Genomic DNA, 72,089 nt, shown 5'->3' with positions numbered 1-72,089 from the left:
TCTTGTGCTTGAGTTGATTTGCCATTCTTGTGCTTGAGTTGATTTGCCATTTCTTGTGCTTGAGTTCACCCTTGTCATGCACTCTTGAGGATGGTACACTGTGAACATCATAACTTTGCCACTGGAAATTATTAGTGTATAAAACCTTTATAACAAATTGAGTTTGTTAATCATCAAAACAATTCAATAGGAGTACTTGTTGAACCCTTGGGCTAACAATCTCTCCCTTTTTGATGATGACAAACATAATTTGTTTTAGGGTAGGAGCTCCCCCTTTAGGGATGAATAAAACACTTTGGGCTCCCCCTAAGAGTTTGATTTAATTGAACATTTAAGGCATTACTTTAAGGATGAAAATTTGATTGCAAAATTTTAAGCATAGAGCTTTGCTCCCCCTTAATATATGCATTGGGAGCTCAAATATTCTCCCTCTTTTGTCATCACCAAAAAGGTGGAACAAAAGGAGTGAGGGTAGGTGAGAGCAAATGAACAAGTAACGTGTAATGCTATAAAGAGAGTAGGCATAATACAATGTATGAAAGCAAAAAGAATGGAACATAAAAGCACACCGCACAGAAAAGAAAAGAGATATATATATATATATAAAGGATGTGAAATGACATACAGAAAAGTGCATACAACCGGTCAGCGTACATAGCATTCATGACACATCATAATAGTGACAGATGTAGATAAACCTAATGCATCCCAAAAAAAAGATCCATACAACCAACGTATAGTCCAAAGACTATTAATACAAAATAGAAACAGATAGATACGCCGAATAGAAATAGAAATCTGAGCAAAAACAAGAGCCAACATCAGAGAACTCGAGCCATCTACTGTGGCGGAGGAGGCGGTGGCTGATGAGAAGAGCTGCCCGGCGCCTGGCCCCACTGCTCACCGGAGAGGTAGCGATAATAGGCGGTCCACTGGTCATCAACATGGGTAGTCAGGGTCTGGAAGCAAGCAGAAATCTCAGAGTCGACATGGGTAGACAGCTGCGCGAACTGTGAGGCCATGGATCGCTCAATAGCCTCCTGCATGTGAGCCAAATCCTGGCGAGTGCAGAACTGAGAGGTATCCTGTGATGGCTGGGGTGCTGGTGCAGCCTGGGCCTCGGCTTCGTAGCCGCCTTCATCGTCAGAATCAACCTCAATTGCTGCTTGATTAAGAGCCATGCGGTTAAAAGTCTGAACGTCAAACGGGGCAGTCGGAGTCATGGTCAGTTCTCCATCCAAGGTGATGCCAAAGTGAGAGAAGACACGGGTGAGGACCATGCCATAGGGCAACGAAGAGCGGTAGCGGCCAGGGGTCTGAAACATGAAGCGGAACATGATGTACGGCAGACAAAGCTGGCGGCCCTCGAGGATGCTGTAGATAAGATAGGCCTCTAAAGGTCTGAGGGCTTCACGCATCCCAGCACGAGGGATGAAGATGTGGTACATGAAATTGTGAAGCATGCGTGCTACCGGAATGAGGTCGGCGGATTGGACGGGCATATTTGAGCGGTAGCGCCGCGTGATTCGACCATAGACCGTGTCATGATCGATATCATCAAGTGAATGTGTCCCATCTTCCGGCCAGAAATAGTGTGTGAGGCCATCAGAGCTAATCCCAAGAAGAGTGGCAAAGGTGTGATAGTTGAGTTTGATGATTGTTTTCTTAATTTTGGATTCAATTTTGAAGAAGGAAGGGGAAATTGTGAGATTGGCGTAGAAGAGACGCACCAATCGAGGGTATACTGGTTCATTGAGGTGAAGGATGGGTGTCCAATGGAGGGCATCAAATTTGGCCTGTAAATCAAAATGTTGAAGGATAGGGGGATCAATGTACCTGCCGGTGAGGATGCCCTTAGTGCTGACGTCGGCCCAGAGTTTCTTGGCCTTATCCCCAGTGAAAAATGAGTTGGGCATAACCTCGGCCGCCACAGCCTTCGCCTTCGCCTTCTTCCGAGAAGGCCCTTCTTCCTCGGGAACTTCTTCAGGAACGTATTCGGGATCTGCAGCTTGGGAGGAGCCTCCAATGTTGAGATTTTTGGTTTTAGGAGGCATGGTGAGAGAAAGATGTGGGTGGAGAGAAAAATAAAGAAGAGAAGAGAGCCCTAAAATGAAAGAAATTTGAAAAATAGAGAGAAATAGAGAGAATTAGAGAGAAATAGAGGGAAATAGAGAAGAATAATGGTGTAAAAAGAGAGAATAGCCTTAGAATGGAGGAAATTAGAAGAAATGGAGAAGGGAAGACGGAAAGAACGAAAAAGGGGTGAAATTCTAGGGTTTTAAGAAGAAAAAAAAGGTTTTTGGGAAGAAGAGAGGGATTTTGAAGGGAGAAAAGAGTTGTGGAGGAATGTGTAGGGAGAAAAAGGAAGAAAAACAACGAAAATGGAGGTAAGGTTTGAGGAGAAATGGAAGGAAGAGGGAAAGAGGAGAGAAAAATAAGGAAAAATGAACCGAGTCCAGGGGATTTAACGCTCCTGGCCCGATTCTCGGAGCTCCGAGAACACACGCAATTTTTTTTTATTTTTCTACTGTCCGATTCTCGGAGTTCCGAGAAATTTTCTCGGAGTTCTGAGAACACACGCAATTTTTTATTTTTCTACTGTCCGATTCTCAGAGCTCCGAGGACAATCTGGAAGAAATCTCGGAGTTCCGAGACAAAATCTCTGAGTTCCGAGAATTTTTTTTTTTTTTTTTTGAATTGAATTGAATGTGAGGAGAACATAGTTACATGTGATATTTCGAATTGCAACTTAACCATGATACAATGCATGAACACGCAGATGACTTACCGAGGGTGTAGATGATGGCGCATGGCCAGAGTTTTAGGTATCTTAATTTAGGGTGATGGTACCGACTCCCCCTTGAAATGAAGTGGGCTATGGGTACCAATTGAGTGATTTTTAGAGTTAGGGTTGGATCATCTAAAACCATGTAGTCACAATCAAAATATGAGATATATATAGACATATACAAAGATAATTGTGTCTTCTATTCATGCTTCATGTGCAAACTCTTTCACTTGATCTAGACTCCAAATGTTAAGTCCACTCCTAAGGTCACAAAATCGATCCTCATTAAGGGGTTTTGTGAAGATGTCCGCCAATTGTTCATTGGTGTGGATGTACTTAATTTCAATATCCCCTTTTTGAGAATGATCTCTTAAGAAATGATGCCTTACCTCTATGTGCTTAGTTCTAGAATGTTGAATTGGATTTTTGGTCAAGTTGATGGCACTTGTATTATCGCAATGGATTGGAACATTACTAAATGCAAGATTGTAGTCCGTGAGAGTGTTCTTCATCCATAGGATTTGTGCACAACAAGCGCCGGCCGCAATATATTCTGCTTCAGTATTAGACAAGGCTACCGAGTTTTGTTTTTTGCTAAACCAAGACACTAGAGACCTTCCAAGGAATTGACAAGTGCCACTTGTGCTTTTTCTATCAATTCTACAACCGGCAAAGTCGGCGTCCGAAAATCCTACTGGATTGAACTCATTCGATTGTTCATACCATAAACATAAGGAGGGAGTTCCCTTGAGGTATTTGAATATCCTCTTAACGGCACTCAAATGAGACTCTTTAGGAGCCGATTGAAACCTAGCACAAATACACACACTAAACATTATATCCGGCCGACTAGCGGTCAAATATAATAGACTACCTATCATTCCTCTAAACTTTTTCTCATCAACCGGTTTGCCAATTTTATCCTTTTCTAATTTGGTGGAAGTACTCATATGAGTTGGCTTGATTTGGGAGCTATCCATGCCAAATTTCTTAAGGAGTTCCTTAGTATACTTTTCTTGGTTGATGAAAATTACATTTTTACATTGTTTGATTTGAAGTCCTAGGAAATAGGTAAGCTCTCCCATCATACTCATCTCAAACTCTTTTTGCATGGATTGTGCAAATTCTTCACACATCTTATCATTGGTAGCACCAAATATTGTGTCATCTACATAGACTTGAACAATAAGCATATCTTTTTCTTTTCTTTTAATGAACAAGGTTTTGTCAACCGTGCCCATTTGAAAGCCACTCTCTAATAGGAAGGAGTTGAGCCTCTCATACCAAGCTCTAGGAGCTTGCTTTAGACCATACAAGGCTTTGTCCAACCTATATACGTGATTAAGGTATTTGAAATCCTCAAAACTGGGAGGTTGTTCAACATAAACTTCCTCCATAATATACCCATTTAGGAATGCACTCTTCACATCCATTTGATACAACTTAAAGTTTTTATGGGATGCAAATGCAAGTAGCATCCTTATGGCTTCCAATCTAGCAACCGGAGCAAATGTCTCATCATAATCGATACCTTCCTCTTGGTTGTAACTTTGGGCTACTAATCTAGCTTTATTCCTTTGAATATCTACATGCTCATCGAGTTTGTTTCTAAACACTCATTTAGTCCCAATAACCGGGTGATCACTAGGCCTAGGAACTAACCTCCATACTTGGTTTCTCTCAAATTAGTTTAGTTCCTCATTCATAGCAATCATCCAAAATTCATCCTTTTCAGCTTCTTCTATGGATTTGGGTTCTATTTGGGAGATAAAGGCCATGTTGGCACAAACATTCTTATAGTGAGATCTTATCTTAACTCCTTGTGAGGTTTCACCTATGATTTGAGTAGAAGGGTGACTAGACATGATTCTACTATGTTTAGGAAGACTTTCTACTTCAAGTTCTTCTATATATTGACCTTCTAAATCAAGATTTTCTAAGGGTTGAATAATGGACTCTACTTGGCTATGAGGCTCTAGAAGATTGACACCGTCATCATCTTCATTAATGACTTTAGGAGGTTCAAATGACTCATCAAATTTGACATGCACGGATTCTTCCACAATTTGAGTTCTTTTGTTATAGACTCTATAAGCTTTACTATGGGTTGAATAGCCTAAGAAGATACCTTCATCGGATTTTGAATCGAACTTGTGCAAGGTGTCTTTTATGTTTAATATAAAACATTTACAACCAAAAACTTTGAAATAGCTAACTTTGGGGAGTGTTCCACTCCATAGTTCATAAGGTGTTTTGTTAAGGTGAGGTCTAATGAGCACTTTATTTAAAATATAGCAAGCCGTGTGAACGGCTTCCGCCCAAAAGTTTCTTGGAACATTGTGCTCATTTAACATGGTTCTAGCCATTTCAATAAGTGATCTATTTTTCCTTTCAACTACCCCATTTTGTTGGGGAGTTCTTGGAGCCAAGAAATTGTGCTTGATTCCATTTTCATTACAAAAGGTATCAAACTCAATGTTCTCAAACTCGGTTCCATGATCACTTCTAATTTCATTTATGAAAACCCCTTGTTCATTTTGAATTCGCTTGCACAAGTTGAGAAATTTCTTGAAGGTTTCATCTTTACTAGTTAAAAACAACACCGAAGTGAATCTAGAGTAGTCATCAACAATTACATATACATATCTACTGCCTCCTCTACTACTAGTCTTCATGGGACCAAATAGGTCCATGTGAAGGAGTTGGAGTGGACAAGAGGTAGATAATACACTTATGGGTTTAAAAGAGTCTTTAGCATGTTTTCCATGAATGCAAGCACTACAAACTTTATCTCTAATGTATTTGAGTTTAAGTAACTCTCTCACAAGATTCTTAGAAGATAATCTTGAAATTAAATCCATATGAGCATGACCAAGTCTCCTATGCCATAACCAAGGGTTATCATCCATGGCGGAGAGACATTGGATGTTTTGATTTTCAAGGTCTTCTAATGCTAATGAATACATATTGCCATCTCTATATGCAACAAATTCAACTTCATTATTCTTGGAATTTAAAATTTTACATCTATCTTTTTCAAAAAGAACTTTGTGACCAAGATCACATAGTTGACTAATGCTTATCAAATTAAATGAAAGACCGTCAACGAGCAAAACATGTTCAACCTTAATGTCCTTAATTTTAATGGTACCTTCACCGAGGATTTTGCTTCTTGTATCATCCCCAAAGGTGACATTTCCTTGATGACTCATGGTGACAAAGGCGAACTTGCTTACATCTCCCGTCATGTGCCTTGAGCAACCGCTATCCAAGAACCACTTGTCATTTGAGGGTTTTCATTTCAAGCACACCTACAAGAAACAAGGCTCATGTTGAAGTTTTAGGTACCCACTTTTTCTTGGGTCCTTCAAGGTTAGCAACATCATAAAGCTCATTCTTTTTAACCCACATAAATTTTGTTGTTTTTGATTTCTTAACATTGCATGCAAACCTTAAGTGTCCTATTCTACCACAATAGTGACAAGTGGGAATAAAAGCACTAGTGTTAGCATGGATGTGGGAGAAATTTCCTATAACTTTATTTTTGAATGAGGCTTTTCCTTTAGAAAAGGGTTGGTAACCAAGACCATTTTTTTCTAGAGAGACAAGCTTATTTTCAAGAATTTCATCTAGTTTATTTTTGCCACATGAGAATTTTTTAAATGTTAAATCAAGTTCTTTGCATTTCAAAACAAGTTTCTCATTTTCTTCTTTTAAGCTTTTGTTTTCAAAGATTAATTTGTCTACTTCTTCATTCAAAGCTTTGTTTTTCAAAATCAATTTTTCACTTGTATTGGTTTACAAATCGAATTCCTTTTTCATGAACCCAAAATCCCTAGTGACATTTTGTAAGGACTTTTTCATTGTTTTGTTTTTGGCGAGTTGTAAATCCAAATTTTCATGAAGTTTTTCACAAGCAAAAATTAGTTCATCATTGGAGAATTCATGAGATATATCATCAACATCATTTACCTCGGATAAGGAGATATCTTGTGTTACATCGGTGAGTCCCATGAAGCAAAGGTCATCTTCATCCTTTCCGTTGGATTCATTTCTGGATGAAGCACTCCCTTCATCCCAAGCCGCCGCACACAAGGCCTTTTTGCCATGTCTTCTATTTTTCCTATCATTGTCATTGTTGTTGATGAGTGGGCAATTTGGCCGTATATGACCAACCTTGTTGTACTTATAGCATCTCATCTCCTCTTTGTTTGAAGGCCTATTTCTTCCTTGGCTAGAGTTGCCTCCTTTCTTGAATTTGAGAAATTTCTTGAATCTCTTGGTGAAGAGAGCAAGATCATCTTGTGTGTCTTCTTCACTCTCTTCCTCATTACTCTCAATTCTTGCATTGAAAGCTATTCCTTTCATTTTTGTATCTTCATTTTGTTTGTTTAAGGTTTCTCTTCCTTTTAAAACCATTTCAAAAGTTATTAAGGAACCTATTAAGTCTTCTAAGCCCATTTTTTATACGTCTTTTGCTTCTTCAATGGCGGTGACCTTGGGATCCCAATCTTTAGGTAAAGACCTAAGTCTTTTGGTAACTAAGTCCTTGCTAGACAATTGTTTATCTAAGGATCTCAACCCATTTGTTATGTTTGTGAACCTAGTATGTATTTCGGCAATGGTTTCATTTGGGTCCATCATGAATAGCTCATACTCTCTAAAGAGAAGATTCATCTTGGACTCTTTCACTTGATTTGTCCCTTCATGAGTTATCTCTAGTATATCCCAAATCTCCTTAGCGGTTTCAAGAGTAGAAACTCGATTGAACTCCTCGGGAGATAAGGCACAAATCAAGGCATTCATTGCTTTTGCATTGATAGTGGATTCTCTTCTTTCATTTTCATCCCATAGTTCCATATCAACACTAGGTTCATTATATCCATTTTGGATACTTCTCCAAACATCAAAATCCAAAGATTTTAAAAAGACTCTCATTCTAGCTTTCCAATATGGATAGTTTGACCCATTGAAGAAGGGAGGTCTAGTGGTGGATTACCCCTCATTGCTATGAGAAAAAGTTGTCATTTGAATCTTTCCCTTGTAGGTTTTCAAAGAGAATTCCTATGTAAGAGCCTATGCTTTGATACCAAGTGAAATTCCACTTAGCAACCCAAGAGGGGCTGAATTGGGTTTCTTTTCAAATTTTAAGAATTTTGAAAACTTAGATTGCACTAGTTTTAGATTTAATAGGAAATCAAAAATAGTATTCAAAGCAATAGTGAAAACTTACCACACAAGAGGAGGTGAAGAGGCAAAGAAGCTTTGACACAAAGATTTTTATAGTGGTTCGGTCTTAGCTCAATACCTACTCCACTCTTCTCAAGTTACTCTCCTTGAGGATTCCACTATCTTCTCCAATGAACTTAAATACGGCGTTCCTTCCGCCTTGTACAAATCGAGCTCCACGCTCTAAGGGTCTTCTACGGCGCCCTTTGTGCCAAATACAAAGAAGATGAAATGAAAAGGCTTGCTTGCCTCTAGATAGGCTAATTTAAGGTAAAGCTCACTCACTCTCACAAGAACAAGATGAACAAATGAAGGTCCTAAGGTCTCTCAAGAATAATCTAAGGTAAATGGCACAAGAGAGAGATGGAGAGTGAAGATCTTCAAGAGAAGGAGAATAAATGGCTTTTAGTGCTCTTGAAATCTTTGTAAAATCCTTAGGTGAAAAGCCCAAGAGTCCCTAGGTTCATATATATAGGGAGGGCAAAGAAAACACAAAATTTCGCTCCCCAACGGTCGTCTCGGACTCCGGGCTCCGAGCTCCGAGCGACATATTTTTTTAACCTGGAACAATTCTCGGAGCTCCGAGAATTTTCTCGGAGTTCCGAGAAGCCTACGAACAGCAGAATTTCCTTATATTTTTGCTGTTTTTGTTTGGACTTTTGGAACTTTGATTTTTCAAGATAAATGGAATGTCATGAGGGTCCAACAATGTTGGGACACCACTATGAACATTCACAAACCCATTAAATTCTATCTAGGTTGATTTGAACTCTCCTTTGTGCCATAGACCTAGACTAAACATTAAGGACCATTTACATTCTAAATTTACTTGGTCTTCAATCTTGTTGGCACCTTGTAGGGACTTTGACATGTCTTCACTCAACTCCATTGATGCTTGAGCCAAGCTTGAACTTTTAAGTTGATTTACCATTTTTGTGCTTGAGTTGATTTGCCATTCTTGTGCTTGAGTTGATTTGCCATTTCTTGTGCTTGAGTTGATTTGCCATTCTTGTGCTTGAGTTGATTTGCCATTTCTTGTGCTTGAGTTCACCCTTGTCATGCACTCTTGAGGATGGTACACTGTGAACATCATAACTTTGCCACTGGAAATTATTAGTGTATAAAACCTTTATAACAAATTGAGTTTGTTAATCATCAAAACAATTCAATAGGAGTACTTGTTGAACCCTTGGGCTAACAACCCATTTATTTCTTGGCCCATCAATTGGATGGTTTAGATCAACCTATAGAAGCGATTTAGAGGGAGTCGGCTAATAGGAGCTTTTATCACTCTGGAAAGAGAAGAGGGAGGTAGTAAAATCCATGAAGGGTGGTCAATATCATTAGTGGGGCCCACCATTTGTTTAAGGTTTTGAAAATTTGGGAATTTCATTCAAAAGGGACATTTGGCCAACATGGATAGGAAATAAACCCCAACTGTTGGAAATCTATGTAACCTTATTAATGAATTCACTCAAGTGGGACCCATTGAGACTTGGATTAGGAATTGCAGGAGCTATGATTTTATTCTAACTCTAATTTTAGAAGAGGTGGTTGGGAATTAAATTCATAAAAAAAAAAATGGGTCCCATTTGGATTTTGGAAAGTCTTTAAAAGCGAGTCACAGCAGCCACGTTTCCGTTTTGTTATAAAATAGCATTTTCTGATTTTATATATAATGCATATACATACATGTAAAAGTGGGACCCACGAAAGTAGAGGAAGAAAGCAAGAACTTCACTAATATTTTGGCATCTTGCTAAAACCACCGAATTTGGCCTCCCTTTCTTTGTGTTATATATATATATATATATATATATATATATATATATATATTTAACAAAAGTGGGACCCACATGGGATTTGAAGAAAACTGCTATGGAAAATAAACTACTGCATTTGGAATGTTTATTCTTCCACGTTTTGGGTTGAAGAAAAAAAACAGTAGTTTCTAATTAGCTTGTATTACTATTCTATATAATATGAGTGGGACCCACTATGAAGAAGAAAAAAAAGTTGCCAAAAGCCCACCCATTTCTACGTAAGGAAGGAGAAAAAGTCAATAAAAGTGGTGAAAAAGTTACCAAAGAAAGGTCAAAGTTGGTGAAATTTTAAAGAAGAAAAGAAGAAGTTGGTGGAATTACAAACAAATAGTAGAAGTTCCCAAATTACCAAAGACAGGTGGGGTTGCCAAAAATACAAAAAGATGCCAAGATTGTGTCTTTCCTTGGAGATGAAAATAGAAGGTGAAGAAAGCTACATATTGGAGTGAAGAATCTTTTCTTCTTCTCCACACACTTTTCCTCTCTTTATGCTTTTGCTTGTTCTCTATTATTCTCTACACATTCTCTCTACCACTCTCAAGCTCTCTCTCTCTCTGAGGTTTTCTTGTTCTCTCTTGCTCTTTTTCAAGTTCTTTTTCTTTTCTACTCTCAACCAAGAATCAATCATCCACCGTTCATTCCAAGGTGACACTAAAGCTTGAAGAGGAAGATTTGGCCATAGTTGGAGGAGAAAAAGACTAAGTTCTATTTAAATTTTGTTATTTATTTTAAGTTCAATTTGATGTAATTTTGTTTCAATTCAAGTTAGTGAAGAAGTAATTAGCTTTTGTTTAATTTTCTTTCAAGTTCTATATTGCAATTCTTCTCCCATCTATCTCTTTTATTTTTGTTTTTCTTCACTTCTTCATGAATAACTAAATCCTAATTACTTAGGGTTTAGTTGAAGCCATGGGGAAGAAGAAATATTTATAATTAAATCAAACTACTCAATTGAAAAATTGTGTAGGATTTTGTGTTTGAAAAATCCCAATCATTCATGCCATTGGCTTTCCCCTTTTATATGAATGATTGTTGATTAACAAATATAAAGTTTTATATAATCAATGTAACTTAGAGAGTATATTTGACTTATTACTTATAAGGAATGACATCCCTTTGATCTTATTCCATATTGACTAATTAATCGAATTTTCAACCCAATTCAAGATTTGTTTTAATTAATCAATCTAATCCAAACTCATGGTGGATTCTAACCCTAAGTAATCTTTTATATTGAATTAAGATTTTTACACTATTCCAAATTACTTTTTCAATTTTCCAATTTACTTAAGCCCTTAGAATTTGATTTTCTCATTAAATTAGATAAGTAGTCAATAGAGATAATTAAAATTTGGTACACTTTGCCTAAATTAGGATTTTAAATAAAAAAAATCTTAGTTGAATTTGATTCTTAGATTGAATAGAATATACGCTCACATATAGTGTTGGCTCCGAGGTCAAGCCACGAAAATCCTGAGATTTTGCCAGGCAACATTATATCATAGCTAGTATTCTAATCGGTACAAGAATAGGATTGACAACTAGATTTCTCTTCCTTGAGTTCGACTCGTATTTACACGATCCGTGCACTTGCGGTTATTTAATATCTCAAACAGAGTAGCTCTTTTTTATTCCGCCAAGGTTATTTGGGATACTCTTGCCGTTACCCATGAAGGAACATCGCAAGTCAAGGATTCCAAAATAAACTTGTTAAAGAGCAAATATCAAATGTTTAGAATGGGTCAAAATGAAACTATTTTCGAAATGTATACCCGATTTTCTAAAATATCAAATGAATTAGCTAATCTTGGTAAATCTTATCCTACTGATGAGCTTGTGAGTAAGTTGCTTAGGTCACTTCCTCCATTTTGAGATCCAAAGGTCACCGCTATACAAGAATCAAAGGATCTCAAGACGCTAACTATGGAGGAGCTTATAAAATCTCTTATCACTCATGAGATGCTCTTCACTAGCCGTCAAGAAGAGAAGAAGTCGAAAGAAAGAGAAAAAGAAAGTCGATCTCTAGCTCTAAAGGCCTCCAAAGCGGACTCATCTTCCTCAAATGAGGTGGATAGTGATGAAGAAGAAGCTTTAAGAAAATTTAAAAGCCTATTGAGAAAGAAACACAAAAAGGATAAAAAGAAGAAGAAAGAAGAAAGTGAAGTAGAATGAGGAATAAGGTGTTACAATTGTAAGAAGACGGGACACAAAAGACAGGAGTGTCCACTTCTCAAGTCATCTTCCTCAAAGTACAAGGGAAAGAAGGATTGGAAGAAGAACAAGGGTCTTGTAGTCGCTTGGGATGCTTCTAGCACCTCGGGAAAAAGCTCAAGTGAAGGTAAAGCTAACAAGGATGATCTTTGCTTCATGGCACTCACCCATGAAGATGAGGTAAATTCTAACCCCTCTTATAATTCATCAAGTAGTGATAGTGGTAACATATCTTATGATAAATTGTGCATTACCTTGCATTCTCAAATTTCAAAAAATAAAGTTCTTAAAAAATCTATTTCAAAATTAGAAAATGAACTTGATGTTTTGATAAATGAATCTTCTTCTTCCAAATCTCAAGCTAAAGCACAACTTGAAAATTTTAAACTTGAGATTAAAACCCTTAATGGTAGTTTGGATGAGAAAACTTGCCAAATTGTTAAACTTCAAGATGTGGCAAGCTCTTCCAAATCTTATGAAGATGACACTAATGATTTTCTAAATCAAATAACCCATCTTCATAATGAAAATGAAAGGTTAAGATTATGTCTGCATGGATTCCTAACTGGTGATAAAATTATTGACATAATCTTAAGAAAGGCTAGTCATAGACCTAATCATGTATCTTATGATAGGACTAGTCTATCTAACCCTCATGTTAGATGCCATTATTATAGAATCAATGGTCATTACCAATTCCAATGTGCATCAAAGATTAGGGATTGTGGTGGAACCAAGAAAGCTTGGATTCCCAAAGCCCCCATATGATTATCTTCATATGTGTTTTTAGATTAGGGGCTTGCAGTTAAAATTAAATATCTTTTTATGGTTATTCAAATATCCCCTCTTGTGTTGAATAAAAACTCTAAATAGGGGGAGTTTTATGTTTGTCTTTTTCCTTGAAAAATGGGGAGCTTAAAATTGTAAATTTTATCCCTTTGATTTTCTTTTACCCCATCTTTTTTATAGATGCCAAAGGGGGAGAAGAATCTAGTGTAAGGAAATATATGTGTGCTTTTATTGAAAAATCTCTTGTGCTTGTCATCATAAAAAAGGGGGAGATTGTAAGCCCAATGGTTCACACCTTGGCATTCCCATCTTGTTTTGATGATTCCAATACACAAGTGATTTTATATCACTAATGTGTTTGATTGTCTAAGTTGTATATCATGATTGTATAAAGACAAGATTGCTTAGATCGAGGCCAAGAAGCTCTCATTGGACTACATTCGGAAGGCCAAAGACATCGAAGATCCAAGACGCATGAAGACTTGAAGCATCGCAATTGAAGATCGAAGTCCTTTTAGAATGTATAAGATCCAATCATAGTTTAGATTTTAAGACTCATAAATAAAGTAATCTCACACACCCTAATATATCTAAGAGATTGCCTTGTGGAGTTCAAACACTTTGGAACCCTCATAACAATCCCAACTTGGTGTAGAGTTGGAATCCCAATTAACAGAATTGAAAATCTGCTGGAAATATGCTTCTCGGAACTGTGAAAAAATTGGATATGAACTACTTTGTTGGATAATTATCAATGTTGCAAGTAATTATTGAAAACGATCATGTAAACTCAAGCTGTCAAAAAAACAATTCGATATTTAAAATATGAAATATCATTTCTAAATCATACATAGGATTGTAATTATTTTAGAAGCTTTTATCAAGCTTTTTAAAATAAGTACAATCATAAATACTGTAGAATTGATATTCATATATAAAATATCAAACGAGCAATACTTCCAGTTATTTATCCTACTGAGTTGACATAATAATAAAGCACTATATAAATATAAATAAATAAATATTAGAATAAGCATATCATATTGTAATAAATAGCAGGAAACGATAAAAAACAATGCACTGTGAATTATCTAAAATTAGCAGACAATAACATCTAAAAAGTATCTCAAAAGTGACAGAAGTTCGTACATATTAGTGTGTGAATTTCACAAAGAGCATTTAAATAATAAACACCTACTGTCGTAAAGAAAACAATTTCATATTGAACAAAGGCGTGTCAATTGAACACCGCCGCGTGTGAGTAGAAGGGTGATATTTCCATCCAAACTTTTTGGCCTTTTGGGGAGCTCCACAATTTCCAATCTCCCAGAGGCTAGGTATGGGAAAATAAGGACCGTTGATCTTGTAGAAACATTAGGAGTCAAAACCATACGATCTTAGTCTCATACTCAACTCTGTCTTTTATTAAAGGAAAGCAAAAATTAACGATTTTGGATTTTGAAAATTGATTGTGAGTCCAATACTGATTATTGTGAGCCCAAAAAATGATTATTGGACTCAGAATTACATTTCATTTTGAGTTCAATAATCATTCTTTGGACTCACAATCAGTTCTCAAAATCTAAAACAAACACCATCTAAACGATCAAAACTTGTCTCTATCAAATGGATGGTTTGGATCTTCCTATGGAGTTGGCCGTGCAGTAACATTAAGGCCCGTCCACAACATAGGATGATCCAAGCTGTCTATGGTTTGGATAATCCTACGGAGTTGGTCGTACAGTAACATTATGGCATATTTTTCAAATTGAAGTGTACCGTCCACAACATAGGATGATCCAAGCTGAAGCCGTCCATGGTATGAATCATCCTATGGTGTGGTTCGTACAGTAACATTAAGGCCCAATTTAGGCCCCACCTATATTTTTGTTTCATTAATTAAAACAAAAAGTAGTCGTAAACATTTAAATGCGTGGAAGAGTCTCATTGGACATCTACATCACAGTAAAGGTCCCACAAAATCAAGGATTTGGATGGCCTAAGGTATTTCACAATGGTAGAAAATTTGGATCGTGGATCACACCAGTAATTTTGATATACAATTATACATGCTGATTGGATGGCTTCAATTTGATATGCCTGTGCCTGTGCCTGTGCCTGTGCCTGTGCTAGTTAAGACCTGTGATTTACCTGAAGTGGGGCAAACAAATTCTGGATCTTCGCTTTAACGAAGTATCTATAAATATCCATAAGCTGGTAGCTGACTTTGGGACAAGTGGTGGAATCTCAATGGTGCTAGAAAAGGCATTGGGACAAGTGGCGAAATTACATTGGCGCTAGAAAAGACTCTGATGTAGAGAATGATGCTTACATCTATTCTCTTGCTTAGTTAATTACAGAAAAGCCCTGGTATGTGGGAGACGGCTGGGAATAAAGAAAAGGGCTGCGCTGTGGGACATAAATGAAAATTGCAAGGGAATTTATTGCCCAAAATGAATGCTGAGAATACCCTTAAGGAAAATCAGAAATGTCAATACAAAAGGTATTGTGCTGGGATGTGGGACATGAATGGAAATAACGCAATAGTGAGGATGACTTTAACCCCTGATTCATACGGGTGTCAATGGATCCAGACGGTCCGATGGACCATCAGAATCCGAACTTTAATGAATGGGATATAAGCATACCAAGAGGGTCCATGGGCATATTTCGGATTCCCAATCATATGATCCAAAAAATTTTGGATCGGATCTAGGCATGTTGCGAAAGTCCTTAGGGACAGTCACGATCCGAAATCATCTTACATAAATACCCTCAAAATCATTACAACATCAATGTTAGGTGGGGGTATTCTCGTCAAAATAGTCATATCCTTTTAGTAGTTACCGGTTTCCATCTTTATTGAATGAAATCTCATTTTTGAAATAAATATCCACTTCCTTCCCCTGTAAGTATCCCCTCCCCATTTGTGGAACGAACATCTCATCTTCCTCTAGTCCGAAATCATCTTACAGAAATACCCTCAAAATCATTACAACATCAATGTTAAGTGGGGGTATTCTCGTCAAAATAGTCATATTCTTTTAGTAGTTACCGGTTTCCATCTTTATTGAACGAGATCTCCTTTTCAAAATAAATCTCCTCTTCCTTCCCGTGTAAGTATCCCTTCCCCATTTGTGGAACGAACATCTCATCTTCCTATGAGTAACCTACTCCATTGATATTAATTAATGTTCTGTCCCTAGTCATTGCTCTCACCCTCGCTATCGCTAGTCATTGCTCTCACCCTCGCCAACGCAGCACCCTTGCCTTCCCAGCATCTGAGCAGTATGCACGGAAAACTCCTGCTAAGTTTTTGGTTTCTATTATCTTCTTAGAATACTGGATAGTGGATACATATTTTTCCCAGTTTTTAGTCACTTCTTTGAAGTCGATCACTACTTTTCATTATGGTGGACTGACATTCTAATTCTTTTAAAAAAAAATTAATTGTGTACTAAGCTTAGTAGGACATAATAGGACACTCCGATGGACGGTCCGATTTAAAATGGATCGTGATCGTGACGTGGAAAGTAGGATCCGAAGAACAATCTGAATCGGATCCGACCGATAAGAAATTTGAATGGATCGTGACCGTGACAGAGGTGGATCTGATCTGAAGTGGATCCATTGACACCCCTATTGATTCACGCTTTATATATAGTATAAGGACTAGTAAAAATGCATGTGCGATGCACGTGCTATCCATTTAAAATTGTACAAACCACATCATAAGTTGATTTAAACCGTCCATGTGATGGAACACAACATCAATAGGTTGTGCCCGTAAAATCATTTCCATAGGCTGATCCTAGCCCTCCAATCTATAGAGGTTTCCATGATTGTTGTTCCTCTTAAGGTGACTAGAATTCGTCAATATTTTTACAGGTGTCTTGCATTCGTATTATCAACATTTCTGTAATTTAACCCGCACAAAGTGAAGAAGGAAAAGTAGTTTTTTCGTCATCGTTAGGGGTGCAACTTCGGTGTCAACCCTACCCAATTCGGGTTAGGTTGGGTCGAGCTGACCCGATTTGATATGGTACCAATTCTTGACCACCTCCACTCAAGCCGGGTTGTTTTGGATTTTGAGAACCAATAGTGAGTCAGCATTAATCAGTTTTTAGCTCACAATTGGTTCTCAAAATCCAACCCAAACAGGGACTAACAATTAACAAAGGGAAATATTATCCGCACTACTATATTTTGATGATCACACTCCTCACTTTATTCAAGTACGGTATGGCCCGCACCATAGGATTATCCAAACCGTCCATTGTGGACTGTGGAGACTATTTCAATGTTGAAAAAGAAAAACACAAATATACATAACTTCTTCAGATGAAACCAATATTCAGGTTTCGAGTCGGGTCGGGTTGCCCGACAACCCAACCCGATTTCCAATTGGGGTTGATTTTTGCCAACCCAACCCAACCCGATTTGCGAAAAAGCTTAACCCGACCCAACCCAAATTCGGGTTAAACCAGTCGGGTTCGAGATTAACCCGACCTGCGTGGGAACATCCAAGTAACAACGACGGTTTGAAATTATATATAGTGCTAATGTATTCACTACCATATTTTATAATGGCACTACTCACCGTATTTTGATGATCGCACTCCTCACTCTATTAAAATGTATGGTATGCCCCGTACCCTGTGTCGGTACTTTTCGTATGTAGATTACAATTTTACCCTAAAATAATTTCTGATAGAGATAGATGTTAAATATCAACAAAGGAGTTAATGGTAAAAGAGTAATGCTGACGTGTAAATCCCAGATAAAAAGAAAAGAAATTTCTTTTGGATGGGCCACTTCCTACATTGGTTCTGCGCCAAAAATATTTTCATAGGTTGATCCGAACCGTCCGATCTATAGAGGGTTATAGGTTCATCTAAACCGTCCACGTGATGGAACACAACATCAATCGGTTGTGCCCGTAAAACCATTTCCATAGGTTGATCCAAGCCCTCCAATCGATATAGGCTGATCCTAGCCCTCGAATCGATAGGGGTTTCCATAATTGTTGTTCCTCTTCAGTTGCCCGTAATCCATCAATATTTTGCAAGTGTCCTGCATGAGTAATATAAGGTAGTTCTTTCGTCATTGTCATATGTCTTTACCAATTCTTGATAGGTTTTTGCCATAATTGTCATAGACAAGCACCCTATGTCGGTAAATTTTCGTAATGTACGATTTTAGCCTCAAATAATTTCTCATAGAGGCAAATGTTAGATATCAGCAAAGGGGTTAATGGTAAAAGAGTAATGCTGATGTGTGGATCAAAAGGTAGGACAAAAGGGGAAATAACAGCAAATGACACAAATGCCCTTACATGTGGGATACAACTGGAATTATGGCAGTGGGACACAAGCGTAAATAACAGCAAAGGGTGGAAGAACTTAACCACGATTCCGCCTTTATATATAGTAGTTAGATTAGATAAATAATATAGGGAGCTGATATTTACGCCCTTTTTAATTCTGCGGACACCCATCTTCATGCCACCAAGCCATTTATACCCGAAATGCACTTTTTGAAATCACAAAAATACCCATGACAGTGATTCATATCCCATCTCTCTCTCTCTCTCTCTCGCCCCCCCCCCCCCCCCCACACACACACACACACATGTCTGTCTCTCTCCCAAATCCAGGAGTGTCTCGCCAAAAATTCGATCTTACAACGCCTAACTTAGAAGGTCTTTCTGGGATTTATTCCAAGTAGTGTAGAAACACAAATCCTGTAATACTGTAATAGCTCCTTCAAGCTCTGCCATACAACACAAAACTAAATAAGCATCTCATCTTAGCCATCTACAGAAACAAGTGTTTAAAGCATTCTCTGAACAACAATCTAAATACAACACAATAAGCTACCCAATTCTTAATGTCGAGAGGTAAGTTCCAAAAATTTGCTGAAAATGTATCCTGATATCAAGAAGCTCTCGATATGAACGATTGACTTATGAGAGCATAAGCAAATCAAGATCGTATTTACAGAAGATGCAATTATTTATTGACTTCTCATAAATTCCATTGCAAATCAAGATCTACTTATAATTATCGGACGATCTAAACTGTACAAATGATAGGTTGTAATGTAAATTGGGTGCGCCCAAATTATTTCCATAACTTGATCCAAACAGTTCATTGAATTGGCGGGCCATTCATTAGTCAGCCCCCTTAATCAATTCTATTGGATGATCCGAACTGTCCATTTGGGGTGCCTCACTATAAATGGGTTTCTAAATCATGACCGAATCACAGCATGAGAGGGCCCACCATATAAGGAGCGTATTATGGCATCCAAATTAGCTTTCATTAAAATGATCCAAACTGTTCATTAGATAGGCCACGGCACAAATTGGCTTTGCCTTCCTAATTATTTCCATAGGATGATCCTTACCGTCCAATTAGTAAGTCACAATGTATATTTTAGGTTTTCTTAGGAAAATAGAAAGTAAAAAGGCCGACGTTTTTTAGTAGCTGAAACACGGCATGCACTCGTAATCGGAGAAAAAGAGAACGGAAACAAATCCTATCTCTTTTCCCATTCCAGCGGGCCATGGCATGTAATCAGGCAGCCAATTACCTCCTAGCTTGGACTCTGGATTTGGGCGAGACGTGTGGGAAAGATGGAAAATAGAGTTGGAGATTCAGATGCTTCCATGGGTATTTTGGTCATTTAAAAAGGACTTACTATGTGTAACCGGGTACTTTTTTTTAACCGGTGAAAAGGTTTCAAATCAGGGTGTCCACACAATTAAAAGGGGCGTAAATATCAGCTCCAATAATATAATGTAATATAATATATAATAAAATAATATATATTAGAGTTAGATTAGATTATCAAACAGAATGCTATAAATGAGAAAGCTCTTTAAAAGACTTTCTGATTCTCTAGCAAGACTTCAGCAATGTTGACCGAGATATTTCTGGTTCTTCTCCTCATCAAAATTACAGCTTCTAACAATGATGGCTTCACCTACCATGGATTCCTCAGCGCCGATCTGAGCTTCGATGGCACAGCGGAAATTACACCCAACGGCCTCTTGGAGCTAACAAACAACGCAAAGTACATCAAGGGTCATGCGTTCCACTCCATGCCCCTCCAATTTAAGGATCCTACCAATGGTACTGTTTACGCCTATTCTACTACTTTCGTCTTTGCAATTTTCTCCCCTTATCCTATTTTCAGCCATGGGATGGCCTTTGTTATTGCCCCAGAGAGAGCGCTCCCCGGAGCTCTACCTGGTCAATCTCTAGGCCTCTTCAGTTCTAGCAACAACGGGAATCCTTCTAATCATGTTCTTGCCGTGGAGCTTGATACCGTCCAGAACCTCGAATTTGGAGATATTGATGATGACCATGTGGGAATCGATATCAACAGCTTAAATTCTACCAACTCCACACATGCCTCTTATTATATTAATGAAAGTGGTAGGATCGAGAACATAAGCCTTACAAGTGGAGAACCAATTCAGGTTTGGGCAGAGTACAATGTTAGAGATATGAAACTTGATGTAACAATATCGCCAGTGAAGAAACCTAAACCTAATCGCCCTCTTTTGTCTTCGGTGGTTAATCTTTCATCGGTTGAATTAAAAGATATGTACGTGGGTTTTTCTGCATCGACGGGATCGACTCCATCTGTTCATTATGTTCTGGGATGGAGCTTTCAAATGAATGGAAAAGCTCAAGAACTCAATATATCGCGTCTTCCTAAGCTCCCTCGGAGAGGTCCCAAAAAGAAATCAAAAGTATTGACAATTGGTTTGCCCATTCTTATCTTAGTTTTCATCATAGTGACTGTCGCCAGCGTTCTTCATTTTGTCAGGAGGAGGATCAAATTCGCAGAGTTACTCGAGGACTGGGAGCGTGAATATGGGCCACAAAGGTTCTCATACAAGGATCTATTCATAGCCACCAAGGGCTTCAGAGACACAGAGCTTCTGGGCAGCGGAGGTTTTGGTAGGGTGTACAAAGGTGTGTTACCTTCCTCCAAAGTCGAAGTTGCTGTGAAGAGAGTCTCTCATGCATCAAGGCAAGGGATGAGGGAGTTTGTAGCTGAGATCATCAGCATTGGAAGGCTCCGGCACAGGAACTTAGTACAGCTACTCGGATATTGCCGGCGTAAAGGAGAGCTCCTCTTGGTCTATGATTTCATGCCCAATGGAAGTCTTGACAAATTACTCTTTTATCAGCCCATTTCAGTTTTAACATGGAATCAAAGATTTCGAATCATCAAAGGAGTAGCTTCCGGGCTCTATTACTTGCATGAAGAATGGGAGCAGATTGTCATCCACAGAGATATCAAAGCGAGCAATGTTTTACTAGATCATGAATTCAATGGAAGATTAGGCGATTTTGGTCTATCGAGATTATATGATCATGGAACCGATCCTCAAACCACTCATGTTGTCGGAACTCTAGGTTATATGGCACCGGAGTTAAGCAGAACTGGCAAGGCAACGACAAGCACCGACGTGTTTTCCTTTGGGGCCTTCATACTCGAGGTTGCTTGTGGAAGGAGACCAATAAGTCCACGGGAGTCTGCAGAAGAACTGGTTCTTCTTGATTGGGTGTCAGAATGTTGGAGGAAAGGCATAATTTTAGAGACAAGTGATCCGAAGTTGGGAACTGATTACCCGGTGCACGAAATGGAGTTGGTGTTGAAGCTTGGATTGCTCTGTTCGCATCCCTTGCCATGCACTAGGCCAACCATGAGGCAAGTCATGCAGTTTCTAGATGGGGATGCTGCTCTACCTGATCTGTCTTCAAATAGTTTTAGAGTAAGTCTTTTAGAAGAGGGGCACAATGAAGGTATGGATGCTTTCACCATGTCAGATCCTTTTTTTGACAGGTCAGGTGGAAACTTTTCGTCCATTGGGGATTCAATCCTCTATGGGGATCGTTGATTCTGATGCAGGTGCATCTAAGCTGTTCGAAGGCTGGACATTTCAAATCCATGATCAGACCCCTATAGACTGTTGGATCAGCGAACCAACTGTCCAGATCGACAATAAAGTTTGAGTAAATGCCAGACCATATTTCTAGAAGGTCGAAAAGTCCCAGATCATCTGATATCGAACGATGTCCAAATCCACTGTTCTTATTTATTATGAATCCAATTTTAATTAGTTTTAGTTAGTTTTTTTTTTGGGTGATGATATTCCCCCCAGTACGCATTCACCGCCCTTTTAACGTGATTTGATGTCAAAAAGTGTTAAAGTTGCCCACTGTTCACGTTATTAGAGGGCAAATGCCTAATGCGGGGGTGTGAAAATATCATCTCTCTCTCTCTCTCTCTCTCTCTCTCTCTCTCTGGCTATTTTCTTATTTGCTAAAATTTTAGATTTCTTTAGAAGTTTCGTTTGGATTAGAGTTAGTCGTTCACAAAGAGAGAAAATTTAGGGAGAGTTTAAGTTTACTTCGAATTGTAGAAATTTTAGGGTTATCTTACACTTTTCTTGTTTTTTTTTTTTTTTTTTTTGAATTGACAATTTCATTGATACTATGAAGATTACATTGCGGACCAGTGATCCCTACTTGCATTACATAGAATCAATCAAGGGTGGTTAGGAGCATGCTCCTAGACCAGTAAAAACCTAAAAAATGATCTTCTGGGTCAACCACTACAACGAGTTCTACGCTTCTATGCACTGCCACCCGGCCGAAAACCTATTTCACTTTTCTTTTGAATTCTTCATCTACTACCGCAGCTGAAAATGCCTTCACTATTCCCCTTTCCTTTCCTTTACATTGCATAATGGTCTCATTTGAAAGTGCCATATATGTGGACCCCATCAAATCATGGTTGTGACCTGCCACGTCACTCAGACTGCTCCACCACCTTCTAGTCGGCTAATTCAAATTTTAAAAATCCCTCTCAAAGGCCTAAAGCTATTGTGCGCCTCTAATTGTGCACGATAGCCAATCCATCGAGTCTGATCATCGGCGGCCTCCACCTTGCGCCACCGCCCATTCCGGGAGATCCTCATTAAACTACCAAGTCAAAGACCCTAATTTTTACCCTAACTTCTTCCCCTTCAGCATCACCAGAACCTAAAATCATAATCCTACTTTTATTTTCACCTAATCCTAGAGCCCACCATTGTTCACCCTAATCTTACCCTTCTGGCCCCAACCTTGAACCTCGGTCAAACGCCATCTTCACCCTCCACATCTAACCTCTTCATTTTTTTCCCCGAATCCGGCCACCCTTTTTCACACTCCTGCCACTTCCACCACTTCCGACAACTCATCAGCCCACTTTCTCCATCCACCCAACCCAGATTCGATATTTTCCCCAATAAATCGGCCCACTCGGATCCAGATCCGGCAATTTCGCACCTCCCGCCACCATTGCTGCATCCCCTGCAAGATCTGCCTAACTCCGGACATTATCCAACCACTAACACCTCCCTTGCCCATCAAAGGAGAGAAAGGGAAAGATCAAAAAATAGGAAAGATCTAAGAGAGAGAGAGCAGAGCGGAAGAAAGAGGGGGGAGTAGAAAAGGCAGAAAGAGAGAACAGAAAGAGATCAGAAAAAGTGAAAGAAAAGAAGAAAGGCGGAGAAAGAGATATCAGGGAAAGAGGGAGGGAGGGAGATCGAAAAAAGAAAGATCAACGAGAGATGGGGGAGAAAAAGAAGAGAGAGGGAGAGACAGAAGAGACGAGAGAGAGAGAGAGAGAGACGAAAAAGGGAAGAGAGAGAGACGGAATAGGGAAGAGAGGAAGACGGGATAGGGAAGAGAGAGTGAGACGGGAGAGAGGGAGAGAGAAAGAGACGAGATAGGGAAGAGAGAGAGACAAGAGAGAAGTAGGGAAGAGAGAGAGAGACTAGAGAGAGAGAGAGACGAAATAGGGAAGAAAAATGCCTCCCTTCCTAGGGCTTCCATCGACCTAGGGAGGGAGTTCCAAAATCGCCTCCAAAATCTCAGAGCCCGGACTTTTTCTTGTTTTAGTTTGAGTAGAATTATGATCTTTGTCTTGGATTAGGATTGCTCATCAAAGGCATATAAAAAGCCATACATGTAAACTACTTGGACAATGAAAACTCTAGTTTAGTTGAATATCGTAAAAAACTAGTCCATGTCCCAAGTTTCGTAGCAAGTCACCTGCTACTTGCCAAGATTGTCCCGCCAATTGAAGATCCTTCCCGCTGGCTAAAACCACAGCCACCTGCCGCTGTTGTGGCGCTGCCTAAACTAACTGGAGATCAACTGATCACCATTGTGGAGGCCGGTTCATCACCACACCATAGTCTCCCTTAATTTTAGGGGCAAACCAGTCCCTGTTACAGCCTTTTCCATAGGCTAATATTCTTTTCTTTGGTGGCACAAACAACCATAAAATCACCACCTATTCTCCCTTTGCAAAATCTGAAGTAACCCATATTTTCAACCGATTCTAACTCCTGTCTATTCTCTGCCTTGATTTATGGGAGAAAACCCTTCTTTTCCCTCCAAAACAGCAGCACATAGCCCTCTTAGCATCTAACCCGTGAACCCCCATATGACCTTAGTCTCTTCCTCGCAGAAAACCAACTGCCCATCTTGTTATTTCTCTTCCAATCTCAGCCTTAAAATCAGTCCCTCAAATCTCCTTCTTGTTGTTGGGATCTGGGTAGAACTCACCCTCAAAAGCTAGCCGTTAAGGGGAGGGTGTCCAAGTCTCAATAAAGGCCATCCACATCTTCTAACTTGGATGAAACGTGGGAACTACGAGATCTTCCTCCAGAGATTCTTCCGTCCTAGGAGGCATACCGCGGTTAACGAGATCATCCCGAGGGATATTTCCATCCTTGGAGGCTAAACCGAGGTTACCACACCCCGGCTCTAATACCACCTTTTGGGACCCGGGTAGGACTCACCCTCAAAGCTAGCCATTAAGGGGAGGGTGCCCTAGTCCTAATAAAGCCCATCCACTTCTTTGTACTTCACCGATGTGGGATCTTTGCTTTCACGTGGAACCCCCAACACTTCTTCCATCAAAAGTAGCCGTCATCCTTCACCGTATTCCCGCCACCTTTATTAACGAACCCATCACCCTACTTCCTTCCTCAAACAGATCCACAACCAACTACCTAACAACCTACTTGTTTGTGCGTGTATGCAAAAGAGGTGAGTGTGAAACAACCAATTAATCCAAAAGCTTAAAGCTATTAGAGTTGGAGTTATTTAATCATTTATACTTTCACACTCCCCCTCATGTGTGGCCCTCTTTTCCCACCGTAAACATGAATTTTTAATGTCAGTTGTTGGGTTTAGAACCCAGGAGGCAATAGCTCCTACATAATGTGTACAAACAAATTACTCCAAAAATCTTAAGCTGCTAGAGTGGGTGTCATTTAATCATTTGTACTTCCACATGGTCCCCACTTAAAACTGTAACATCAACCTGAAAACCTAAGCGCCAAAGGAATTGAAAAGGGGTCGATGGAAACATAAATCCATGTTTTCTCTTTCCCTGTGGCCCACGTTTGTTGCAATGCCCTTCAGGGCATCTAAACGAACCCTGGGTCACTGTTAACGAGGACCCCTGGGTCAATGTCAACGACAAAAGGAGAGAAAAAGTAGTAACAAAGCCTGTGGCTTGCTTTTCTTTCTTTAAGTTTTGGTTTATTGTGCGTAACACTTTTCCTCTTGATGACCAACTTTCTATCTCTACCACGTGGAATATTCGCTCCGTTATCAACTTCTATTGAGTAATAAATGATGGGAAAAAACGTATCCACACGCTCATGTTTTGATAATGGCAGTCTAATCTTTATTTAAGACTTTTCCATTAACTTTTGAATTAATCATGCGAAGAGTCATGATGAACGATCTAGAACATATTAAAGTCGTGTGGGTGGTTGCAATTTTCCAAGTAAATTTTGTCTTCGGCGACCCTTCCACCGGGAAAGTTCTCCACATAATGGGGCCAAAGATTATTTTCCAATAGATAATTGCCATGGTCTCCAGATTCCAATCTTATCAACAATTTGTTCTTCACCCCATGCAAATCCGAAAACATTGTGACTAGTTCTTCTAATCACAATATTTTGATAATGGAACTAATTTTTTTTTTTATCTAAAGCTTTTTGGGAATTCTAAAAGCTTTTGATAGCCAGTGTTAATGGCTCAATTCCAGCTGTGCGTACGAATGGCTCCAACGCATGGGAGGTCCCACCTTCTGCCTAGATTCGTGTTGGGGATTAAACCGGGAATTCCTCCAACACCTTGTCACGTGCCAGTAGCACACCCTCTGACCGGTATCCGTATCCACCGCTCTTTGACATACTGTCATGGAGTGTGAAAAGGAACTTTCTAATATGGTGCAACGCCAGGGAGTGTGAAAAGGGACTTTCCAATATGGCGTAGTGCCATCATCACCTCTCCACCGATGAGAATACGAAGCGTGGCGCTCACACCAAGCTACAGTGTAGAAGCTCCATCTCTATATAAGTTCCCATGCTCAAACTTACAAGAATCTAATTTTTTTAGCCATTACTTCACCTTCAACTTAAGCCCTCTCACTTATTATTTATGTTACTTGGCTTTACATGTGATATCGATTTCTGATTTGAGCGTCAGAGTAGCTTCCCGGAGCAAGACCTCCATGACCCCTAATGCTTTTTCTATGAGCACGGGATATCATAGGTTGGAGCTCTACCAGCCCTTGGATCAAGGGACCATATTTGGACATCATCACTTCGGTAGAAGAGTGGTGATCGCATCCCGCAGCCTACAAAATGTTAGAGAACATAATAACCACTAAAGAGATCAAAATGGTTGAAGCTTGTACTACTTGATCAAGTTTTAGAACATAATTGGACTTGAATTGATGAGTTTTAATATCACAAATGACAAGCCCAAAAACTCAACTAAGTCTTGCCACACAATTTAAGGTTCTCATAAAGAAGTAAAGCATCAAGTTTTAAAACTTTGTCTAGAGAACGATATCTTTCAAATGAAATCGGGATTCAAAGCAAATCCCCCACTGGCAGGTGGCAAAGAGGAAGAAAGCATCTTCTTAAATTCATTAATAAATAACCATAACCATGAGGGACTAATCAGGCTCTGACACGTGTTTTAGTAGGCATGACGTCTTGAAAAGAAATATATTCTCAAACATTATACACCACTTCAACATTTATCACAGAATCCTCTGTTTGTAGCAATTCTCTCCAGTTAAAATTTTCTAATGCTTTTTCGTGCTTTACAGAGCAAATATATCTCATTGATATCAGTGCACACATAGTGCAATTAGCAATATGCAAAATATGCAAGAAGCTTAACAAAGATCTAGCATATTTAACCACTTTTTGCGCAAAATGATAGAGATGATTCCCATAATAATTATCACAAGGCATATATCCAGCTCAGTTAAGGTTTAAACGAGGGTGTCCTTATAAATATCGTACGTGTCATAACGCCGCCACCAACTCCCAACAACCCTTGCATTGATCAGTCATCATTTACTAAGAATCCTTGTTAAGAATCCCAATTTTCTCAATTGAATCACAATTTTCTAACCAGGATTCCCTTATCCAAAAAATGCCACTCATCAAAACAGGGGAATAAAAATGCCACCATCAGTATGGCAGCCACAACCTCCATTTTGGATGGAGGACTCATTGACCGATGATTCCTCCCAACAAGGAAAAACTAGCAAGAATCATGCTTGGGCAATTGATGCTACTCAACGATTTCTCATCAAATCAGATTCTTTGCAGGACCCAAAAATGTATAAATAATTAGTAAATTGAGTCTCACTTGATCGATCTTCCTTGCACATGACCAACATGGATCTAAACTGAAATTTCTAAGGAAATAGTCCATAGTAAGTGACCAACATGGATCTTTCAAACTGAAATTTATAAGGCAATAGTCCATGGTAAGTGCATGCAGTAATCTCCAAATACAACTAGTAGAAGTTATCCACAACATCTGCTCTACACATTTATCCCCAAATGGTTCTATAAAATTTTGATATGAAATTACCTTGTAGGAAATTCTAGCCAATCCTCCATTAGCAGAACTGAATGCAAAAGAGCTGTCATAGAAAATGCAATGCTAGCAGTAAAGATAGAAAAATTCAAGTCATACGTAACTCTAGATGTTCAGAATTATCAAGTCCCAAAACAGCCCTTGCCATCCAACACATAATGCTCAAATGAAGGGGGGTTCCTTTACAAATTTGAACACTCAGTTTGGTAATGAAAATCATTCTAGACGAAACGAATCAGTAATGGAAGCCTAGAACTGTATTGAATATAACAATCGGAGAATATGTCCTTTCCCAAATTTCTTGGACAGAAATTGAACTAAAACTTTTGTGCCAAAATTCTTCAATAACCATTCATCAAGTCCATATCACCCAAGTAACTCAATGCCAACAACTCAAACCAAGTAGCTAATGGAAGCATACTTAAAAAGCCTAATACTATCATGCTTAAATTAAATAATAAGGTGGAGGGGGCTGTTAAGGCTTAAGGAACTTAATAGCTGGTCGTTTTCAAATTCCAATTCAATTTGCAGCATGTCAATTGCAAGCAGGCATTTCAACTAGCATTTGGAAGGCAAGACATTCTACATGTGTCAAGGCATTAAAGCTTAATTCGTGAAGGTAACTAGCTAGAAGCTTCTACCTCGCAAATGATATAGAGATCAATACCACTATTAGGTTAGGAAGATAAGGATTGAAACAAAAAGCTCTTATGCTATTAGGTTACTGCTTAATTCAAAGGCTCCATGACCATTTTGGTTGTTGGTATATGTTACCAAACAGAAAGAAAAGACAATTCTTATAAAAGAAAACAGAGCAAGGTGCAATAAACCAAACCTACAAAAGGAAAATAAAAACAGAAAAAAGGAAATGAAATCATGAAAACAAGTAATCAAACACGAAATACAAAACCCTCCACTGAAACTGGCTATTGCGGAGAAGAGAACCCAAAAAACGAAACCCAAATAAAACTCATTCAATAAAAGAAGAAAGATAAAAACTTGCCTGGATATTCAATCCCAGATTACAGCAAAGAAGATCTACTTCCTCAAGAGGAAGCAAGACGCAAAACCCTAATTTCAAAACAGAAAACATTTATTAGAAAAAAAAAAATCAAACCCATGGAGAAATACAGCCATTAGTACTAAACACTACCAAACACCAAAGATCTCCCTTCATTCAATCTCCCTCCCTGAAAAAAATGCCAAAACGGAGGTGCAAGTAGAAGAATATAATGAGAGGGATTAAAGAATAAGAAGTGGATTTTCAAAGAAACCAGGAAAAATAAGAGAATGAACGGAGGAAAGATAGAAAGGAGATAGCCTCTCTAGGGTTTGCGTTCTCCTCCATCTATGAGAAAGAGCGAAAGAACATTTCAATAAACTGTTAGGGGCATAACTGGAAAAATAAGTCGGAATTTTACATTTCTCCGATCCCTCAACGCGCAGTACTTTTTGTTTTGCATATCCCTATGCCTACCGAATTACTTGGCATATCCCTACGGAAAAATTTACAATATCCCTACGAAAAAATAGTTATTTTCGTTGCTAGAAGAATTCCGTAGGCGTACATGCTAGGATTTCCCTACGGATTACTACGCAGCCCGTAGGTAAAAACTATATCCCTACCGAAAACTTAACACCAGTAGGGATATTGGTTTATTTTCCTATGAATTTTAAATCCGTAGAGAAAAAGTAAACTTCTCCCAATGAATGTAATTAAAGTCACTAGGGAAAGCCCAGTTTTGTTGTAGCTTGATCACATTGTTTTGAATATTTGATACTTCAATTTTGTGTATGCATTATAATTTGGAATATTTATCTTATTTAATGTATGGGCAAAACTTTCTCTACAATATATTGATTATGATTATAGAAGTATTTATAACTCAGCTTACCTACCAAAAGAGCATCCATAACCTAAAATATAATATTTCATGATATCTTCCAGGCATTCCTTCAGACATAAAGGGTTATGTCAGAATACAAGTAAATAACTTGCAAATTATTCATCTAAGAAATGGAAATCACAGGCTATCGTAGGTAATCGATACTTTTTTTATAATCATATTAAAAAAAAGGAATTGCTTTTATTGAATTTCCTTTAAAACATTATTTTAATTATATCCGTCAACTGGGTTTAAAAAATTTCGTTTTTCTTTAGAAATGAGAGATTTTATATTGTGCCCGGCTGTGTGTGGACCCCGATCCCAAGGAAGGTGGCGAGGATATGAGATCCCCGTCAATCCTCTGAGACCTCCACACGTGAAGGAGAGCTCTACTAAAGAACTCTCGAAATTGTGCTACTCACAGCATGGGTAGCGATATAAGTGAGATACCTCTTGATTTAGGGACTAGCCCGTCTACCTAAGCATGCATGACCAAGGGATGAGCAAATAAAACAAACAAGTTCTAACTCATTACATCTAATACTAACTCAACACATCTAAGAAAACAGTAAACAATCACATGCACAGCTACAACTAAGCAGATAATGACAGATAAGATGGATAAGTAAATGCTACAGCTAAGCATATGAATGGACAGATACGCACAGCAGTAAACAACCAAAGCAGTAGAATAAATACACTAGCATGCAAGCCTATGCAAGAGATAATGCTAAGAAAATAATAACTAATCACATTCTAAAAAAGTACGTAAGCTGAAAGTAAACACATAAGAAATAACAAAACAAACACACAATGAGCTAAAGATGCAAGGAAATAAAGGAATCGGAAAATCAACGGTATACAAGGACTAAAAATGCTAGGGAAAATAAAAGGGAACATACGATAGGCTCAGGAGCGATTCTAAGGAATCAAGCTCGGCGATCTTAATCCCTAAAGATCGGACAAGTCTCGCCATCGTCATAGCCTATCGTTGGGCTCAGCGAGGACAATCCCTGTGAAGGGGTCACGCTACGTCATCGCCCGTCCCAAAATCCGATAAAACGTCGGAAAATCGATAAAACCGGAAAACCACGATCAAAATCGGAAATGAAATGAAAAGAAGGCTCTGGGTGACCTGGCAATCACCATCCTTGCCCATTTTTTAGTTTTTGAATTTTTTTTAGTTTTTTAGCTTTGAAAGGTTTGAAAAGGTTTTATTTAAAAGGTTTGAAAAGATTTATTTACAAAGTTTGACTGAACTTGGGATACCGGTCCCAAGCTGCCTACGTACCCAGTGGAAAGGGATCAAGCCAACGTAGTTCGAAGCAGACTTTGCGAAAAACGTTTTTGTTATTTTTGCTTAAAAGATATGAGTTTTTGACTCAAGAGGACAGACTCCTAAACAGCTTCCTAGACCAAGGGACAGAATCCAAGACTGAAGGACAGAGTCCAGAAACTAATGAAGATAGGACAGAATCCTATGACTCTATGACGGGAAGACAGACTCCTATTGTCACGCCCCGGCCCGAGGTGTGCAGGCCCGGAACAAGTGCGACAGCCGCCGCATGCCCATAGGGTCGCCCCCAGGAGTACACAAGGCTTAATCTCATTTTACCATCCATAATATACAGAGCTGCTAAATAATTGCGGAAACATAATTTATTTAAAACACTTAATCTTAGGAGTTTCTGATTACTTATTACATCATAACTAGTTATTTATTACAACACCTTGAGTACAACGTCTGAAGAACTGAAATACAAGTAACCATACTGAAGCTGAAACCTTCTCCAACAATCTTCTTCTTAGGGATCCAACTAAGATCAGCCTATTGTTCTTCGATGCCTGAAATATTTTTATCCACATCAGCAAATAGACGGTAGGTTTTCTGAATCTACATCAGCTAGTAGAAACAAACATGCATATATGGTAAAATAAGTACTTTTGCACAAAGCACTTTCAACCACATAGTTTTGCAATATTCCACTTTGGGAAAATAATGATAAAGAGAATTAATCAGTCTTCTTTGTGGCCAATTTCCAACCCTATTGGCAGGTAGCGTACCCAAAGCGAACACTCGTTCGCAGGACTCACAGGTCCTAAAGCGCGCAATAGTAATAGCAAGAGGACTCCCTGCTGGCGGCTCAAGATAAACCTTATGAGCAAATAAACTTGACCGGTGTACGTGATCACGACCAGTGTACTCACCCACTGGTAGGTTGGGTACTAGGTCCCCACTAGAGATCAACCTTACTAGTGGAACCCATTTCATACCAAGACTGTAAATAAAACCATTTCAATTCCTTTTCTAATATCATGCAAATGATATTTCACCTTGTTTCAAACCATTTGGAACTCCCCAATTCTAAATCCATTTAAATGTACAATCTCATTGCAATATATTTTATAAAATCAAGTTTGTAGTAAGGTGCCAAATTAAAGCGATTATATTGAGTTCCGAAATCCTGCCAACATCAAGTATCCAAAGCATAAACAAAGTTTAATACTTCAAATCCAAAGTACCTTCTAATATTTTAAAGACAATACTAATCTTTATATCTAAGTTGTAAAGTGGGAAACATGGATGTCATTCATATAGAATATGGATATATGGCAGAAAAATCGTAATACACCAACATAGGGTAGGATCACCTACCTCTTGCGCAAATCCCAAGATCAAGATCCTATGAAAATGACCAACCTGTTAGTGCCTTGAGGTACAGGTTTCGCCTTCAAGGTTGCGGTTGCGAAGTTCAGTTTACTATATTTGATAAAGTTTTAAGTAGACGCTTTGATGTGGAGAAAGATGTCACGGCAACATTTTGATAGTGCTATAGGAGGGTTTTAATACCATCCTTTCTAAATTTAGAGAGTGGATGCCGTTAATTTTGGAACTCAAAAGTCAACACTCAATTCATCTCTGTTTTAGTAGTTGCACTCCTGTTGTTGACAAATACCAACCACTAATGTTCATGTGGTTGAGGTTGAGCAATTTAAGTGCTTGCTATTCCATTTTAATATTGAAACAAACTACCATTGTTTAGATTGCTACTAATCCTACCAGACAACTACACAGCATAGGTTCTAATATGGTTTGCCTTAGAGGTTGGGCTGGCCATATGCTAGCCCCCCTCCAGGAGTTACTCAAGGTACAGTACACTAGTGATCCGAGCATTACAGGGGTTCACCAAAGAGATACAAGGCTATTTGGCTTGATTGTGTCAGAACAAAAATGTGTAGCCAATTGCAAGGTAGCAACCAAAAGACCTGGCACAATAAACTAAAACTGAGATTTTCATATGGCTTTTGACTAGACAAAAGTTCAAAATTTTATATGGTGAGCGGGCGTCAATTATTTTATTTTTGAAATGTACAATGGGCCCACTTCCCTGAAGGGTTAGAACCATCCTATGGGCATGATGTGCAGTCGTCACTCTAATTGTGTTGTTAATTTCAGACGGGTGTTGTGATTGCAATGTTTTAAGCATATCAAGAAAGAGTGTACGAAGGGCCATCACACTTTGTTTTGTATCTTATATGCGTGGGTTTTTCAAAACATGGGAGTGTTGAAACAAGGACAGCAGGTGGCTAAAGTTTAGTTGCAAATGGGCTGCTTGGATGATGAAAATTCTACATAGATATTTCTCATAGGAGCCTTAATTGGTGTCAAATTAAAATGGCAGTAAGAGAGCTTGGAATATAGAACTTACATACATCAATGACCTCGTTGGCTACTAGATGTATGAGAGGAGATTCTTGTGCGGACAGTGAGCATGGCAGCAACACTACTCATGGATAAAGAAGAATGAAGTAGTGTGTGGGCAAGTAGTTATTGGCAAATCCACGATTTTCACTTGGTTGAAGAGGTTCAGCTTTGCTATAACTCTTGGGTAACCAAGGCCAAAAATATGATCTGTGCGTGGAAAAAAATGAAACCCACTGAGAGCGGATGGGGTTGTGGTGATGGGGTACGTAGAGGACAATAGATGGAGATGGGGAGAGATAATGAAGATGGTGGGGGTCTTATAGATGTGCTTGGTTGACATTTATGGGGAATGGTGAAGAGGCATGGGAGTGTTACGAGTGTAGTCTCTTAATAAAGATAAAGGATGGGGTTATGGCAGGGAAGTAAAGAAGGGTATGGGGTGATGGGTAAATCCACTAGTTAACCACTAGTTAAATTGGTAAATCCACCCTCCCAATGGAAAATTATAGGCTTATTTTGATAAGCACACTCAATTTCAAAATAATGATCATTGAGTCAACTTTGGTAATGACACTCATTATTCTCTAATTGCTCAAAACTGATTTGATAAGGACACTCATTTTCTAATAAATGATCATAGGTTCAACTTGATAATGACAACCTATTCCAAGAATAAATCAAGGACTGGTTTTTCATAAAGACACTCCATTAAAAAAAAAAATTAACGTGTGTGTGTGTGGGCCGGGTATTACACCTATGATGGGAGGACAGGCTCCTATGACTCTAAGACGGCAGGACAGATTCCTAACTCTCTATGACGAACCCTAAAGAGGAAGAAATCCCTCGACCTGTGAAAACACTAATACAGGGAGGGAAGGGGTTGGCTCATGAAACATTCCGTCATAGCCTAACCCACGGAGGACGAACTTTAAGGCAATGGATAATTTTCAAAATAAAGGATTAGTAACCCTAAAGGTGATAAAATCCTTAAATCTCTTAAGACCAAGAAAACAAGATGAAAAGTGGTTAACTTATGTGTTGATTAATGACATTAACAACTTAAGTATTTTCTTGTCCTAGCATTCTGTGATTCTCATTAGTTCAAACTAACCATACACCATTACATGCAAAGTACTAATGCATCAGGTCCCATTCAAGTTAATGCCGATGGTGTAATGTACATGCATTGCCTAAAGGTATGTATAAAAGACAAACCAAGCAACATATGTCGTTCAATGACAAAACACAACGAACCTGCATTATTCAATGACCAACATCACAACTATCTTTATTAACAATCCATTTAGAAAAATGTGATTAAGGCAAATTTGGTGTGTGTGATCAGAACAAGTACTTTCAAATGAGACCGCAATTCTATAGCCTGAACAAAATCACCCAAAAATTAGGGATCCAGAACTCATTCAAAGGATCCGATGTGAAACGAGCATGTAAAATTCTCAAATAGAAACATTGACATGATACTCAATATTTGTTCTCTTAAACAAAAAAATACCGATTTAACATTTCTGATGGTAGCAAGCATTCAAGGCTCTTTTAGCAAAGGATGTTGACGCAGTACTTTCAATTTTAACAGACATGAAAGCCAATCACCATGTTTCATTTGACAGAAAACTATTAAAAGTGGAACAAAATCTGCATATACAGGCAACCGTAATCAGATTTCGTTAATCAAAGCATGATACTGTAAACAGTGATAGCCCTTAACCTCTTTCGCTACTATCAAAATTTAACCTTGACTTCTGTTGTTCACCTTGCTTTTCACAAACTAACAATCATTATGCTTTGTAACGTGAACACAAATCCAAAAGAAAATGGCTTTATCACTCATAATAACAGGAAGATTGAGAAAGTGATGTGTACTGTTAGTAAGTGGAAATGTAGAAATGAGGCCTTCAACATGAACCAAAAGAATATGAAAAAGGATCAAGCCTTTCAAGTAAATAGCAGGGAATGGTGTTAGACGGATGCAAGCAAGTATTATACCTCAAAGGGAAATCTCCTGTAATTATAGAATCATAGATAGAATTCTATGCAAGCAAGGCATGAATGATTATATTAGACTTATCAAGGTTTCTTTTCTAAAGATGCTCTTGGCAATGATAAATTATGTAGTGTCGTTGACCCAAGATCACAACAGTCTCAGGAAATGTGAGGACTCCCTTTTATTAAAAGCAGGTCACAAGTAGAAAATCCAAAATGACGTTCTTTTACCCTCACAACAATTGAAAGGTTTTCAATGGATGGGTGGAATATTGACCTATCAATTGAATTTGAGGGAAAAGATCAACTTTTCAATGAGATTTTAAGATAAACACGCCACATAACCCAACATGCAGAAAACAAATCCCTTACGTATGCTTGCTTCTAAACCAAATAATACTAAATAAGGACATGTGTCTGCAACAAACATGCTCTCATTTATCTCCATCATTTTCATGTGTCACCCATAATTCTTAAATTGAAACGAACTATGAAAAGTGACTTGGCCTTATTATATTGAGGGTCAGGACAAGGTGAAATATTTTTCAAGTTAAAATCATTCCCTGAAGCGAATCTACTGCCATTATTAATGAAACTCTACTTAAAAGCCATAAACCGCCTAGCATACATAAAATGACGTCCACTTTACAAAGATGCCATGGTCAGTAGCTGTCGAAATCCTAAAATAATAATAATAAGTTTCTCAAGAAACCTCTCAAGAAAATCACATATTCCTACAACCATTTAATTATGCAATGCTCTATTCCAATCATTCAAACAAAGGCCATGGATTCACAGTCAATTTTAATAGCAAACTTTGCTCAAAGTGTGCTTATGATTTCACCCACATCATAAACTTTCTGATTTTATCAAAGTGACTACAAGCTGAAGCATACAATGATATGTACAGAAAACTTCTTTCCTAGTAAAACTTTGGTAGTTTTTTTATTTTGAAGCATTGTGAAAATCTTCAAGATAAAACAGAAACTATCAGATTTCACAATTTTTACACGATCAACAAAAACCCCAAATACATGAAAGAAATACGATATATTTTCAGCCGTTTCAAAAGAACAAACTCTGTTTACAAATTTCCCTCGAGTCCAAAGTTAAAATCTGTAAATTATTGAACTAAAGGACTCTTTGAGTATACAAAAAAAGCTTCTGTCACAAAATTCCTACGAACAAAACATTAACACCAATGCCATTTCATTTTGCAATTCCATTATTAACTCCAATCACAGATCCAAGCCTCCAATTCTCATCATATTTTCAAACTAAATGATGTAAAGCTAACCAAAATGAAAACGGAAATTATTTCCCTATGACCAGCAAAAGCATAATCATGAGGCTCAAATCTCTAATCTCAAAAATGAAGACAAATGACGGATCTAGCAAGAGAATAGCCTACATGAATCTAGAAATATCAACTCAAATGAACACAGGGCATTCTAGGCGTAACAGAAAATCATGCTATACAATAATTCACACATTCACATCCTCGACATGGGGTACAACAAACAATCAGATGATCAATTCATTTATACCCACGACATGGGGCAAATGAAATCAAATGATCCTTATGCCCACGACATGGAGCAAAGTGATAATTTGATTTGCATCTTTCACTTAATACAAATGGCTTCACAACCCATTCACCACAGATATTAAACATCAGATTACATTCAAGAGTCAAATTGACACCAAATCCATGAATTAGTATCATAATATCTGAAAACAAGGTGAATAGCCATACAAATTTCAGCGATACAAGGGTCAGAGATGTTACCTGAGTTGCCAAAATTACCAAGAAGGAGATGATTGGAGAACTGCTCTTGGCCCTGATGAAATCAACGAAGAAGATGACCACGCTTCACTGCAACAGCTTTCAGCTCTATGTCGATTGTAGATAGCTCCGAGCCAAAATGCTTTGGATCTAGGGTTTGATGGTGGAAATGAAGGTAGAAGATGAGAATGGAGAAGGCTGATGGAAGAGATTGGGCTTCAGGTTAGACCAAGTGAGAATGGGGTTTAGATATTGGTAATAATCGGAGTTCTGTAGGGGAAACGACCGGATTCCGGCAAGGTCGCCGGAATCAATGGAGGTTGGAAGTGAACAGGGCAATGAAAGGGGGGTTTGGTGGTGTTGATGGGAGAGATGAAAAGGGGTATTGAAGATGGGGATGGGGATGGGGACAAAGAGATGAAGATCTTGGGGGAGATGGTGATGTTGGTGAGAGACTTCGGAGGTCAGGGCTCCGGCGAAGGTGGACGGAAATGGTGGCCGTGGCTCTTTCCCCTTTCTCACTCTGCAATTTTCCTCCCGAAAAAATGAGAACCCCCACATGGAACCCTAGCCCGATTGGCTTTTGTAAAAGGGAAATGATTTTCGCCCCTTCTTTTGTTCTGGACAGCCCCCTACTAATTGATTCAGCCCCCTATATCTTGGTTTAAAGGGAAATGGTATATTGAGACCCCCCTTTTTCAATTGGGGACTCAATTTCGGGTACCTTATTCAATTTTGGGCATTTAGGGTGCGGTCAAAATGGGGTGTCTACAGAATTTATTGAATTTCCTTTAAAACATTATTTTAATTATATATGTCAACTGCGTTTAAAATTTTTTAGTTTTGATTTAGAAATGAGAGATTTTATATTGGCCGGGGTGTGAAGTCAAGTGTGGGAGGCGTTGGCTCTTCGGCATAAAGTCATGGGTTTGCTCCCTGTTGACGAGTGTTTGAATCCCGCCCCGACTTACCTGATACACGTGGTGAGTGGGTCGTTGCGTGTATCCATAGGGACTAGTCCTACTCCCGAAAAGGGTGGGGACATCCTACGTCATAAAAAAAAAAGTGTGGGAAGTACCTGAAATTCCAAGGGTGGTCCCCAGTACGGCAACTATGAGGAGTGAACATTAATTAGGTTTCTAACAAGTTTTAACTCTTTTGAAAACTCAAACCCAATTTTGGAAATTAAGAGATCAACAATAAAATTCAAGCACACAAGTTAAATCTAAAGTGCAAATGCAAATAAAGAGCAAGAGTAAGAGAGATTGCACCCGAGATTTAAAGTGGTTCGGTCCTCAAAACGCGAGGCCTACTCCACTCCACCAACCAAACCCGTTGATGGCTTCACTATGTGATCTTCTTAACTTCGGCGAAGATCGGTGCCGATTACAAATTCCGATTACCTTTAACCTTGGTGGCAATCTTCACCACGGAGAGTGGGCTACGCTTCTCCGAACACTCGCCCGATACAAAGTTCTTGATAAGAAAGAAAGAACAAAAAATCCCTCACAAGGGTTTACAAGAATTGCAGAAGATGTACAAATTTAGCCTATGATCCCAATCCTAAGCTTTAGAGGATGAGAGGCATAATCAAGTTTGGTTCACTTTTTGGATGTTCAAATGAAGTTTTAGAGTGTTAGGATTGATCATTGTAATGTTTGGAATGCCCATATATATAGGAAAAACTAAATATGACCGTTCAATGGCATTGTTGTAATTCCTGGAAAATTCGCAACGGCTAAAAATCCGACCGTTGTAGTATTCTCGGAGTTTCGAGAAAAAATCTCGGAGTTCCGGGAATACAAACAGAAGTTGGAAAAAAGTATACTCGACCATTTCTCGGAGTTCCGAGAAGCCTATTTCATGCAGATTTTCATTTCTTATTTTTAGGCTTCCAACTTAACACCAAGTTGGGATTGCTATGAGGGTTCCAAGGTGTTGGAACTCCACAAAGACAATCACTTATATATTTAGGGTGTGTGTTTATTTACTTAATTATGCCTTTCAAAATCCTAAACTAGGATTGGATCTAAATACAATCTAATATAAGTTTGATCTTCAATAGATTCTTCAAGTCTTCATTTGTCTTGAACTTCGATGTCTTTGGCCTTCATGATGTGGTCCAATGAGATCTTCTTGGCCTCAATCCAAGCAATGTTGTCTTAGCACCAATGTGATCTACAACTTAGACAATCAAACACATTAGTGATCATAAATCACTTGTGTATTGGAATCATCAAAATAAGATGGGAATGCCAAGGTGGAAACCATTGGGCTTACAATCTCCCCCTTTTTGATGATGACAAGCAGAAGAGATTTTCCAATAAAAGCATACATATTTTCCTTAATCTAGAATTCTCTCCCCCTTTGGCATCAATAAAAAAGATTGGGGTAAAAGAGAAACATAGGGATGAAATATTCAATTTAAAGCTCCCCCTTTTTCAAGGAAAAAGACAAACCTAGAACTCCCCCTATTTAGAATTTTTATTCAATATAAGAGGGGATATTTAATTAACTTTGAAAAAGATATTCAATTTTAGAGCAAAAACCCCTAATCTAAGCACATATGAAGATAATCATATGGGGGCTTTGGGAACCCAAGATTTCTTGGTTCCAACACTATCCCTAATCTTAGATGCACATTGGAATTGGTAATGACCATTTATTCCACAATAATGGCATATAACATGAGGGTTAAATACGCTAGTCCTATCATATGCATGTTTAGGTCTTTAACTAGTATTCTTTAAGATTATGTCAATAATTTTGTCACCATTTAAGAATCCATGGAGAGATAATCTTAACCTTTCATTTTCATTATGAAGATGGGTTATTTGATTTAGAAAATTATTAAATTCATCTTCATAAGATTTGGAAGAGCTTGCCACATGTTGGAGTTTTGCAATTTGGCAAGTTTTCTCATCCAAACAACCCTTAAGGGTTTCAATATCAAGTTTTAAATTTTCAAGTTGTGCTTGAGATTTGGAAGAAGATTCATTTCTCAAAAAATTAAGTTTATTTTCTAATTTTGAAATAGATTTCTTTTGAACTTTATTTTTAGAAATTTGAGAATGCAAGGTTGAGCATAATTCATCATAAGATATTTTTTCATTATCACTACTAGATGAATAACATGAGGGGTTAGAGTTTACCTCATCTTCATGGGTGAGTGCCATGAAGCAAAGATCATCTTTTTTATCTTCCCCTTTGCTTGAACTCTTTCCCGAGGTGCTAGTAGCATCCCATCCGGCGGCAAGAGCCTTATGTTTCTTCTATTCCTTCTTTCCCTTGTATTTTGAGGAAGATGACTTGAGAAGTGGACAATCCGGTCTTTTGTATCCGGTCTTCTTGCAATTATAGCACCTTATTCCTCCTTCTACTTCACTTTCTTCTTTCTTCTTCATTTTATCCTTTTTATGTTTCTTTCTCCATAAGCTTTTAAATTTTCTTAAAGTTTCTTCTTCATCGCTATCCGCCTCGCTAGAGGATGATGAGTTCGCTTTGGAGGCTTTTAAAGCTAGAGATCGACTCTCTTTTTCTTTCTCTTTCGGCTTCTTCTCATCTTGTCGGCTAGTGAGGAGCATCTCATGGGTGATGAGAGATCCTACAAGCTCCTCCATAGTTAGCGTCTTGAGATTCTTTGATTCTTGTATGGCGGTTACCTTTGGATCCCAATATGGAGGAAGAGACCTAAGCAACTTACTCACAAGCTCATCAGTAGGATAAGATTTACCAAGATTAGCTAGTTCATTAGAAATTTTAGAAAAACGTGTATACATTTCGGAAATGCTTTCGTTTTGATCCATTCTAAACATTTCATATTTGCTATTTAACAAGTTTATTTTGGAATCCTTAACTTGAGATGTTCCCTCATGGGTAACGGCAAGTGTATCCCAAATAACCTTGGCGGAATCAAAAAGAGCAACTCGATTAAACTCCTCCGTAGATAAGGCGCAAAACAAAGAATTTATAGCTTTGTAATTTAAATTTGCATGCCTTTTTTCTACGACATTCCATTCTTCAAATGGTTTGGAAGGCAACATGCATCCATTTTCAACAATGTGCCAAAGTTCCACATCTATCGAAAGGAGATAGATGCGCATCCTTGTCTTCCAATGTCCATAGTTGGACCCATTAAAGAAGGGAGGTCTAGTTGTGGAATGGCCCTCCGGAAGTCCGATTCTATTTCTATCCGCCATTTCACAATTAGAAAGTTGCCAAAGATCTTATGATCTTTCCCTTGTTTGAAATTTTTAAAGAAAAATTTACCAAAGATTTATAAAAAAGAAAATCTTTTAAGAGCCTTTGCTCTGATACCAAGTGAAATTCCAAGGGTGGTCCCCAGTACGGCAACTATGAGGAGTGAACATTAATTAGGTTTCTAACAAGTTTTAACTCTTTTGAAAACTCAAACCCAATTTTGAAAATTAAGAGATCAACAATAAAATTCAAGCACACAAGTTAAATCTAAAGTGCAAATGCAAATAAAGAGCAAGAGGAAGAGAGATTGCACCCGAGATTTAAAGTGGTTCGGTCCTCAAAACGCGAGGCCTACTCCACTCCACCAACCAAACCCGTTGATGGCTTCACTATGTGATCTTCTTAACTTCGGCGAAGATCGGTGCCGATTACAAATTCCGATTACCTTTAACCTTGGTGGCAATCTTCACCACGGAGAGTGGGCTACGCTTCTCCGAACACTCGCCCGATACAAAGTTCTTGATAAGAAAGAAAGAACAAAAAATCCCTCACAAGGGTTTACAAGAATTGCAGAAGATGTACAAATTTAGCCTATGATCCCAATCCTAAGCTTTAGAGGATGAGAGGCATAATCAAGTTTGGTTCACTTTTTGGATATTCAAATGAAGTTTTAGAGTGTTAGGATTGATCATTGAAATGTTTGGAATGCCCATATATATAGGAAAAACTAAATATGACCGTTCAATGGCATTGTTGTAATTCCTGAAAAATTCGCAACGGCTAAAAATCCGACCGTTGTAGTGTTCTCGGAGTTCCGAGAAAAAATCTCGGAGTTCCGGGAATACAAACAGAAGTTGGAAAAAAGTCTACTGGACCATTTCTCGGAGTTCTGAGAATTCTCGGAGTTCCGAGAATTTCTCTCGGAGTTCCGAGAAGCCTATTTCATGCAGATTTTCATTTCTTGTTTTTAGGCTTCCAACTTAACACCAAGTTGGGATTGCTATGAGGGTTCCAAGGTGTTGGAACTCCATAAAGACAATCACTATTATATTTATGGTGTGTGTTTATTTACTTAATTATGCATTTCAAAATCTTAAACTAGGATTGGATCTAAATACAATCTAATATAACTTTGATCTTCAATGGATTCTTCAAGTCTTCATTTGTCTTGGACTTCGATGTCTTTGGCCTTAATTATGTGGTCCAATGAGATCTTCTTGGCCTTAATCCAAGCAATGTTGTCTTAGCACCAATGTGATCTACAACTTAGACAATCAAACACATTAGTGATCATAAATCACTTGTGTATTGGAATCATCAAAATAAGATGGGAATGCCAAGGTGGAAACCATTGGGCTTACAGTACCCCACTTAAAATTTGATCCAGCAACATCCTACTTCTTAAGAGTTGAATCAAATATCAAGGGCAGTACTTCTATCTTACCGCCTACACTCAAGTTAAGGTCGGGCTCCATATAATTTCTCTAGAAATAAAACTGTGAATCCCTCTTATCTTTAATAAGTGAGAGGATTTAAATCGATAGTTTTAATTTGTGCTTGTGAGGATGACCTACTTTGTAGTTGGAGATCTTTCTCTATGCAAAATAACTTCTCTAGGTTGATCGTCGATGTTCGAAAAATTTATTGTATTTCTTGAACTATTTTCTATCTAAGGAATTGTTTTAGATTGTATTCTGAAAGCTGACAAAATGTGTTGCTTGTTAGAGATGATTGTACAGGAACTGTTATCATGAGTAGTTATCAATTTGTTGGTAAAATACACACACGCGCACGCACGCACACAACAAAGTTATTAACATCTGTAGCATTGCTAATAATTTTCTTGGACTTCGATGTCTTTGGCCTTAATGATGTGGTCCAATGAGATCTTCTTGGCCTTAATCCAAGCAATGTTGTCTTAGCACCAATGTGATCTACAACTTAGACAATCAAACACATTAGTGATCATAAATCACTTGTGTATTGGAATCATCAAAATAAGATGTGAATGCCAAGGTGGAAACCATTGGGCTTACAGTACCCCACTTAAAATTTGATCCAGCAACATCCTACTTCTTAAGAGTTGAATCAAATATCAAGGGCAGTACTTCTATCTTACCGCCTACACTCAAGTTAAGGTCGGGCTCCATATAATTTCTCTAGAAATAAAACTGTGAATCCCTCTTATCTTTAATAACTGAGAGGATTTAAATCGATAGTTTTAATTTGTGCTTGTGAGGATGACCTACTTTGTAGTTGGAGATCTTTCTCTATGCAAAATAACTTCTCTAGGTTGATCGTCGATGTTCGAAAAATTTATTGTATTTCTTGAACTATTTTCTATCTAAGGAATTGTTTTAGATTTGTGGTACCCGAATCCCGCGAGAGGGGTGGGGCGCGAGCCGCCGCGCTCTCTCACTTGGTCTCCTGTATCCACGCGATTGGCGTGTGCATTTAATTATTGATTTGAATTCGTCTTTCATGTGAACTTGGGATCACTAAGGCAATCCGAATTCCACACGAAAGAGACTGACAGAGTCGCCACCTAGATGTGGGATCTAGGACCCGAAATTAACCAGAAATCTAGACTCGCTACCTGGTTACGAGAATGGAAGGTATGGGGAGTTATCCGCCACATGCACCATTCCTGCCCGATAATCGGTCTTCGATTCCAAAAGCTAACTCTTTTAAATTTATTTTAAATGGCTCATTCAACTCTATGTTAATGTGCGAACTAAGTGACATGCATCCTATGATCTAATTTCAATGTGAATCCTAGATGTGTATCTTGATTTATTAATTTGTCTGGATTCATTCTAAGTGAAAGTTCTCCTAGAATTCTAATTTCATGGAAAGCCCTAAATGATTTGATTAAGCATTTACAAGAAAATTAATATCCAAAACACCACAATTTGTTGTGGTGCCGACTCGCGGGTGGTATGCCGTCAGACATCCAAGCTGCCTACGTACCCAAGCCTCACTGGGATCAGAGTCGACGTAGTTCGGTGCACCTAAGCTAAGTTACATATGCCTAACTCAACTAAGACACCGACCTAGACGGGATTGACTGTTTCAACAGTTTTAGGAGAAGTTATTTAATTCAAGTTGAGGATTTTATTATCTTAGGATTTCATCTAAGATGCTATATGATTCTCATCTAAATGCAAATGGTCCCTTAGACTAATGCAGGTTTGCCTTACATCCTAGTTTACTAGGCTTGTCCTAGGGAAAGATTGGGTGACTAGTGTAACTAGACCTATGGCACGGTTGCTATACATAGCAAGCGTCCGTGATGAGGCTGGACTCCTAACTCTAGGACTCTCTAAAACTTAGGACACGACACGACACCGGTGTTCCTAAATTGGGCTCTAAGGGTCCTTACGACGGAAACCGTGATCCAACGGTTCCGAAAGACACAAGACAAATCGATTTAAATTCTCGAGGTTAGTGAAAAAAAAAAGATGGAAGAGATGATGAAATAGTGTGAGGGAATGAGAAAGATAGAGAAAGGTGTGACTGAACTTGGGAGTGCCAAATTGCCTACGTACCCCGCGATGGGGATCAAGCCACACGTAGTTCCGCTGGGGAGGTTGCTTGGATTTTGGAAAACAGGATTGGTATTTGGATCAGGAATCGGGTTTGTATTTGAGCATTTGGACTTGAGATTCAGAAACATTGATTTAGCAATGGGATTTTGGAATTGGGAATTTGCATCAAAGAATTGAGCATATAGGAATCATCAAGGGTTTGAATTTTGGGAATTCAAAATGGGCGGGCTTATGAGATTCGGTCAAATGGATTCAGACATGCGACTCAGATTGTGTTGGGATATGACTTGGTTAGGCAAAAGGGAGGAAGTTCTATTAGGTGTAAAAGGGCATTAGTAGAATAGGGGAATGACTCGGTTGTGACATGGAAGGCCGCAACTTGGTCGAATGCGACTCGGTTGCATTGGGATGGGTTGATTAAGGAATTGGATTGAGTCAACTAAGGGGAGAGTCCAATCGGTTAAAGAGGTTGAGCATACTCGACTAGAGAGTTGGGTCAACTCGACTAGGGAGGTTGGCTAGAGTTGACTCAGTTGAGCTGGGTTGGGATCCCACTTGGATGGATTGTATTGGGGCGATTTGACTTAAGCTGCAGGTGGCCTGGCTGGGTTAGATTTAATGTAACCAGATTTATGGATAAATGGTGTGCCTCAGTGAGTGGACAAAGGTATGGCTTGGGTTGATGTGACTCGGTTGAGTTGTGCTAGGGTCAGGTTAGGTGGGGTTAATGGTTGAGTTGGATTGGATTGTGTTAATGGTCAAGGTCAAGTGCGGGTTGACTTGGCTTAGACTGGATTGGAACTGGTTGAGCGTGGATTGGGGTGCGGCTTGAGGTTTGGGTGGTTGGAGTATCTTAGGAACCAATAGGGCAAAGTGGCTCTTAAGGGGAATGAATTAATTGGGCCGAATGGGCCCGATGGCCGGGTTAACTGGGTTGGCCGGGTCTATTGTAGGGGTGTATGAGGGTACTGTTGGGTGGATGAATGAAAGGCATGTGGTGTATGATGTGTGGCTATGGTTATAGGGTTTAAGGCTTATGGGTATGGGTTTAGGTGTGGTTAATGGCTAGGTTGGATTGGGTTAATGGTTAGGGTCAAGTGAGTCGGGTCTAAGTTAGGAGCAAACCCGAGACTAGCCATGGTCTAACTAGGAGGAAGCAGGGTACAAACCAGGGTGCGGACCAGGGTGCACCAGGGTGCGAACCAGCAGGGAACCAGGGTGCGAACCAGCAGGGGAACCAGGGTGCAACCAGCAGGGAACCTGGGTGCAACCAGCAGCGAACCTGGGTGCAACCAGGGTCTAACCAGAGTGCGAACCAGCAGGGAACCAGGGTGCGAACCAGCAGGGGAACCATGGTGCAACCAGCAGGGAACCTGGGTGCAACCAGCAGCGAACCTGGGTGCAACCAGGGTCTAACCAGAGTGCGAACCAGCAGGGAACCAGGGTGTGAACCAGTATCGAACCTGGGTGCAACCAGCAACGAACCTGGGTGCAACCAGGGTCTAACCAGAGTGCGAACCAGCAGGGAACCAGGGTGCGAACCAGTATCGAACCTGGGTGCAACCAGCAACGAACCTGGGTGCAACCAGGGTCTAACCAGAGGCTAACCAGGGGGAACCAGGGTGTGAACCATTAGGGAAAAATAAAAATGAAGATAAGATGGGTTAAGAGAAGAGGGAAACATGTATAACTTCAAAGTCTACCATCAAGAAGAATGAGTAAAGATTGATCCTAGATGCTTCCTAACATGGTTTTTCTTTTAAAGTAAAAGATATGCATGAAAACAGACCCTACATAGAATTGAAATAAATGCCTACCTCTTTGAAAACCCACTTTGTGTTTGATTTTTCTTTGATGTTAATTCCTTGAAGATGATTCCTTGCTTGATAATGACTGCTTTTGATATATATCACCCAACGTATCACCCGATCCGGCAAGGATGGCCGAACCCTTGAAGAGATGAGGGAGAGGGATGAATTTTCTAAGAGAGGGATTCTTTTTCTTCTTCTCCCTTGGATGGTGGGATGAGAGGGTATTTATAGGAGAATGGGATAGGAGGTTAGGTGAGGTTAGGTGAGGTTAGGTAAGGTTAGGTGAGGTTAGGTAAGGTTAGGTAAGGTTAGGTGAGGTTAGGTGAGGTTTGGGTGGTTAGGATGAGAGGAGAGGTTAGGTGAGGTTAGGTGAGGTTTGGATGGTTAGGATGAGAGGAGAGGTTAGGTAGTTTTGGATGGTGAGACCCAGGTCAAGATCTGTCATTGATCTAACGATTTACGGAAATCGGGTCTCGGAATGGAATCAGGGTCCGGGCTATGAAGTGACCCTAGCTTATTTTGTCCCGATTGATGATCCGTAAAGTCAGATCAAGATATTAATGACCTAAAACATATAAATCAATGATAGAGGGGGTTCTCACATGGATTTAACACACTAAATTCACTAATCAGGGTATTTTTCAATTTTTCGGATCTAATCATCTCACCAGGTACATCTCTTTATCATTTTGTTTTTTTCAAAAAATTTGAGGATGGATCAATATATTAGGTTATTGTTGGTTAAAGTAAAGCAAAATGTGAGTGTCTACAGATGCCCCTCTTTGGTAGAGACGACGTAGTCATCGAATACCAAAGTCAAAATGACAGAACCATTTTGCGTAGCTTTAATCGACAAAGGACCCCCTAAACACAATGCAACCTAATATAATGCAAGACCTTAGATGAAATCCTAGAATTGGAATGCAATAAAACAAACCCGCTGCGGTGCCGCTGGCAACGAGAGAAATGGGATACCATTTTCAAATGGATTTTCGGAGGGAAAGGAATATCGCTTTTGAACAGCTTCAGAGGAAATGAGACGTCATTTTCAAATGGTCTCAGAGAATAATGGATGACTTTTGAAAGATTCTTAATGAAAATGCAGCATCATTTTTGAATGGGCTTGGGCAAGATGAAATACCGTATTTATACGGATTCCAAGGAAATGAGACATCATAGTTGTATGATGTTCAAAGGGTATAAGAGACCATAGTTGTATGGACTCGAAGAGAATGAAATACCGTATTTGTACGGATTCCAAGGAAATGAGACATCATAGTTGTATGATGTTCAAAGGGGATAAGAGATCATAATTGTATGGACTCGAAGAGAATGAAATACCGTATTTGTACGGATTCCAAGGAAATGAGACATCATAGTTGTATGATGTTCAAAGAGGATAAGAGACTATAGTTGTATGGACTCGAAGAGAATGAAATACCGTATTTGTACGGATTCCAAGGAAATGAGACATCATAGTTGTATGATGTTCAAAGGGGATAAGAGACCATAGTTGTATGAACTTGAAGAGAATGAAATACCATATTTGTACGGATTCCAAGGAAATGAGACATCATAGATGTATGATGTTCAAAGAGGATAAGAGACCATAGTTGTATGGTCTTGAAGAAAAGAGGCACCGTTCTCAAACGGGCTCGAAGAATTTAGAGATTTTTCATAGGATTGGATTTATTATTATTTTTTTGAATCGGGGATTGGATTTGATGAATTTTTTTTTTAATTTATATTTTTTTTTTAATTTTATTTTTGGGAAATGAAACATCATAGTTGTATGATGTTCAAAGGGGATAAGAGACCATAGTTGTATGGACTCGAAGAGAATGAAATACCATATTTGTACGGATTCCAAGGAAATGAGACATCATAGTTGTATGATGTTCAAAGGGGATAAGAGACCATAGTTGTATGAACTCGGAGAGAATGAAATACCGTATTTGTACGGATTCCAAGGGAATGGGACATCATAGTTGTATGATGTTCAAAAGAGAAAAGACCATTTTCAAATGGACTCCGGGAGAATGAAATGATGGATTTCAAGAAAATGAGACATCATATTCATATGATGCCCAAAGATAACTCAGAGATAATGGAATATCGTATTTATACGAATGCCAAAGAATGAGACATCACATTTATATGATGTTCAAAGAGAAAAGATCACTTTCAAATGAATTCAGAGATAATTTGAGTTTTAACAGAGATTATCAGAGAAAGGGGACTGAAATCTCCAATTAACAACTTTGGAAGCAAATGATTCAATACCACCATGCAGCAAAGGACTTTCAAGGCTTGAATATGAGATGCCACTTTATTAGCAACCTGCCCCAATTTGAGGCATTCAACCTTCTTCTATTCATTGACCAGAGATCATTCTGCAGAGATTTTTTCGCCATTCGTGGCAGTCTCGCCTTTTCCCAGGTTCTCGGAACCTGTTAATGAACCTGCCTTCAGAGTGATTGCACCCTACAACAATTCTAAAAATAGAGTTCGTAAATTTTTCTAAAAACGGAACCACAGACATTTGTAATAAAAAAAAGACAAAATAAGAAAGATTACTCAAGTAATCTCGTGATGCTTCTGACTTATCAGTATTTTCTTTTGGGTTAGGTTAGCCTCTTTTAAAGAATGTTTCTCCACTGATAAACATCTTCACTTATTTTTTTAAGACAGTAATACTTCATATATCCTTCTATCAACTTTTGGATTGCTTTGAAATTAATGCCCTTAGTTTCGGGAATGATTGTTAATTTTGCCTGACCTACTGAGAGTTCAGAGGTAGATGTAATTCTTCTGGCGTGAACCCCATCTTACCACGACCAAGTCTTCCTTTTTAGATTTTCAACTTGGCGGACCGCTCAACCTTAACTTTTGCCTGAATCGCCTTTTCAGGTTTTCGACTCAGCAGGCCACCCCTTAACTTTTGCCTAAGCCGCCTTTTCAGGTTTTCAACTTAGCAGGGGAATGATCCTAAATTTTGCCTAGATTGCCTTTTCAGGTTTTCAATCTAGCGGATCTTCAAGTTCCATTTCTTTCTTTTTTATTATTTTTTTTCTTTTCTTTTTACTTGAACACCAAAAGGACTTTATAGGTGAGGTAGGGCTTTTCAAAGAATGGCTTAAGGTTTTGCAAGGGTCTCGACCGAACCTATGAACAGGTTGCCTACGTATCCCAGTGTAGGAATCAGATCATGCGTAGTTCAGGGCGAATGCCCCTAGTATATTGGGATTTGAAGGAAAATTTTATTAGGCTCAAAAGGGTTTGCAAAAGGTTATAAATTTTTTGATTTTTGGTTATGAATTTGGGATTTATTTGGCCAAAGGACGGCCTTCTGATGTTCAAGCATAGAACCTCTTGAGTTGATCAAGATTTGTTGGTTCTGGCAATATTTCTCCATTTAAATTACGGAGCTTGACGGCTTTTCCGGGTAAGATTTGGTCCACAATGTATGGTCCTGACCAATTTGGTTTGAACTTGCCCCTTGGGTCAAACATTGGTGCTCGATTCTCTTTCAGAACAAGATTGCCTTCTTCTAGATCTCTGATTTTAACCTTTTTATTAAAAGCCCGGGCTATTCTGCGCTGGTAGCCCTGTACATGGTAAAGCGCTTTTAATCTCTTCTCATCTAGCACGTTCAGCTCTTTATATCTGGCATCTGCCCATTCATTTTCTGGCAACTTGACTTCAGTCAATACTCGGAGCGAAGGTACACGGATCTCAACAGGTAGCACTGCTTCCATCCCGTAAACAAGAGAGTAAGGGGTTGCCCCAGTTGAAGCCCTAATTGATGTTCTGTAAGCCCACAAGGCGTATGGTAACTTATTCGACCAATCTTTATAAGTTTCTGACATTTTGCTAATGATAATCTTGACATTTTTGTTTGCAGCTTCTACCGCTCCATTTGTCTGCGGACGATAAGGCGAGGATTTATGATGCTTAATCTTGAACTCTTCGCAAAGAGAGATTACTTCCTTCTTGAAATGAGATCCATTATCTGAGATAAGTTCATGGGGAATTCCATATCTACAAATTATGTTGGTGCGTATGAATTTAGCAACTGATGAGGATGTAAGCTTTGCATAAGAAGCGGCCTCAACCCACTTGGTGAAGTAATCAATAGCAACGAGTATGTACTCGTGACCATTAGACGACTTGGGAGAAATCTTGCCAATGATGTCAATTCCCCATACCGAAAACGGCCAAGGAGAGGTAAGAGAATGCAATTCGGTGGGTGGTACATGGATGAGATTCGCATGTATCTGACATTTATAGCATCTCTTCACAAATGTGTGACAATCTGCTTCTAATGTCGGCCAATAATACCCCAGACGTAGGATCTTCCTTGCCAACATCTTCCCATTCATATGAGGCCCACACACCCCTTCATGAATATCTGCGAGAATTTCTTCTGCCTGATCTTCAGTGACACATAAGAGTTGAATTCCATCGAAAGACCGTCGATACAACTCTCCTCCACAAATGACGAAATTAGCTGCCAATCTCTGCAAAGTCCTTATTTCTTTACTCGACGCCTCATTGGGATGCCCCTGGCCTGAGATGTAGTTCTTTATGTCTGTATACCATGGCTTTCCATCGGGACATCTTGCAGCTATTTCTATAGCATCAACATATGCAGGAGCCCATTGCTCTTGAACCGTGATGGGCCTCATCTTCATATTGTGAGGTATGTCAATCATGGAAGCTAACGTTGCTAAGGCATCGGCGAATCTATTCTTCAACCTTGGCAAATAACTGAAAGTGACGTGTTGAAATTGCTTAGCGAGAATATCCAAGTATTCATGATATGGCAATAGCTTTTCTTCTTTGGTTCTCCACTCTCCTTGAGTTTGGCAAATGATTAGTTTCGAATCTCCATATACGTCAAGATTCTCTATGCCTAAGGCCAATGCAGCCTCAAGCCCAACAATGCATGCTTCATATTCTGCCATATTGTTGGTGCAATTGAATTGTAACTTAACGGCAACGGGGACATGCTCATTTCGAGGCGACACAAGCAATGCCCCTACTCCTTGTCCTGTTTGGTTTGCTGCTCCATCAAAATAGAGGGTCCAACCAGTTTCTGGATATTCATCTTCAACCATCATGATCTCTTCATCTGGGAACATCGGCTTGAAATGCTGACTTTCTTCTCGGGGTGCTTCCGCCAATTGTTCAGCAATGGCTCGGCCCTTTACTGATTTTTGGGTTACATGAGTGATGTCAAATTCAGACAACAATAATAACCATCTGGCAGTCCTGCCTGTCAGGGCTGGTTTTTCAAAGAGATATTTCAGAGGATCCATCCTCGACAAAAGCAGGACCTTATGTGATAAAAGGTAATGCCTGAGTCGCTGAGTGGCCCAAACTAAGGCTAAGCAGGTTTTTTCTAGGACAGTATACTTCTGTTCATACTCCAACATCTTCTTGCTAAGATAATACACAGCCTTTTCATGCTTGGTTTCTGGATCTTGCTGTGCTAACATACAACCCATTGTGGTTTCTGTTACTGACAAGTAAAGCAGCAATGGATGCCCCGGTATCACTGGTGCTACTATCGGTGGCTCAGACAAACTTTGCTTTATCTTTTCAAAGGCCTGCTGACATTCCTCTGTCCATTCTTTGGAAGAGTTCTTCTTTAAGAGCTTAAAGATAGGTTCACAAGTTGATGTCAGATGAGCGATGAATCGCCTTAGGAACTGTATCCTTCCTAGGAATCCCCGAATTTCCTTCTCGGTTCTAGGCGGTGGCATCTCCTGGATAGCCTTAATCTTCTGAGGATCTACCTCTATACCCCTTTGACTCACCATAAATCCAAGCAACTTACCGGAGGTAACCCCGAACACACACTTACTAGGATTCAGGCGAAGCTGGTATTTGAGAATTCTTTCAAAGAACTTCTTAAGGTTCGGGATATGATCTTTCCTTTCCTTGGCTTTTACAATCATATCATCGACATAAACTTCGACTTCTCTATGTATCATATCATGGAGCAAGGCTGTAGCTGCTCTTTGGTATGTCGCACCGGCATTCTTAAGACCAAATGGCATTACCCGATAGCAATATGTCCCCCATTGTGTAATGAACGAGGTCTTAGCCATGTCCTCGGGTGCCATCTTAATTTGATTGTAGCCCGAGAAACCATCCATGAAAGATAGTAATTCATGCCCGGCCGTATTGTCCACCAAGATATCGATATGTGGTAGAGGGAAATCATCTTTTGGACTTGCCTTGTTCAAATCCCTGAAATCTACACACATTCTCACCTTTCCATCTTTCTTCGGTACAGGTACTATATTTGCGAGCCATTCTGGATATTCCACCACTTGCAGAAATCCAGCATTCAACTGCTTAGTAACCTCTTCTTCTACTTTCAGGACCCACTCAGGCTTCATTCTCCTTAGCTTCTGCTTTTTAGGTTTAATCCCAGGCAATAAAGGTAGCTTGTGCTGAACAATGTCTTCGCTCAACCCGGGCATATCTTTGTAGGACCAGGCAAAAACTTCTTTATATTCCTTAAGTAGGTTTATTAATTCATCGCGCTCTTCAGAGGATAGAGTATTTCCAATTCGTATTTCCTGTATTAAATCTTCTGTTCCGATGTTTATAATTTCGATTTCATCTTTAAGAGGCTGGGCTCGGCGCTCCTCCTCTTGTTTGAGCATATGCTGCAATTCAAGGGGAGTTTTGTCGATCCCCCCTTCCTCATCTGAGGAGGGAGTGTTATCATTATTATTAAAGTCAGAAGCAAACACAGAGACATACTGAGAATCAGATTTCATTGAATTGAAAGAAGTTACATCATTATCATTGGACTCATCCTGAACAGGTTCAGGATTCACATAGTAAATAAACTCAGAAAATGACTCGCCTGGACTAGGCACTGACACTGATTCACTCGACTTGACTAGACTTGACTTAGCAATAAAATAAGATGGAAAAACATCAGAACTCCAGTTTGAAAGATTTTCTGTTGCAGGTGCAATCTGACTCTGAGGTTCAGTAAAGGTATCATTACTCTGAATAACTGCCACTAGCACATCTTCACAATCTGTCTCTTCTTGTTCTTCAGAATAGTAATCAACATCAGGCACATTTTCTTCAAACAAAGATTCCAGCACATCTGGCTCAAGGTAGACTAACCAGTCCTCAACAGTTTTCTCAACATAATATATCAGCGGTTCTGTTTCTGGAAGAGCAAGGCCACTGAATATTTCAAAACCGGGTATCATGATCCCTGTCACTGAGTCATACCATGGTTCAGAAAACCCATAGTATGGAAAGGTCTCACCTTCTTTGATAAAATGACCATTCATTGATAAGGGATATGGAGCCATTAGGAGTACCCTTCCGGTGTGGCGGATTTCTTCCTTCAATTTCAACAATTTTTCCATGGCTTCCTCCTCCTCTTCAGTAGGTACATATCCAAGACCGAAAATTCCATGGTTTGCTTTGATTGGGCGCCAGTGAGATGCCTTGCTTGGATCACGGCCCAAATTCATACCAGGAAAGTAGTTCATTTTTCTCATCATCTTGGCCACCACAGAACTGATGGCGAACGGCAAACACAACTCCTCCCGAGAGGCATCCTTGTAAGAGATAACAGCAACCTCGAATGCGAAACCATTCAAGTTGTAGTCATCTGCTTTTGCAACTGGAAGGATCAAAGTTTCTCCTGTTATTTGCCCTATTTCTGGCTCTTCATCACCTCTGACAGTGAACAACTTCCCATCTTTGATGAACTTCAATTTTTGGTGAAGGGTTGAAGCGACAGCACCTTCCTTATGCAACCAGGGACGTCCTAGAAGCATATTGAACGAGGCTTTGATATCAATAACTTGAAACTCAACCTCAAATTCTTGACCGCCCATAACGATCTTGGTGGTGAGGACTCCGACCACATTTCTTCGGGTGTTGTCATATGCGAGGATACCAAGGGTTGATTCGGCAAAATCAGTGGGACCGAAACCCAAGGTAATGGCAGTTCTTAATGGACACACATTCAACGCGGATCCGTTATCTACCAACACAGATGGTACTTTCTTGCCTCCACAGATAATAGTGATATGAAGAGCTCTAGCATGATTCCGACCTTGAGGAGGCAGCTCTTGATCTGAGAAACTAATGGCCCTGGTGGCCTGGGTTAGAGCGACAACTTCAGCCAGTTGCTCCGGAGATATCTCTGAGGATACCTGTGTTGTATTCAATTCTTTTAACACAGCCTCTCTGTGTTTCTTTGATGCTATCAATAATCCCCATACAGATATAACAGCCTGAGTTTTCTTTAACTGCTGCACAACTTCATCATCTGGATCTTTCACATATTGCGGCTCCTCTCCTCGAGCCAATGCCCCTGGATTTTCGACTCTCAATTCAACAGGTTTGAAAATTCTTCCGCCCCTTGTCACATGTCTGACTTCATCCAATTCAGGCTCATCATAAGTGATAATTTGAGGGACTTGTGGCTCATAGGTGATTACCAAGGGAGGTACAGACTCTCTTAGGTGTGATTCATCACAGAATATGATTTGGGGTTCAGAGATGGGTTCTAAGGCACATATGAGGGTAAGAGGGTCAAACTCAGGATCTCCTATGGTTATGGCATTAACGGCAGCAGGAGGATTTGCATGACCAGGTAATGGGTTTTGGGTGACATTGGGTCTTGGCTGGAATGCAATGACTTTCTCATCAATGAGTTTCTGGATTCTAAATTTCAAGGCAATGCAGTTGTCAGTAAGATGACCAGGACCTCTGTGGTACTCACAGTGTAGGTCAGCTCGCCAACTTGCAGGTAGAGGATTGGGGGGAGGCCGGATGGCAGGTAAGGTTATGCGACCTGAAGCAAGACACTGCTTAAGCACCTCTGAAGATGGAATGGGAAGAGGGGTAAATTCTACCCGAGTTTGTTGCCGAGGTGCGGTTGCGGTTTGAGCATAGTCCATTACTAAAGGTTCTTGGGACCTAGAGGATTGAGCATTGGAACGGGAAATACTATTGACTTGGGCTGGAGGGGACTTTTTGAAATCTCTGGGGTTTGGGTTGCTACGGTTGAATACACCTTGAGCCATAGCCTCCTCTATCTGGGTGCCAGCCACGATGAAGTGTTTGAAGTCTGGATAGTATTGCAAAGACATGTGATACTGGAGCTGGGGGGAAATATTTTTCATGATTATCTGGACTTGTTCTTCCTCAGACGGGCGCTCCATCATCTGAGCTGCTATTCTCCTCCATCTTTTCACAAAAATCAAAAAGGATTCCCTCAAGTCTTGCTTTGTTCTCTCTAAATCCTTTCTGGTGATTTCTGTCCCATCATCATATTTGAATTGCCTGATGAACTGCTCGCCGATATCCTTCCATGTCCTGTAACGAGTCTTGTCCAAGACCATGAACCATCTCCTCGCAACCTTGGTTAGGGAAACTGGGAACAATTGAGCCATTTGCTCAGAAGATAAGCCTTGAGGCTGACACATGATGGTGAACATTTGCAAATGTGTGATTGGACAACCCACACCATCATATTTGTCGAAATCGGGCATTTGAAAATTGGCAGGAAGGCGAATTTCGGGAAATAAAGTAAGATCACTTGGATTGAAACCACCCTGGTCTTGAAACTGAATGCCTTGAACTTTCCTGGTAAGAGTCTCTAATTTCTCCATAACAGACTTATCAACCATGGACTGAGAAGGCCTACTGTGATTCTCGCTGTACTGCTCTTTTTCTAAGTCTTCTTCGACTTTATCAGGGATATTGATGAACACTGTTTGGGCAGGTGCTACTGGAGTAGCTGCTTGGCGCATAGGCCCTTTATCCTTGGACAACGACGGTTCCAACTTTTCAGAAAGCTGAGCCTTGATAACTCGGTTTTCTTCTTTGAGTTCTTGAAGCTGTTGGAGAATCAAGGTAAGAGTATCGGTAATAGCAGCGGGTGGAAGACCATCTTGGTTGTCTGCCATTGGTGAGGATGAGGACGGGAAAGAAGGAGATGCTGGGGTTCTTAGAGAAGGTGGCGGAGAAACAGATTTCCTCTCTAACCGCGAAGAGACCCGAACCCAAGGAGTATTAGGGTTAGCTATGATGTTTATTGCCCTGTAATATCCGAAAGACATATTTTAAAATCAGAGAGAAGAATAGACGATGATGCACACATAGACAAAGATAATGAAAGAGAAGGATGGACTTTATTGATCAATCATTAAAATTTGAGTACATGGTTCAATCTTTCAAAGATAAACATGGAACTAAGCATTCTTTTTAGACTTCTTCTTCGGACGACAATCTTCCTCAACTGACTCCTTTAAAGGTTTGATGATTCTTGCATCCCAAGCAGATGAAACAGCTTTGACAATCTTGGGCTTGAGATCCTCAGGCGGATAGAAATGATGAAGGGGAGGCACAATGGATTGCTCCCTTCCATACTGACGCTGAATCCTGGCAGGAACATAAAAGGAAGTCTTTTTGAGACCAAGAAGGCGAACGTAGTTAGCTTCTCCGGTGTTGAAGACAGCTTCTTGGATTCCGGGAATTTGCCAATAAATCTGATCTTCTTGGCGAGAATTTAACCATTCAACCCAATCGCTTTTATGATCGAAAGAAACATCATGACGCCATTCACTGAAGGTGTATAACGTATGATCAAAATGGACAGGAGCTGCAATTTTTAGCTTGTGGCATAACCACACTTGAAGTAATGCAGGACATCCTGAGAAAGACCCAACGAAAGAGCGAATATAAGAGCTTGGACCTGAACTGGCACGAAGGTGAGCCATATCATCCAATCCATTGAAAGTTTCTGCAAGCATAGTAGGAATTGGATTGGCGCCACGATCCATTTGATCAACGAGGTCCAGAAGAACAGCTGGCGCAAAGCGAGAAGGCTGTACAGTGAGGAACCTAGCAAAGGAGCAGAATCTCAAAGCGCGCCGTCGAGCTTTTTGAATATCAACAGCACCAATGTATCCAACAGGAGGGTAAATGTCAATTAGTCGCTGCATGGACACTTCTTGGCCTTTCATGAAAGAGTTCATGGATTCATCTGGATTATCCATCAAGCAAAGGAACAAAGGACGATAATCTGGAACACAGGATGGCTTCACTAGAGGGCCATCCACAGGATATTCCAATAAGGCACACCATTCTTCAAAGGTGGGACACATTTCTTGGTTGCCAAAACGGAAGACATGATGATCGGGATCCCAACACTCTGATGCGGCATAGAGTAATCCCCAATCGAGCTTGATGGTTGCCACGTAGCCGAAGAGATTTTTCTCTTGTTCACTTATGGCGTAGATATGGGATTCTCTTAATGTACCACGGATCCAATCAAGAATTGTACGAGTAGACATAGTGCCCGTAAGCCAAGAGAAGGGATATAAGAATGATCAGGATTACATGAACACGAGATTGGGATAAGTTCCTGCCAGTACAAGGAAAGTATGAATACATGATCGAATCATACGATAGAAGAATGAAAGGCATACGATCGAAAGATTAGATGAGATAGCATAAGATTGCTTTCAACGGATAGATCAAGAATGACTAATCCTATGAGATCTTTGGAAATGATAGGATTTATATCCTAACCCCTAAAGGAAATTTTTTTTTTTTAATCTCGCACATTTTAACAGTGTGACCTGAAGGCATCAACCCTAATCCTAATCAAGCGGAGTGGAGAGAGGATCTCGACTCATGACTTTGTTCGTGTACCTAGTTCCGATCGTAGCCATTGGAAGATGGTCTACGGCCTAATCTAGACACAAATAGGTAGGATATCCTAAACTAGGCTCACACACGTGATACACATGTGTTCGTATACTACATGCATGTGTGGGTTAATCTAGGGGTAAGGCCAAGAGTTCCCTTAGCGCGAATCCCTGTTCGATATACTGTACCAGTGTCCGGCGTATCAGTACGTGAACAAGAGATCCGTTTACATACCATAAAGGTACTAGGCTAAAGGTGGAATGCTTCTCTAGCACAGAGGCACCAGGTGATGAAATCCCAGTCAACCATGCTAGATAACACTCCGGGTTCCTAAAATAGGACGTGTGTGTACGTGAAATGCAAGGGTTTAGATGCAAGTGATGTAAGTGTGTGCAATAAGTTTGCGCAATCTATGATGCCTTCAGGTTTTGTTAGATTAAGTTCAAGTAAAATGTGATGAGAAAATAAAACAAGGCAAACTAATCTAACAAGTATAGAGTTTTTATGAGCCAGTTAAATTAAATTCAAATGAATTATCTTTTGAAATTTTAATGAAGTTAGGTGGTCCCCAGCAGAGTCGCCAAACTGTGGTACCCGAATCCCGCGAGAGGGGTGGGGCGCGAGCCGCCGCGCTCTCTCACTTGGTCTCCTGTATCCACGCGATTGGCGTGTGCATTTAATTATTGATTTGAATTCGTCTTTCATGTGAACTTGGGATCACTAAGGCAATCCGAATTCCACACGAAAGAGACTGACAGAGTCGCCACCTAGATGTGGGATCTAGGACCCGAAATTAACCAGAAATCTAGACTCGCTACCTGGTTACGAGAATGGAAGGTATGGGGAGTTATCCGCCACATGCACCATTCCTGCCCGATAATCGGTCTTCGATTCCAAAAGCTAACTCTTTTAAATTTATTTTAAATGGCTCATTCAACTCTATGTTAATGTGCGAACTAAGTGACATGCATCCTATGATCTAATTTCAATGTGAATCCTAGATGTGTATCTTGATTTATTAATTTGTCTGGATTCATTCTAAGTGAAAGTTCTCCTAGAATTCTAATTTCATGGAAAGCCCTAAATGATTTGATTAAGCATTTACAAGAAAATTAATATCCAAAACACCACAATTTGTTGTGGTGCCGACTCGCGGGTGGTATGCCGTCAGACATCCAAGCTGCCTACGTACCCAAGCCTCACTGGGATCAGAGTCGACGTAGTTCGGTGCACCTAAGCTAAGTTACATATGCCTAACTCAACTAAGACACCGACCTAGACGGGATTGACTGTTTCAACAGTTTTAGGAGAAGTTATTTAATTCAAGTTGAGGATTTTATTATCTTAGGATTTCATCTAAGATGCTATATGATTCTCATCTAAATGCAAATGGTCCCTTAGACTAATGCAGGTTTGCCTTACATCCTAGTTTACTAGGCTTGTCCTAGGGAAAGATTGGGTGACTAGTGTAACTAGACCTATGGCACGGTTGCTATACATAGCAAGCGTCCGTGATGAGGCTGGACTCCTAACTCTAGGACTCTCTAAAACTTAGGACACGACACGACACCGGTGTTCCTAAATTGGGCTCTAAGGGTCCTTACGACGGAAACCGTGATCCAACGGTTCCGAAAGACACAAGACAAATCGATTTAAATTCTCGAGGTTAGTGAAAAAAAAAAGATGGAAGAGATGATGAAATAGTGTGAGGGAATGAGAAAGATAGAGAAAGGTGTGACTGAACTTGGGAGTGCCAAATTGCCTACGTACCCCGCGATGGGGATCAAGCCACACGTAGTTCCGCTGGGGAGGTTGCTTGGATTTTGGAAAACAGGATTGGTATTTGGATCAGGAATCGGGTTTGTATTTGAGCATTTGGACTTGAGATTCAGAAACATTGATTTAGCAATGGGATTTTGGAATTGGGAATTTGCATCAAAGAATTGAGCATATAGGAATCATCAAGGGTTTGAATTTTGGGAATTCAAAATGGGCGGGCTTATGAGATTCGGTCAAATGGATTCAGACATGCGACTCAGATTGTGTTGGGATATGACTTGGTTAGGCAAAAGGGAGGAAGTTCTATTAGGTGTAAAAGGGCATTAGTAGAATAGGGGAATGACTCGGTTGTGACATGGAAGGCCGCAACTTGGTCGAATGCGACTCGGTTGCATTGGGATGGGTTGATTAAGGAATTGGATTGAGTCAACTAAGGGGAGAGTCCAATCGGTTAAAGAGGTTGAGCATACTCGACTAGAGAGTTGGGTCAACTCGACTAGGGAGGTTGGCTAGAGTTGACTCAGTTGAGCTGGGTTGGGATCCCACTTGGATGGATTGTATTGGGGCGATTTGACTTAAGCTGCAGGTGGCCTGGCTGGGTTAGATTTAATGTAACCAGATTTATGGATAAATGGTGTGCCTCAGTGAGTGGACAAAGGTATGGCTTGGGTTGATGTGACTCGGTTGAGTTGTGCTAGGGTCAGGTTAGGTGGGGTTAATGGTTGAGTTGGATTGGATTGGGTTAATGGTCAAGGTCAAGTGCGGGTTGACTTGGCTTAGACTGGATTGGAACTGGTTGAGCGTGGATTGGGGTGCGGCTTGAGGTTTGGGTGGTTGGAGTATCTTAGGAACCAATAGGGCAAAGTGGCTCTTAAGGGGAATGAATTAATTGGGCCGAATGGGCCCGATGGCCGGGTTAACTGGGTTGGCCGGGTCTATTGTAGGGGTGTATGAGGGTACTGTTGGGTGGATGAATGAAAGGCATGTGGTGTATGATGTGTGGCTATGGTTATAGGGTTTAAGGCTTATGGGTATGGGTTTAGGTGTGGTTAATGGCTAGGTTGGATTGGGTTAATGGTTAGGGTCAAGTGAGTCGGGTCTAAGTTAGGAGCAAACCCGAGACTAGCCATGGTCTAACTAGGAGGAAGCAGGGTACAAACCAGGGTGCGGACCAGGGTGCACCAGGGTGCGAACCAGCAGGGAACCAGGGTGCGAACCAGCAGGGGAACCAGGGTGCAACCAGCAGGGAACCTGGGTGCAACCAGCAGCGAACCTGGGTGCAACCAGGGTCTAACCAGAGTGCGAACCAGCAGGGAACCAGGGTGCGAACCAGCAGGGGAACCATGGTGCAACCAGCAGGGAACCTGGGTGCAACCAGCAGCGAACCTGGGTGCAACCAGGGTCTAACCAGAGTGCGAACCAGCAGGGAACCAGGGTGTGAACCAGTATCGAACCTGGGTGCAACCAGCAACGAACCTGGGTGCAACCAGGGTCTAACCAGAGTGCGAACCAGCAGGGAACCAGGGTGCGAACCAGTATCGAACCTGGGTGCAACCAGCAACGAACCTGGGTGCAACCAGGGTCTAACCAGAGGCTAACCAGGGGGAACCAGGGTGTGAACCATTAGGGAAAAATAAAAATGAAGATAAGATGGGTTAAGAGAAGAGGGAAACATGTATAACTTCAAAGTCTACCATCAAGAAGAATGAGTAAAGATTGATCCTAGATGCTTCCTAACATGGTTTTTCTTTTAAAGTAAAAGATATGCATGAAAACAGACCCTACATAGAATTGAAATAAATGCCTACCTCTTTGAAAACCCACTTTGTGTTTGATTTTTCTTTGATGTTAATTCCTTGAAGATGATTCCTTGCTTGATAATGACTGCTTTTGATATATATCACCCAACGTATCACCCGATCCGGCAAGGATGGCCGAACCCTTGAAGAGATGAGGGAGAGGGATGAATTTTCTAAGAGAGGGATTCTTTTTCTTCTTCTCCCTTGGATGGTGGGATGAGAGGGTATTTATAGGAGAATGGGATAGGAGGTTAGGTGAGGTTAGGTGAGGTTAGGTAAGGTTAGGTGAGGTTAGGTAAGGTTAGGTAAGGTTAGGTGAGGTTAGGTGAGGTTTGGGTGGTTAGGATGAGAGGAGAGGTTAGGTGAGGTTAGGTGAGGTTTGGATGGTTAGGATGAGAGGAGAGGTTAGGTAGTTTTGGATGGTGAGACCCAGGTCAAGATCTGTCATTGATCTAACGATTTACGGAAATCGGGTCTCGGAATGGAATCAGGGTCCGGGCTATGAAGTGACCCTAGCTTATTTTGTCCCGATTGATGATCCGTAAAGTCAGATCAAGATATTAATGACCTAAAACATATAAATCAATGATAGAGGGGGTTCTCACATGGATTTAACACACTAAATTCACTAATCAGGGTATTTTTCAATTTTTCGGATCTAATCATCTCACCAGGTACATCTCTTTATCATTTTGTTTTTTTCAAAAAATTTGAGGATGGATCAATATATTAGGTTATTGTTGGTTAAAGTAAAGCAAAATGTGGGTGTCTACAAGATTGTATTCTGAAAGCTGACAAAATGTGTTGCTTGTTAGAGATGATTGTATAGGAACTGTTATCATGAGTAGTTATCAATTTGTTGGTAAAATACACACACACGCACGCACGCACACAACAAAGTTATTAACATCTGTAGCATTGCTAATAATTTTCTTGGACTTCGATGTCTTTGGCCTTAATGATGTGGTCCAATGAGATCTTCTTGGCCTTAATCCAAGCAATGTTGTCTTAGCACCAATGTGATCTACAACTTAGACAATCAAACACATTAGTGATCATAAATCACTTGTGTATTGGAATCATCAAAATAAGATGGGAATGCCAAGGTGGAAACCATTGGGCTTACAGTACCCCACTTAAAATTTGATCCAGCAACATCCTACTTCTTAAGAGTTGAATCAAATATCAAGGGCAGTACTTCTATCTTACCGCCTACACTCGAGTTAAGGTCGGGCTCCATATAATTTCTCTAGAAATAAAACTGTGAATCCCTCTTATCTTTAATAACTGAGAGGATTTAAATCGATAGTTTTAATTTGTGCTTGTGAGGATGACCTACTTTGTAGTTGGAGATCTTTCTCTATGCAAAATAACTTCTCTAGGTTGATCGTCGATGTTCGAAAAATTTATTGTATTTCTTGAACTATTTTCTATCTAAGGAATTGTTTTAGATTGTATTCTGAAAGCTGACAAAATGTGTTGCTTGTTAGAGATGATTGTACAGGAACTGTTATCATGAGTAGTTATCAATTTGTTGGTAAAATACACACACGCGCACGCACGCACGCACACAACAAAGTTATTAACATCTGTAGCATTGCTAATAATTTTCATTATTTCCTATTACATATCCTTCACTGAAAAGCTGAAACCTTGAGATATTCAATTTCTAGTTGTGTGACTGTTCAAACTATCATTTCCTTATTGGATATGTTATCTTTGTGCGTATCATTCTCTTGGTAAAATTATCTTATTTGAGATCTTATTTTCTTATACGAAATCATTATTGCTGGTTAATATGCTACTATGCTTTATTAGTATAGCGAAAAATAAGTTACAGTAATGCTGGGATCATTGAATGATTGTAAGGAATAGTCAGATACTACAATTTTTCCTTGAATTATATTATCAAATTTATAAGTAGCATTTGGTATTTATTAAGTGGATTTTAATTAGGCTTTCCTGTCTGTTTCCTTCTCTCTGTTTTACTTTATTATTATTATTTTTTTGGGTGGGGTATCATTTCCTTAAATGGGTATGGTCAATGGTGTGGCTAATAAGAATGAGAAATGTTATTAGGTTCTGCGGTATTACTACGATCCTATCTCCCATCAACGCTTCCAAAAAAAAAGGGAGGTTCTTCAATTTCTCAGAACATGAATAATACCAAGACCTACACCCAATGCCATGGCTATGAAATCTGTAAGTTTTCACATAGTATCTTCTAAAATTTACTTCTTGGCAATTTGAAGATCAAGTAGAAACCAGTATTTCACTGTGAGCCTATATGCATGTGTTGCTTTTCAGCCTTTAGGAAGTCCTTAGCCACATGATTGTGATGCTTCTATTTCGATGATGTTCAATTATGACAATGGGCCTGACAAGGGCAACTGGGTCCTAACTAACCCGGTTGAAGGGTCATGGAAGCCACTTGTTCGGGATGAAATGGTTTTGGAATCCACCAAGGGAGCATGGGATGCTGCTTCTGAGTACTTCAATAGGAGTCTCAAATGACAACATGAGTATTTTCATAGGCTCATGTTTACTGTCTAAAATGACAACAAGAGTATTTTTATAGTTCCATGTTTATTTCTATAATCTAATCCTTCTCTGGATTCTTCGCTTGTTTACTTTTCTGAGATTTTTTTTAGTTGGTGAAGAAACTAAGATACTCATTTACTGAAATGCCCCAAAGGTAAGAGTGTAAGAAGATTTGTTTCCCATTAGTCTTTAAATTTTCTATTAAATGAAGCAGCTTCAAAAAATTTCATTGGAGTCTTTGCTAGGTCATGGGTCCTCTTGAATAGCCGACAGTAAATGTTCACTTGGAAATAGTACTTTACTCAGGGAACTCAAACTTAATGAAAATAAAGTTATATTATTTCATTTTATACGTGTATTATTCATGATCATCCACTATCCATTCCTACCCCAACCCCAAGATAGTATAAATCATTTAGAGGCAGACCTCGAGCCAGTGTAAAAGGTGGTCTTTGAAATAAATTACACATTTAGAGGCAGACCTCGAGGCAGTGTAAAAGGTGGTCTTTGAAATAAATTACACTTTGGTATACCTGAAGCCAATTCATGATTTCCTTTCTCACCATTGAAAGTTGTTTTTGTACGCAAAAACAACTACAAAAAACAGTGAAAAACTCGTATTTGATTTTTTAACGAAACAAAGAGATTCATGTAAATGCCTTTGACAGAACAAAAAAGTGAAAAACTCATGTGTTTTTTTTTTTTGGGCCCACCATCTCTGTCCAGACACATGCATATGGTGGAGCCCACCATTTCCATCTTTTGAGTGGGCCAACCATCTTCACCCAAATCCATCAGAGGGTGGGGTCCACTATTGTACAACTCATGTATTAATGGAGTAGGGCCAATTATTTTACACCCATGTATAGCTACATGGCCCAAAAATGATAGTATACTTCTAGATTGGATTGTGTTTGTTGTCAACCAATTTTTAGAATATCATTTGTGCATTTTCTTTGTGAGATGGAAGCAACGTTTTGAAGTCGTTCAAAATTTTGTTCTACTGAGTACCGATAATTGAATATGAAAAATAGAATTCTAATTTTCTCATATAAGTTGTAACCACGAGTCAAACCGAATGTCATTAAGAACACCATGATTGGATGATCCTAAGGCCTTTGATGCATTGTTTATGTTTTATTCGGACACCTCCCCTTTGGTAGAATGGAAAGTAACAAAGGACACATTTTTCAGTCTTGAACTGAATGGCAAACCCGATTATAGCCAAATGCCTTTGATAATACGTTGATTGGATGATCCATTACGCCTTGTTTGTGCTCTATCTGGTTGCCTCCCCTCTGTGGAAAGGAGAGTGATAAAGGACAGATTTTGATTCTATATTTTTAATATTCATGTAACTTCTTTTACAAGGAATTTTGTACCATGAGTCCCATATCTTATGCATGTGATGTCCATTCTGAATGGGAACGAGACCATGTGGGTCGCCTCGCGATGGCCCACTAGATCAACCATCCCAATCACACATTTTTGCCATTTGAGATTCAATGTTTTAAAATATAGCACTTGAGAATAGCATTTTCGGATTTTCAAAATCTATTTACTGATGATGTGGCAGAACATGATTTGTGTATTTTTCCCTTTTACTATCTGCGGTTGCTGTGCCAGCATTTTCTCTGCTCATATCAACATGGGCAGTCACGATTACTGCATGACTTGCTTGATCTATTCTGATTTACTCTATGCAACCTTCCTAATTTATTTTTCCCACCAACTGGGACATTCCACAACCTAAAAATCAAGAGGGAAATCCTCTACTCAAAATATAATTTATTTCTCCCCATTTTATTGCTGTTTCTTACCCACTTCATACTCATGCGTTCTCATGTCTCTCCACACTCGCACTCAAGCACTCTCTCACAACTTGATAAGCTAGTATTCTATGGGAAAAAATGTTTGTTAGGGCATGTTTGAATGTAGGGATTCTTCTTTCTTGAAAAGAACTCTTCTTAAAAAAATAAGTTCTCTGTGATTTGGTTAACTCATTTTACTTGGTTTTTGTTTTTCGCGAAATGAACATTCTTCAAAAAATAAGGAAATTTTGGAATGCATATTTGGAATCAATAAATCCCATTATTCTTTAAATTTTCTATTAAATGAAGCAGCTTCAAAAAATTTCATTGGAGTCTTTGCTAGGTCATGGGTCCTCTTGAATAGCCGACAGTAAATGTTCACTTGGAAATAGTACTTTACTCAGGGAACTCAAACTTAATGAAAATAAAGTTATATTATTTCATTTTATACGTGTATTATTCATGATCATCCACTATCCATTCCTACCCCAACCCCAAGATAGTATAAATCATTTAGAGGCAGACCTCGAGCCAGTGTAAAAGGTGGTCTTTGAAATAAATTACACATTTAGAGGCAGACCTCGAGGCAGTGTAAAAGGTGGTCTTTGAAATAAATTACACTTTGGTATACCTGAAGCCAATTCATGATTTCCTTTCTCACCATTGAAAGTTGTTTTTGTACGCAAAAACAACTACAAAAAACAGTGAAAAACTCGTATTTAATTTTTTAACGAAACAAAGAGATTCATGTAAATGCCTTTGACATAACAAAAAAGTGAAAAACTCATGTGTTTTTTTTTTTTTTTTGGCCCACCATCTCTGTCCAGACACATGCATATGGTGGAGCCCACCATTTCCATCTTTTGAGTGGGCCAACCATCTTCACCCAAAGCCATCATAGGGTGGGGTCCACTATTGTACAACTCATGTATTAATGGAGTAGGGCCAATTATTTTACACCCATGTATTATAGCGTGGGCCAAAAATGCTAGTATACTTCTAAATTGGATTGTGTTTGTTGTGAACCAATTTTTAGAATATCATTTGTGCATTTTCTTTGTGAGATGGATCCATATGGAAGCAACGTTTTGAAGTCGTTCAAAATTTTGTTTGATTGCCCTTTACTATTCACATGGCATCCATGTCCGCTGTGAATTTTCCAACTGCAAGCCTTCTCGACTTCCCTCTCAAATCAAGAGGAAAAGGAAATTAAAGAAATGAAAATCTATTTTCTTTCCTTTACTTCTATATTACCTGAATCCAAACGGCCCCCAATCCAAATGCGATTACATGCAAATGATGTCCATATAGTACACCTTGGCCTTCCTCAAACCTCTCCAAAGACAAATAGGCATGAATATGGGAAGTTCTATTTTTTGTAAGAAAAGTGCTAAAAGGTATGATTTACAGGATCTTCATAACAGTCACTCTCGGGGTCCCATCTGTTCCATGGGATCTGATCCGATCTGTTGATCTGGCTATGGGCACAAGTTTGGCTGTTTTGCTTTCGGAGCCCACATTGATAGGGTGATCTTCGCCCCTTGATCCATCAAATCTCATTTAGGTTTCTACCCAAGAAATCAATTTGTGTGATCAGTTCCATTGATCTGAATCGTAACCACAAGTCAAACCGAATGTCATTAAGAACACCATGAACGGATGATCCTAAGGCCTTTGATGCATTGTTTATTTTTTATTCGGACGCCTCCCCTTTGGTAGAATGGAAAGTAAAAAAGGACACATTTCTCAGTCTTGAACTGAATGGCAAACCCAATTATAGCCAAATGCCTTTGATAATACATTGATTGGATGATCCATTACACCTTGTTTGTGCTCTATCTGGTCGCCTCCCCTCTGTGGAAAGGAGAGTGATAAAGGACAGATTTTGATTCTATATTTTTAATATTCATGTAACTTCTTTTACAAGGAATTTTGTACCATTTTACTTAAAAAAATAAGTTTTCTGTGATTTAGTTAACTCATTTTACTTGGTTTTTGTTTTTTGCGAAATGAACATTCTTCAAAAAAAAAAAAGGAAATAGAAAAACATTGTTAGCCCTGAAATTTCTTTATCCAAGTAAGTTCTCATTTTTCGGGCTAGGTTTCCAAACGAGAGACATTTCTACTATCTTCATCCCTTCTTAAACACCAGAGCAATCAAATAGGGTTTTAAAATATTTAATTATAAATTAAATATAAGTGTGGAATCCACTTTAAGTCATCTATAGGAGAAATATTTTTTTAGTACATGTTAGCTCCGACCGTGGGTCTGGTAGCTCATTCTGGTAGTTCGATCAGATTTATCGAATTGATTAAATCAAATGCTAATTATAGACTAAGTTTTTTTTATCGAACCCTTCTTAAACCATCAGATCGATCGATGGTCAGATGTTTAGATCGACGATCAGACCATTAGGATAGAATTATTACAAAAAGCTTATATCCAATGATAGTTTGGTTAATATTTGATTGTAATTGGAGACGGCTATACACACGATCAACGGTGGTTTTACACTTTTGTTGACAAATTATCTTATTATTGTCATCATTATTAGTATTATTAGTACTAATGTTAGTGTTTAAGTAGATATTCTTATCTAGCCCAATTGAGTTTTTAAATAGCTAAATATCAAAATAATCTTATACTATAAAGATGATCACTTTGTAACCGCCCTAGGCTGAGGTGGACAGCCTCTCCTTCCCCCTCAATCCGATATGGCAGCCACATCAGCACCTTGAAACCCTAAACAAATGAATTAGTTTCCTCTTCAACATGGCAATCAAGTGTCCTAGACAAAATGTTTTCACTTGGAATTCCAAATTTCTGACCACTGCTTTAAAAATAGATACCACTGACTAAAGTAATTCTCGCTGCGTCCTTTCGTTTAATATTTCGATTTTAATCAAACCTGGATCGCGCATCCCGACAACTGCCAAGATGTTTGGACCTAGGACCGTTGATTTTAGCGCCATCCAATATCTTGATGATCTTGGATTGATCGAACTCGGAAAATCATGGTGTAGCATAATCTGGATCCTGATCGTTGATACATGGCGTTAATTTCATGATCTGATGGTGTGAATTTTTTTATCACGGCATTGTCATTCTCAAAATTTGAACGGCAAAGATGCACCTGCATCAGTTAAGCTGAGTAATTTAAGCACAACAATATTTATTTTTATTTTGCCAGTTCTCTAACTTGTTCTGCACTCTAAATGATCAAGTGACTCCTAATATCACACAATCTACCATTACTTGAGAGCTTAGCGAAAATATCAGATAGTTGATCCTCAATATTGACATATACTAAGCATATGTCTCCCTTCAGGGCATAATTTCTAATAAAGTGATGTCTTGTCTCAATGTGCTTTATTCTAGAATGTTGTATAGGGTTCTTTGCTAAATTGATTGCACTACTATTATCACACATCATGGGTATATTTTCTAACTTGATACCATAATCTATCAATGTGTTTCCCCAAAGGACTTGAGCACAACATGCCTCTGCTACCACATATTCTACTTCTGTGGTTGAGGTGGCTACTGAGTTTTGCATTTTACTAAATCATGATACAAGAGACTTTCCTAAGTACTGACAAGTCCCACTAGTGCTCTGATTATCTATCCTACATCCTGCAAAGCTGCATTTGAATATCCAGTAAGCTTAAACTCACTGGTCCCACAAGCCAAGACTATGGGTCCCTCTAAGGTATATCCTTCTAACTGCTGATAAGTGTGACTGCTTTGGAGGAGATTGAAATCTTGCATAGAGGCATATACTAAAAATGATGTCCGGCCTACTGGCAGTTAAATACAGAAGACAACATATCATTGTTGTATATTACTTTTCATCAACAGCTTACGAAATTTAACTTCATCCAGCTTGGTTGTGGCACTCATGGGAGTTCTCATGGTTTTGTTGGTGTCGATACAAAATTTCTTCATTAATTCTTTTGTATATTTTTCTTGACCTATAAATTTTTCATTTTTCTACTGTTTTATTTGAAGACCTAGAAAATAGTTTAATTCTTTCATCATACTCATTTAAAATTTATTTTTCATTAGTGTTGCAAATTCATTAAATAGATTTGAACAATTAGGATCTCCTCAACTTTGTCCATATCAAATACTAGTTCAATTAGGAATGTAGTGAGCATTTCATATTAAGCTCTAGGAGCTTGTTTTAGTCCATATAGTGCGTAGTCTTGCTTGAAGACATGATTTGGAATATTAAATCTTCAAAGCTAGGAAGCTGCTCAACTTACACTTCCTCTGTAATGTAGTCATTCAAGAAAGGACTTTTGACATCCATTTGAAATAGTTTAATCCTTTGTGACAAGCAAATGCCAAAAGCATTATGGCTTCTAATAGAGCCACATGAGCAAAAACTTTCATCATTGTCTATTCGTTATTCCTGATAGAACCCTTGGGCTATTAGCCTAGCCTTGTTTAAAGTTATTATACCATATTCATCAAGTTTGTTTCTGCACACCCATTTAGTTCCTATGATAGGATGATCACTAGGTCTGGGTACCAACTTCTATATTTTATTTGTCTCAGACCGATTTAGCTCTTCTTGCATAGCCATCATCCAAAACTCATCTTGTTCAGCTTCTCGAATGTATTTTGGCACTGATTCAACGATGTTATAAAATGACATGCATGAGATATAGAAAGTAAAAGTTTGGAGATTAATTACTTCTTTGGCATGCTTACCTATTGATATGATTGATCCGACTTATTGGGGCATTGTAGGGAAAGCATCGATACAGATATAAAATGACATGCAGGGAGAGATAGATTCAACAATGTTAGATCCTAACCTCAATAGATCTAATCATTAGTCGGCTTTCTTGGTTATGATCAGACATTCATGAAACCTACTTATGTTCCTTATCCATTGACAATGCTAAGTATTTTAATTGGAGATTTGCAAACTGTTTCTAAGATAAAAACATTTATTTTGAAAATAATATTTTATGAAATATCGAGCTACTCGATTAATTGATAATCTTGTTTTGGGGTGAATATTAAGGGAAGTGAGCTATCTTCTTGCTTGGGATTAGACCTTATTTAGTGTAAGAGTTGAGATATTGTCGTGACTTCACGTGTGACTAATTTAAACTTCTTTGAAGTAAAAATATATAATCCTGTAAAATAGAAATTCATACGAACTGCGTGCAAGGTCCTTGACAATTACTTTTTGAAAATGGATAAGATTTTTAGGGCACAACTTATTTATGATGGAAATGATTCTGATCAAGAATTTTATATGATAAAAAGGTCCTTCACAAATACTCTTTTTTTCTATAAAATGAAGGATATTTGCATATACATAACTAACTTTAAACACTTTAAGACACGCCAAATGATTTTCTGGAGCCTGATCTAATGTAATTTTTGGACGATATGATATTGGTCCAAATTAGATCCGACGGATCCAACTATTGTGCCAATGTCTTGTAAAATGAAGTTCAGACGACCTTCTGGATTTATCGGACCGTCTGGTTACAGACACCCCTACTAAATTTGTGAAAATGGCATCCTAGAAGATAACACCATACAGATTATTTCACCACGTTTCAATGCACGCCAATATCTTTGCCAGATATTGTTTGGTTGTCCGATTTATTAGTGCCACTGAATGTATCGTCACTTTCGACGTC

General features: G+C 39.2%; 2 protein-coding genes, 1 long non-coding RNA gene and 1 pseudogene across 6 annotated transcripts; 1 reads left to right on the top strand and 3 right to left on the bottom strand.

Moving 5' to 3' along the window:
• Positions 1-19,698: 19,698 nt before the first annotated feature.
• Positions 19,699-21,988, top strand: LOC143880145 (L-type lectin-domain containing receptor kinase SIT2 pseudogene; annotated as a pseudogene).
• Positions 21,989-31,369: 9,381 nt separating this feature from the next.
• Positions 31,370-38,168, bottom strand: LOC143880144 (uncharacterized). The gene is made up of 2 exons (XR_013251509.1): positions 37,222-38,168; positions 31,370-31,570 (listed from the first exon to the last, which is right to left on the bottom strand). It is a non-coding gene; the product is annotated as an uncharacterized LOC143880144 (long non-coding RNA).
• A 163-nt stretch (positions 38,169-38,331) lies between these two features.
• Positions 38,332-47,104, bottom strand: LOC143880142 (uncharacterized). 2 transcript variants are annotated; one of them, XM_077382915.1, is made up of 2 exons: positions 46,784-47,104; positions 38,332-41,936 (listed from the first exon to the last, which is right to left on the bottom strand). In XM_077382915.1, the coding sequence occupies exon 2, from the start codon at positions 41,415-41,417 to the stop codon at positions 40,491-40,493; it is 927 nt and encodes a 308-aa protein (XP_077239030.1). In that variant the 5' UTR covers positions 41,418-41,936; positions 46,784-47,104; the 3' UTR covers positions 38,332-40,490. The 2 variants fall into 2 exon arrangements, 1 of the variants encoding a protein (XP_077239030.1); XR_013251508.1 differs by lacking the exon at positions 38,332-41,936 and adding an exon at positions 45,745-46,569.
• Positions 47,105-48,965: 1,861 nt separating this feature from the next.
• Positions 48,966-62,400, bottom strand: LOC143880141 (uncharacterized). 3 transcript variants are annotated; one of them, XM_077382914.1, is made up of 2 exons: positions 62,080-62,400; positions 48,966-56,878 (listed from the first exon to the last, which is right to left on the bottom strand). In XM_077382914.1, exon 2 carries the CDS (start codon positions 56,743-56,745, stop codon positions 50,134-50,136), a length of 6,612 nt encoding a protein of 2,203 aa, XP_077239029.1. In that variant the 5' UTR covers positions 56,746-56,878; positions 62,080-62,400; the 3' UTR covers positions 48,966-50,133. The 3 variants fall into 3 exon arrangements, 2 of the variants coding, with proteins under 2 accessions (XP_077239029.1, XP_077239028.1); XM_077382913.1 differs by lacking the exon at positions 62,080-62,400 and adding an exon at positions 57,000-57,094; XR_013251507.1 differs by lacking the exon at positions 48,966-56,878 and adding an exon at positions 60,987-61,865.
• Positions 62,401-72,089: the final 9,689 nt, after the last annotated feature.

Source organism: Tasmannia lanceolata, unplaced genomic scaffold (genome assembly GCF_043159265.1).
Source record: "Tasmannia lanceolata isolate RefF3 unplaced genomic scaffold, GAP_Taslan_0.1 ptg000006l, whole genome shotgun sequence".
Classification (NCBI taxonomy): Eukaryota; Viridiplantae; Streptophyta; class Magnoliopsida; order Canellales; family Winteraceae; genus Tasmannia; species Tasmannia lanceolata.
Note: the sequence above shows the minus strand (reverse complement) of the source record. Positions and strands in the feature narration are given on the sequence as shown.

Bases quoted from the DNA above. Each gene is read 5' to 3' on its own strand.
- LOC143880142 (XM_077382915.1), bottom strand. From the start codon at position 41,417: ATGGCGGATAGAAATAGAATCGGACTTCCGGAGGGCCATTCCACAACT.